Source organism: Nicotiana attenuata, unplaced genomic scaffold (assembly GCF_001879085.1).
Source record: "Nicotiana attenuata strain UT unplaced genomic scaffold, NIATTr2, whole genome shotgun sequence".
NCBI lineage: Eukaryota > Viridiplantae > Streptophyta > Magnoliopsida > Solanales > Solanaceae > Nicotiana > Nicotiana attenuata.
The window spans coordinates 14,087-86,175 of record NW_017674574.1 but is presented as its reverse complement, the minus strand read 5'-3'; the positions used below and the strand labels follow the sequence as shown (position 1 = coordinate 86,175).

General features: G+C 41.0%; 3 protein-coding genes across 4 annotated transcripts; 1 reads left to right on the top strand and 2 right to left on the bottom strand.

Moving 5' to 3' along the window:
• Positions 1-39,164: 39,164 nt before the first annotated feature.
• On the top strand, positions 39,165-44,319 carry LOC109218936 (exocyst complex component EXO84A). Its single transcript, XM_019383332.1, has 6 exons — positions 39,165-39,446; positions 39,757-39,854; positions 40,863-41,904; positions 42,290-42,991; positions 43,530-43,666; positions 44,091-44,319. The coding sequence occupies exons 1-6, from the start codon at positions 39,294-39,296 to the stop codon at positions 44,227-44,229; spliced, it is 2,271 nt and encodes a 756-aa protein (XP_019238877.1). The 5' UTR covers positions 39,165-39,293; the 3' UTR covers positions 44,230-44,319.
• Positions 44,320-45,369: 1,050 nt separating this feature from the next.
• LOC109218935 lies at positions 45,370-51,502 on the bottom strand. Of its 2 annotated transcripts, XM_019383331.1 has the most exons (10): positions 50,972-51,502; positions 49,830-49,913; positions 49,437-49,733; positions 49,248-49,349; positions 48,347-48,482; positions 47,905-48,067; positions 47,361-47,489; positions 46,791-46,985; positions 45,914-46,036; positions 45,370-45,807 (listed from the first exon to the last, which is right to left on the bottom strand). In XM_019383331.1, exons 1-10 carry the CDS (start codon positions 51,156-51,158, stop codon positions 45,715-45,717), a joined length of 1,509 nt encoding a protein of 502 aa, XP_019238876.1. In that variant the 5' UTR covers positions 51,159-51,502; the 3' UTR covers positions 45,370-45,714. The 2 variants fall into 2 exon arrangements, with proteins under 2 accessions (XP_019238876.1, XP_019238875.1); XM_019383330.1 differs by having other exon boundaries at positions 49,248-49,733.
• A 14,119-nt stretch (positions 51,503-65,621) lies between these two features.
• Positions 65,622-67,581, bottom strand: LOC109218934 (cingulin-like). The gene is made up of 7 exons (XM_019383329.1): positions 67,500-67,581; positions 67,319-67,416; positions 67,036-67,209; positions 66,586-66,822; positions 66,273-66,464; positions 65,937-66,206; positions 65,622-65,870 (listed from the first exon to the last, which is right to left on the bottom strand). Exons 1-7 carry the CDS (start codon positions 67,579-67,581, stop codon positions 65,622-65,624), a joined length of 1,302 nt encoding a protein of 433 aa, XP_019238874.1.
• Between the last annotated feature and the right edge of the window lie 4,508 nt (positions 67,582-72,089).

Here is a 72,089-nt window from a genome sequence, read left to right as displayed (position 1 = left end):
GATCCATAAGAAAGCGCTTCTTCCTGTGTATCAACTGTTGTTCGAATTGGTTAACAAAGTTCTATTTCCTCGAGCTGAGAGGAGGTCAGTGACTTCTAAGTCTGACATGTTCTTGATGGAACAACTAGATAGATTTTCCCCTGTGAGTCTGCCTGCTATCATGATTGAACACATGCAAAAAGTTTCCTCCTTCAAGGATGGTAATCATGGGCTTCCCTACGGGTTCCTGCTAACTCGAGTGTTTAAATTCTTTGAAGTACCACTGGGGCTAGGCAAGGTGGGGACTAAGAAGCAGACATTCTCACGGACCACTTTGGAAGAATGCGAGTGCATAGAAAAGAATGGGGGGGTGATAAGTTAGGATTTTACCATGATTATACCCCTTACTTGCTATTGCTTTTGTTACAAATTGCCACAAAATAGTCCCAAAAGGCTTACAAGTTGTGCTTGATTGTAGGTTTGAGCGAAAAGGTGACAAATGTCAAAGATCGGCTCAAAACGGAGTGAAACTTTCCAAGTGTCAAGAACAAGTGAAGTTGAGGAACAGAAAGACCTAGCGCGGACCGCACTGATATGCCACGCGGCCGCGCTAGGAGATTCAGAGGGGTAAATTGAAGTGCAAGCCACGCGGCCGCGCTCCATTTCTGTGCGGTCCGTGCAAGGGAAGTTCAGAGACCACCAGTGCAGGCTTAAGTCCCACGCGGCCGCGCTACATATCAGTATGGTCCGCGTAAAGGAGATTCAGAGACCTAGAGATTTGACCAAGTCAATCCATGCGGCCGCGCTCCATTTCAGCGCGGTCCGCGCCGACCCTCCCACCGCGGCCGCGTTACATTTCTGCGCGGTACGCGGTCCCACTTTAGAGAGTAGATTTCAAGAGTCCAAGAGCCAACGCGGTCGCGCTACCTTTTTGCGCGGTCCGCGCTGACCCCGCAGGGGTATTTTTGTCTAGTTTTTTTTAGCCCGGTATAAATAGGACATTTTACCATTTTTAGGTTATGTTTTAGCTTCTGAACAAAGGCCGCACTCGTGAGACGTGTTGTGTAGCCTATTTTGGCATTTTTACTCTTCAATATCATAGATTCTAATTAGTAATCAATTAACATGTTCATTTCATCATCTATTTCTACTATTTCTTCTTTAATTATGTCTAGCTAAACCCATTAGCTAGGGTTGTGGCTCAACCCTAGTGTGGGTAGTTAATGGGTGTTGCATTCTAGGGTGAGATTGAGATTGGGTATTTGTTATTTGGGTTAATTTTGTATTTCAATCTAGAATTTGTGGTTGCAAACATGAATTCAAGCTTAGTGGGTCTAACTCTTCTTGAGAAAGAGAGTCATATGACCCTAAAAGTTGACCTAACAAGGAATTGAGATGGACCCATGAGAATTATAGTCCCAATTAATGGGTTAAACCTCAAAAGAGAAACTACCCTACTTGAGCCCTAGTTGCTCGGTCTAATTGGCCTACCTAATTGGTCTCGAGAGAGTCAATTGGGAAAAATCGTTCTCTCTACCAGGAGGTGTGAGAATGAGTGCAATTGTGCAACGGTTATAGCAATAAACCCAGATTTATCAATCTCCCCTTAGTAGCTTCTACCCGTTAGCTAGCCACCTAGTTAGTGTCACGATCCTAGTGCCTTTTTCCCATATTAAGCACAACTTATCAATATTCCCCTAGCATAATTTAGTTTAAATCATTAGTTTTACAAGAGTAGTTTAAAAAGAAAACCCCAAAAATGTGTGAAGCGACATTAGAAGCACAACTGCAACTCTAGGCTAGACAGATAATCGAACTCCTTTACTAGCTCCCTGTGGAATTTCGACCCCGATCCACTATTCAGGTATTAGTTATTGCTACCCACTCTTCCTACCATTGTGTAGTGTTGAGACGGCCGCGATCACTTTTTGGCGCCGTTGCCCGGTGTTGACTATCTGTGTAGCTAGTTTTGTGTTTTGCTTCTCTTTCCTTCTTGTTTACTAATTTTGTTTCTGTCGATCTATCAGGTACAAATGGCTCTCAACGGAAATGACCCTCTTGGCAATGTTTTGGCGGGGGAGGAGGTTGAAGATATTGATCAAGATGAGCTACCGGCACCTCAAGTACCACGTAGAGGTAGAAATGCCAATGCAAATCCAAATGAGCAAATCCCAGACCCTCCTCCGCCACCGCCAAGAGTGGCTCCTAGGGTGCCGCCAAATCAAGGGTATGCTAGTGCTATTGTTCCTCCCTGAATCCGGGCGGGGAACTTTCAAATTACAAATGTCATGTTGACTTTGCTCGAGCAAATAGGGTATTTTACGGGCGCCTCCGACCAAAATGCTTACAAGCACTTGAAGGGGTTCGTAGATACTTGCTGGGGAAGTAAACAAACAAACGTGTCCGAGGATGCTTTGAGATTGAGGCTTTTCCCGTTCTCTCTTCGGGGTAAAGCATTGGACTGGTTAGAACGGCTCCCCAATCATTCTATCACTACATGGGATGAATTGGCGGACAAATTTATTGCCAAGTTCTTTTCTCCAAGTCATATGGCAGCTCTTCGGGACGAAATTCTAGCTTTCAAGCAAATGCCAACGGAACCATTGCACGAGATCTGGGAACGATATAGAACAATGGTGAAGGAGTGCCCTAACAATGACATGACTGAGGCGATGATCCAGTAGACTTTTTATAGGGGCATCAACACCACGAATCAGTGCATTTTGAACCAATTGGCTGGTGGGAACTTTATGAAACTTTCTTACCAAGAAGCTTGTGATGTCCTTGATGAAATGGCCGATACTTCTTCGGCATGGCAAAGCCTAGCAAATGTACCCCAAGGTGACCCCACGATCATCCATTTGCACAAGGAATTGAATGACCATGGCCAAGCTATTTCCGAACTTACAACAATAATGAATCAATTGGCGAAGGCGCAATTGCAACAAGTTCAAAGCCCGCGCCAAGTCAATGCAATGGAGAATGTGTCTATGTTGAAAAGGAAGCAAAGGGGGCAACAACAACAACAAGGTAATTGTGAGCAGTTTGACAACAACAATGATGGTGGTGGTTATTCGAACGAGTGCTATGATGAGCAAAGTGAGGAATGCCAATATGTCAATAATTACCAAGGAAATAGAGGACATCAGGGAAATCAACAATGGCGCCCCCAAGGTAATTGGGGAAATCAACAAGGTAGCAGAAATTGGAACAATAACAATCAACAACAAAGTGGTGGAAATTGGAACGGGAACAATCAAAACAATAACTGGGGGAACGAAAATAACAATCAAAGCAATTGGAATGGGAACAATAGCAATTGGGGCAACAACAATCAAGGAGGGTGGAATAATAGTGGCAATCAAGACAACCGGGGGCAAGGCTTTCAAAGGCCCCCCATGTACCAACAACCGAATAATCCACCCCCCTTTCAATCACAAGGGACTAGTTCTTTGGGGAGTGATATGGGACGGATAGAAATGATGTTCGAGCAGATGATGAAGAAGAACCAAGATTTCGACGCACAATTGGCTTCACATAACACATCTATGCGGAACCTAGAGGTGCAAATAGGACAAATTTCTCAAGCCTTAAATACCCGACCTAAGGGTGCGCTACCAAGTGACACGGTAGTGAACCCGAAGGGGGGTAACAATCATGTGATGGCAGTTACAACTAGGAGTGGAAGAGGCGGTGATGTGCATGCCTCGGATGAGAATCGGGTTGTGAATGATGAAGTTGAGTCGCATGATGATGATGTGCCTTTGAATGTTGACAATGTGGTTGAACCAATAGTGAAAAATGATGTGCGGATTGATATTGATGATGAGGTCGGGGTAGAGACTCAAGATGCCGTGAACCCGTCTAGGGAACACATTATTGATATACCCGAGCCGGCGGTGCCCAAGGCTAAGGCACCCGTGCCTAGGCCACCCCCACCTTACCCGCAAAGATTAGCAAAGCAAAAAGGAGACAGCCAATTCAAAATATTCATTGAAATGATGAAGAGTCTTACTATAAATGTGCCATTGGTGGAAGCCCTTGAACAAATGCCGGGGTACGCAAAATTTTGAAAGATTTGGTAACCAAGAAGAGGTCGATGGAGTGTGAGACAATTAAAATGACGCATCAAGTGAGTTCTATTGTTCATTTTATGGCCCCAAAACTCGAGGATCCAGGTGCTTTCACTATCCCGTGCACTATTGGTAGTGCGGATTTTGCTAAAGCCCTATGTGACTTGGGGGCTAGTATTAACTTGATGCCATATTCTGTTTTCAAGACCTTGGGGATCGGTCAACCGAGACCAATTTCCATGAGACTTCAAATGGCGGACCGATCAATGAAGCGTCCCTTAGGCATAATTGATGATGTTCTTGTTTGTGTTGATAAGTTCATATTGCAGGCAGATTTTGTGATATTAGATTGCGAAGTGGATTTTGAGGTGCCAATCATTCTTGGAAGACCTTTCCTAGCTACGGGGAAGGCATTGGTTGATGTGGAAGCAGGGGAGTTGACATTCCGTATGGGTGATGAGAAGGTGGTATTTCATATGTGCAAATCAATGAGACAACCCAATAGCACGGAGGTGTGTTCATTTGTGGACATTGTCACAGCGGTGATAGTGGATGACACAAGTGCCTTGATTAATGTTGAAGATCCTCTTGAAGTCGTGCTTCTTAACATGGATGTCAATGATGATGCCGGCAGAGTGGAGTGAATGAATGCATTGCATGGTATGGGTTCATCTTCATATGAGCCTACGAAGCTATCTTTGGATCTTGAGAATCGCAAAACTCCGCCAACCAAGCCATCAATTGAGGAGCCACCGGTGTTGGAGTTGAAGCCACTTCCTCCACACCTCAGGTATGAGTTTTTGGGTTCAAATTCATCTTTACCTGTTATTATTTCTTCTTGCCTAACTAACATGCAGGTTGACTCCACTTTGGCGGTTCTTCAAAAGCGCAAAAAGGCGATTGGATGGACCTTGGCCAATATTCGGGGGATAAGCCCCGCATTTTGCATGCACAAGATCATTTTGGAGGAGGATGCAAGGCCCTCTCTTGAACATCAAAGAAGATTAAATGAAGCGATGCAAGAAGTGGTAAAGAAGGAGGTTATCAAGTGGTTAGACGCCAGTGTGGTTTACCCGATCTCGGATAGTTCATGGACCTCTCCGGTCCAATGTGTGCCAAAGAAGGGTGGAATGACGGTAGTGACCAATGCCAACAATGAGTTGATTCCTACTCGGACAGTTACGGGTTGGAGAGTGTGTATGGACTATAGAAAGCTGAATAAGGTGACAAGAAAAGATCATTTCCCACTACCATTCTTGGACCAAATGCTTGATCGTCTTGCGGGCCGGGCCTTTTATTGTTTTCTAGATGGCTACTCGGGGTATAATCAAATTCTCATTGCCCTGGAGGATCAGGAGAAGACAACCTTTACATGTCCTTATGGCACGTTCGCTTTCTCGAGAATGCCATTTGGACTATGTAATGCCCCGGTGACCTTCCAAAGGTGTATGATGGCAATTTTCACCGATATGGTGGAGGATATCTTCGAGGTATTCATGGACAATTTCAGCGTGGTGGGGGATTCATTTGAGGAATGTTTAGTGAACTTGGATAGGGTATTGGCGAGATGTGAAGAAACCAACCTTGTGCTCAACTGGGAGAAATGCCACTTTATGGTGCAAGAGGGTATTGTATTGGGTCACAAAATCTCGAGGCAAGGAATTGAAGTTGATAAGGCAAAAATAGAGGTTATCTCAAGGCTCCCTCCCCCTACTTCTGTCAAAGGGGTGAGGAGCTTTCTTGGTCATGTCGGGTTCTACCGGCGATTCATTAAAGATTTTTCAAAAATTGTGAACCCACTTTGCAAATTGTTGGAGAAGGATGTCAAGTTTATCTTTGATGAGAAGTGCATGGAGTCTTTTGAGCTATTGAAACACAAGTTGACCACAACTCTTATCATCACCGCACCTAATTGGGATTTTCCTTTTGAACTTATGTGCGATGCGAGTGATGTGGCAGTAGGTGCGGTGCTAGGCCAAAGGATCAACAAAATGTTCCATCCTGTGTATTATGCTAGCAAAACGATGAATGAGGCCCAAAGAAACTACACAGTGACGGAAAAAGAGCTATTGGCTTTGCAATGGAGAAATTTCGACCTTATCTTATGGGGGCAAAGGTGATCTTACACACGGACCATGCAGCCCTCCGGTATTTGATGACTAAGAAGGATTCGAAAGCAAGACTGATGAGGTGGGTGCTACTCCTTCAGGAATTTGACTTAGAGATTGTGGATAGAAGGGGAAGCGAGAACCACGTTGCGGACCATTTGTCCCGGTTAGAGGAAGAGGGGAGACCATGTGATGGTATTGAGATTAATGATAGGTTCCCCGATGAGCAGCTTCTTTCCGTTTCTATGTGTGATATGCCTTGGTTCGCGGACATTGCCAACTTCATTGTGACCGGTAATGTCCCGTGTGAGCTCTCTTCCAACCAAAGGAAGAAACTCAAGCGGGATAGCTTGGATTTTTATTGGGACGATCCGTATTTGTTTAAATTTTGCACGGATGGGGTGATAAGAAGATGTGTACCGGAAAATGAACAAATGAGCATATTGGAGGCTTGTCACTCTTCTCCCTATGGTGGCCATCATGGGGGGGGTGAGGACGGCCTCAAAAGTTTTGAGTTGCGGATTCTATTGGCCAACATTGTTCAAGGATGCTAGTGACTTGGTGAAGAGATGTGATGCATGTCAAAGAGCCGGCGGTATTTCAAAGAAAGATGAGATGCCCCTCAATACGATTCTTGAGGTGGATATTTTTTATGTTTGGGGCATCGATTTCATGGGTCCGTTCGTGAGCTCTTGTGGTAACACTTATATTCTTGTGGCGGTGGATTATGTCTCAAAATGGGTGGAAGCCGTGGCTTTACCCAACAATGAAGCCCGAAGTGTTGTAGCATTCTTGAAAAAGAGTATCTTCACGAGGTTTGGTACTGCTCGGGCCATTATTAGTGATGGGGGGTCCCATTTTTGCAACAAGGCTTTCGACTCATTGCTTGCTAAGTATGGAAGTCTCAAATCGGGAAATCAAGAGTATCTTGTCCAAGACGGTAAATGCTAATAGGACCGATTGGTCAAAGAAATTGGATGATGCTCTTTGGGCTTATCGGACGTGGTTATTCGAACGAGTGCTATGATGAGCAAAGTGAGGAATTCCAATATGTCAATAATTAACAAGGAAATAGAGGACATCACGGAAATCAACTATGGCGCCCCCAAGGTAATTGGGGCAATCAAGGTAGCGGAAATTGGAACAATAACAATCAACAACAAAATGGTGGAAATTAATAACAAGGTATCGGACGGCTTACAAGACTCCAATTGGTATGTCTCCGTATCGCTTGGTATTTGGTAAGGCTTGCCATCTCCCGGTGGAACTTGAGCACAAGGCTATGTGGGCGTTGAGGAAGTTGAACTTGGAATGGGACGTTGCAGCCAATCTCCGTGTAGAGCAATTGAATGAGCTTGATGAGTTTAGATTTCATGCCTACTCCAGCTCGTCCTTGTATAAGGACAAGATGAAGTACCTTCACGACAAATATGCTCGGGAAAAGGAATTCAAAGTTGGTGATATGGTTCTTCTTTTCAACTTCCGATTGAGGTTATTTCCGGGAAAGCTCAAGTCTAAGTGGAGTGCCCTTTTGAAGTGGTATTTGTGACTCCTTTTGGTGCTCTTGTTCTCAAAAACAAAAATGGTGAAGTATTCCGGGTCAATGGGCATCGTGTGAAGCATTACTTGGGGAAGATTGATGACAGCCACGTGGTGGCACTCCTTCATTTGAAATGATGATATGGTAACATGCGTCGTGACGCAACGTTAAATCAGGCGCTTCTTGGGAGGCAACCCATGTCTTTTTCTATTTCTTTGATTTTCTTTGTAGACTAGGATTTTTGAGCTAATGGTTTGCGAGATGTTGCAGGGATAATGTTGAAGCAGTGCAAAACAAAGGCACAAAATGTCAGGTCTCTGAAGTTTGCCAGAGCGGCCGCGCTACATATCAGTGCGGTCCGCGCTGGCTGGTGCAAGGATATCTTAAGCCTCTGAAGTTACCAGCGCGGCCGCGTAGCATTTTTGTGCGGTCCGCGCTGGGAGGACCCAATTATTCATGCTCTCTGAAGTTTCACACGCGGACGCGCTACATAACAGTGCGGTCCGCGTAGGAAACTAGGTTCAAGTGTGCTGGACATAAACCCAGCGCGGTCCGCGGCCATTTTTGCATGGCCGCGCTGGTAGGTAAGTAGGGGGTCCTACTATTTTCTATAAATAGAGACCTTAGGCCTCACTTTACCCTTTTCTCACTTTGACTTCCTGAGCCCTAATTTCTACTGTTCATCTGCGACTAATCCTCGGAGTTTGCATCAAGTAGTTTGATTTTTCATAATCCCTGATCATGGTTAAATAAAGAGGTGGTAAACAAGTTCAGCAAACCGGGAGAGGTGGTGCCTCCCGAGGGGGTAAGCGCAAGAAAATAGCTAAACTCACTCCCCAAGCTCAGGAAAACATCAAAAAGACCCGGAAACTGATACGAGCTGCTGATAGGGCTACCTCCCACTCTTCGGGGAGTGAGTATTCACCCTCCCGGAGCATCTCCTCAGAGTCAGCCCCCACTCACATAACTGACCCACTCCAATTACATGACACTCCTCCACCTTCACCCTCATCCAAAAGACCAGTCAACGTAGTCTCGGATTCGTCAGATGAGTCCGTAGCAGGTAGTGGTGATCAATACTCCACCTCCCCCACAGCTTCATTATCCGGGGAGAGAGCAGGATATGGTGAGGGAGGTGAGCCGCAAGTTGGGGGAGTTGAACGAACCAGAAATCCCGAAGCTTGGGCAGACAGATTTGTGAGTGAGATGGCATTCCATAAATTCAGAGAGTGGTGGCCCTTGAGAAAATTGATTCCGGAGAGAACATTCATTGACAAAGACCTAATACCCCTAAACCCGAATGTGCAAAAGCAGTTCCGAACTAGATATGGCTGGGATTTCTTCAAGGAAAGATGTCTTGATGCCAATGAACATATGGTGAAGGAGTTCTACTGCAACGTTTCTCACATAGTCAAGGATAAAAAGGTGATAAAGGTGAGAGACAAAATGGTAGTGTTTGATGGGAAGTCCTTGAATGACTATTTGGGGTTCAAGGAGGAGGATGAGACACAGTAATTAGCTAAGCTGGCAATGGATGAGGAGGTGCGTCCTTGGTTGGCTGAATACTTAGCAGCCCCAGGCACTGTTCCAAAATGGTTGAAAACGGGAGAGAAGATTTTAAGGAACACATTCAACTTTGAAGCTAAAGGATGGCTGACCTTTGTTTGTAGTAGGCTTGACCCGTCTACACATGATCATTCCATCCCACTTGCCCGGGCTGTTCTTGTGGCATCCACCATGGCCGGTTTTTCTATCAATGTTGGTAATATCATCTCGAGGGTGATTTCTATTGTGGGACAGAAGACGACCACAAATTACCCCTTCCCCAATACCCTATCTCTGTACTTTAGGGATCTGAAAGTCAAGAAGAAACGATTTGATGTCACAACCAAGGCGGTGGCCCCCTACTCATGGTATAGCCAGTTGGGTTCGGACAACCCAAAGTCAAAGAAATACCAGCCACCCACCTCTGCCCCAACCAGCCAGTCTGAGGAGCCGATTGCGGTTGAGCCTTCTATCGGGCCATCCACCATTCCTCCTGCTACTACCAGTGAGCCCTTGCCCCCAGGTCCTTCTACTTCAGCTGACCCGGCAGTCCCACCATCAAAGACTCATTGGTTCACTGCCCACCAGCTGAGTCAGTCACTAGCCAGTTTGAACAACTGGATGTCAGTTGCGACATCCAAGTTGTCCTCCTTGGCTACTTCAGTTGAGGCTCAGTCAGCACCAGTTTCTGTTCAGATCCCTCCATCTATTGAGGCTACATTGCAAAAGCTCCTGGCCTACCAGGAGAAGATATTGGAGACTCAGGCCACCTTGATTAAGGCGGTTGATGCGCATGGCAAAGCTCTGAAGGAGCTTGCCAAGGAACACAAAAAGATGAGAAAGTCAAGGGCGTCCAGGGAGTCGGTGAAGCAGCTTAGAGCAGACGTGGACAAGCTATTGGCAGACCAGATACCTTTAGACTTGCTATTTGGGGAGCCAGCCCTAGATCCAGCAGCATCTCAGCCATAGCAGGAGGAGGAGACTAGGCATCCAAGGACGAAGAGAAAGCTTCCTAGCACAAAGGGTGTAGTGATCGAGATAGCACAGGTTCACGAGGGTCCCTCCAGTGCTACACCTGATATTCAGCCGGTCCATGACCCGGCCCCTGTCCTAGCAGCAGAGCAGCAGCAAGCCGGAAACCAGTCTGAGGTTCCCGCCCATACAGAGGACCAGGGGACCACTGAGGAGACCATGCAGACAGATCCGGCTTAGAGAGCCTTTATATATCCTTTGACCTTATTTAGTACTTATTTGTGTAGTTGGCATTGGGGACAATGCCAACTCTTATTCGTGGGGGTGCGCCCTACTTTTTTTGGATTATCTAGATGAATGTACATATTGGATTCTTAGTTTATGTTTTGTTGCTTTGATTTTCTAGTGGGTCTATATATAACTTCACATTTTAGCTACTTTTCTCGTACTTTTTATTTTGGTCTGTATATAAAGTACTTTTGGTACATATTCATCCCTCATTGTATATTCTACTCCCCTATTGTACATATTCATTCGATTTTTCTATTTTTGCAAAATTTTTCATTTTTAGCTTAGTAGATAGGCTCGTAGCCTTTTGTGTTATTTTCGGCATTTTCAATAAGCCCTTGGTTTTCTTAATGCCACGGTTCTTTCCAAGGGTAGAGTACAGTGTGAACCGGGTGGCTCTTCCCGATGATAGATGGAGTGACTACCTTCTTAAGGGTTTGAGTCTGTTTCTTTGATTTTTTTTTCTTTTTTTCTTTTGTCTTTTGATATTTCGTAGTTAAGGCTACCTCAGGCAAAGCTTCACTTGGGCCTAACACATTTGCCTTTGATCCCATGGTCAAAGACATAATGTTGTGTTTAGGGTATGGTGAAAGTCGTGGCCTTGAGACTCTTATGTTGACCAGACAATCATCATGTAGTCTTTATGGACCATTGTGTGCTTGAATCGAACTAAGGTCGTTGTGGGCCCTCGACTCGATATCTTTAGCAATCCCCTAGCATGTGTAGTGAGAAATCGAATTGTGAGTCCAAGTCTTGAGCCAATGGTCTAGAACTTGCCCTGAATGTTTGTTGAGGCGAAATCCTAGGTGAAATTTGACTTGAGAAGTGATTGTAGCTCTCCTTGATCCCAATGATAAGCTGAACAAATCCACAGCCTACCAAAAAGATGATCCCTAGCTAACCCTTCTAGGCCTTAAACCTTTTCTTTCAAGAACCAATGCTACAAGCCTATACCTATTCTAGATGATTATCCTCTCTTGGCACCCAAATCTTCCCTTAAGTAATGGCTCTAAGTTTGGGGGGAGGAGACAAGAAGGAAATAAAGTGGTAGAAAGGTACAAAAGCAAAAGAAAAAGGGACGGCAACGAAAAAGCAAGAAAAGAAAAATACAAAAAAAGAAAGTTCAAAGTGAACAAGAATAAAAAGGGAGTCAAAGGAAGAAAAAGGTGTGGAAAAAGTAGAAAAGGAGAAATGTCTTGAATTGCATAAGAAAGAGTGACAATATGTCCCTCTAACCCCTTGAAAAGAAGTGAAATGCCCAAATGAGTCAAGNACCGGGTGGCTCTTCCCGATGATAGATGGAGTGACTACCTTCTTAAGGGTTTGAGTCCGTTTTTAATTTTTCTTTTGTTTTTGTCATTTCGTAGTTCAGGGTAGCTCAGGCAAAGCTTCACTTGGGCCTAACACATTTGCCTTCGATCCAATGATCAAAGACATAATGTTGTGTTAGGATGGTGAAAGTCGTGGCCTTGAGACTCTTGTGTTGACCAAACAATCATCATGTGGTCTTCTTGGACCATAGTGCGCTTGAATCGTAACTAAGGTCGTTGTGGGCCTTCGACTCAATGTTTTTAGCAATCCCCTAGCATGTGTGGTGAGAAATTGAATTGTGAGTCCAAGTCCCGAGCCAATGGTCTAGAACTTGCCCTGAATGTTTGTTGAGGCAAAATCCTATGTGAAATTAGACTTGAGAAGTGATTATAGGCTCTCCTTGATCTAAATGTTAAGCTGAACAAATCCACAGCCTACCAAAAAGATGATCCCTAGTTAACCCTTTTGAGCCTTAAACCTTTTCTTTCAAGAACCAATGCTACAAGCCTATGCCCATTCTAAATTATTACCCTCTCTTGGCACCCAAATCTTCCCTTGAGTAATGGCAATTGTCTAAGTTTGGGGGGGGCAGACAAGAAAGGAAATAAAGTGGTAGAAAGGTACAAGAGCAAAAGAAAAAGGGAAGGCAATGAAAAATTAAAAAAAAAAATAAAAAAAATACAAAAAGAAAGTTCAAAGTGAACAAGAATAAAAAGGGGAATCAAAGGAAACAAATGTGAAAAGAAAAAGGTGTGGAAAAAGTAGAAAAGGAGAAATGTTTTGAATTGGATAAGAAAGAGTGACAATGTGTCCCTCTAACCCCTTGAAAAGAAGTGAAATGCTCAAATGAGTCAAGAAAGTGTGCCAAAGTGAATCAAAGGAAATGCTTAAGGGAAGATTGAACCCATTTGAACTAAAACATGTCCTATCCTTACCCAAAAGCCTTCACAATGACTCCACAAAAGCCCTATATGATCTTGAGTTGAAAGAAACCTACATTAGTGGATACTTACATAAGGGGCAAGCATATGGTACCTAGAGCCGGACTTGAGACCTTCTTTTTGAGAGATGAGTGAAAATCCATCAACCTCGGTTTGTGTGTCAATACTCTAAAAGGTGAGGTTCGCTTAGGGAGAGTTGAAGATGTGTGAGTTTGGATTCCACAATGACCAAAGTAATTGAGATAAGCTCTTTGATGAAATGTGTCAACCCTCGATGCTCTTATGTCACACTTGATCCATAGTTTTCAAAGATTAAAATGTGTTAATGATGCATTCGTATTGAGGGCAATTGTTAGTCCCAATTGATGCTTGTTGAGGTTACTTTAGGATAGCTGGAATCACTTGGATGTTCCTTTATGGGGTGGGTTTTATTTTGTTTGCTTGAGGACAAGCAAAGGTTTAAGTTTGGGGGAGTTGATAAGTTAAGATTTTACCATGATTTATACCCCTACTTGCTATTGCTTTTGTACAAATTGCTACAAAATAGTCCTAAAATGCTTACAAGTTGTGCTTGATTGTAGATTTGAGCGACAAGGTGACAAATGTCAAAGATCGGCTCAGAACGGAGTGAAACCTGCTCAAGTGTCAAAAGCCAAGTGAAGTTGAGGAACAGGAAGACCTAGCGCGGACCGCACTGATATGCCATGCGGCCGCGCTAGGAGATTCAGAGAATGGGTAATTGCTGTTGCAAGACACACGGTCATGCTCCATTGCTGCGCGGTCCGCGCCAGTAAGGTTCAGAAACCCACAAGTGCAAGCTAAAAGTCCACGCGGACGCGCTACATATCAGTGCGGTCCGCGTGGATGAGAATCAGAGAGCTGGTGATTCGGCCAAGTCATGCCACGCGGCCGCGCTACATTTTTGCGCGGTCCGCGGTTCCCAACTTGAAGACGAGATTTAGGAGTCCAAAGAGCTGACGCGATCGCGCTACCTTTTTGCGCGGTCCGCGCTGACCCCGCAGGGGTATTTTTGTCCTAGTTTTTCAGCCACTATAAATAGATCCTTTTTCCATTTTTAGGTTAAGTTTTGTATCATATATCAAGCTGCGCTCGTGAGAACTGAAGTTTTAGCCTATTTTGGCATTTTTAGCATTAATTTCTCAATAGATTCTTGTAGTTTCTCATCAGTAATTAATTATTATGTTTAATTCTTCTTCTAATTCTTCTCTTTCTTCTTTAATTATGTCTAGCTAATCCCATTAGCTAGGGTTGTGGCTCAACCCTAGTGTGGGTAATTGATGGGTGTTGCCATCTAAGGTTAGGATGATATTGGGTGTTTGCTATTTGGGTTAATTTTAGGTTTTAATTAAGAATTGGTGGTTGCAAACACTGATTCTAGCTTTGTGGGTTTAACTCTTCTTGAGAAAGAGAGTCCATGACCCCAAAATTGACCCAACAAGGAATTGGGATGGACCCATGAGAAATGGTAGTCCCAATTAACAGGTTAAATCTCGAGAGAGAATCTCCCTACTTGAACCCCAGTTGCTTGGTCTAATTGGCCTACCCAATTGGTCTCAAGAGAGTCAATTGGGCAAAATCACTCTCTCTACCTAGAGGTGTGAGAGTGGGTACAATTGTGCAACGGTTATAGCATAAGCCCCAAATATATCAACTTATCCTAAGTATCATCTACCCGTTGGTTAGCCACCTAGGTAATGCCACGACCCTAGTGCCTTTCTCTATACTAATTATAACTTAGCAATATCTCCATAGCATAATTTAGCTTCAAATATTAGTCTTAATGTAGAAGATATAAAAATCAAAACCAAAAATGTTAGAAGTGATATTAGAAGCACAACCACAATTCTAGACTAAGCAGATAATACAACTCCCCCTCTAGCTCCCTGTAGAAAATCGATCCCGATCCACTATCGGGTAAAAGCTGTTGCAACCCGCTCTTCCTACCTTAGTGTAGTATTGAGTCGGCAGCGATCAACCGCACAAAATGAACTGCGGTCCGCACTGCACAACTTTGTTCAAGCTTGAGAAGGCAACGCTCTGCGGTCTGCACAAAATGGACTGCGGCTGCAGAGGTCCACCGCGGACCGCACAAAATATAGTGCGGCCGCGATGGCAAACTTTAGAGAGATCACACTTCACCCTTTACCAGTGCAGACCACACAAAATGGTAGTGCGGCCGCACAGGCAACTTCAGATACCTGTGCATTTTTTCAATTATGTCCTGCACTGCATCAGCTCAATCCTGTAAAATCTCACAACCAGTTAGCCCAAAAATCAATCCTACACTGCAATGAAAATCAAAGAAAAACAAGAATAAAAACACATGGGCTGCCTCCCAAGAAGCGCCTGACTTAACGTCGCGACACGACTCATGTTACCATCCAATCATTTGAAATGAACAACAGCCACCACATGGCTATCATCAAACTTCCCCAAATAGTGCTTCACTCTATGCCCATTCACTCTAAAGACTTCCTCACTTTTGTTCTTCAAATCAAGAGCACCAAACGGGGTCACACACACTACTTCAAATGGTCCTCTCCACTTTGACTTCAGCTTTCCCGGTAACAACCTTAGTTGAGAATTGAATAAGAGTACCAAATCTCCCACCTTGAACTCCTTGCCCCGAGTATATTTGTCATGAAGGTATTTCATTTTATCCTTATACAGGGACGAACTAGAGTAGGCATGGAACCTAAATTCATTAAGCTCATTGAGTTGATCCACCTGAAGATTAGCAGCTATATCCCAATCAAGATTATACTTCTTCAAGGCCCACATGGCCTTATGCTCCAACTCCACTGGTAGGTGACATGCTTTCCCAAACACCAACCGGTACAGCGACATACCAATTGGAGTCTTGTAAGCGGTCCGGTAAGCCCATTGAGCATCATCCAACTTTTTAGACCAATCGGTCCTATTGGCATTGAAGGTTTTGGACAAAATGCTCTTGATCTCCCTATTAGACACTTCAAGCTGGCCACTTGCTTAAGGATGATAAGGTGTAGACAGTTTGTGGTTGACACCATACTTGGAAAGCAAGGCTTCAAAAGCTCTATTACAAAAATGCGATCCTCCATCACTAATAATTGCCCGAGGCGTACCAAACCTTGTGAAAATGCTCTTCTTTAGAAATGCCACCACACTCCTAGCTTCATTGTTGGGCAAGGCCACGGCCTCAACCCATTTTGAGACATAATCAATAGCTACAAGAATGTAAGTGTTTCCGCACGAGCTTACAAAAGGGCCCATAAAATTGATACCCCATACATCAAAGATATCAACTTCAAGAATTGTGTTTAGAGGCATCTCATCTTTCTTGGAAATCCCGCCCGCTCGTTGACATTCATCACACCTTTTTACTAGATCACTTGCATCTTTGAACAAGATTGGCCAATAAAAACCACAACTCAGAACTTTTGAAGCTGTCATCGCCCCTCCATGATGGCCACCATAGGGGGAGAAATGACAAGCCTCTAGGATGCTAAATTGCTCCTCCTCAGGTACACACCTCTGGATTACTCCGTCGGTGCAAATCTTGAACAAGTATGGCTCGTCCCAATAGAAGTCCAGACTATCCCGTTTGAGCATCTTCCTTTGATTAGAAGAGAGCTCACATGGGATGATGCCAGTCACAAGGAAATTAGCAATGTCCGCAAACCATGGCATATCACTCATCGACACAGAAAGTAGTTGCTCATCGGGGAATGTGTCATTGATCTCTAGGCCATCACACGGCCTTCCTTCCTCCTCCAAGCGGGACAAATGATCCGCCACTTGGTTTTCGCTACCTTTCCGATCCACTATCTCCAAGTCAAACTCCTCAAGTAATAAGACCCATCACATCAGTCTAACTTTGGAGTCTTTCTTTGTCATCAAGTATCTAAGAGCTGCATGATCGGTGTGCACTATGACTTTGGCTCCCATAAGATATGGCCAAACTTTTTCCATGGCGAGCACAATAGCCAACAATTCCTTCTCAGTCACCGTGTAGTTCCTTTGAGCTTCATTCATAGTCTTGCTTGCATAGTACACTGGATGAAACATTTTGTTCACTCTTTGACCCAAAACTGCCCCGACCGCAACATCACTCGTGTCACACAAGAGCTCGAAAGGCAAGCTCCAATTGGGCGCGGTAATGATCGGGGTGGTTGTCAATTTATGCTTGAGAAGTTTAAATCGCCGGTAGAACCCCGCATGCCCAAGAAAACTCCTCACCCCCTTGACAGAAGTGGGGGGAGGAAGCCTTGAAATCACCTCTATCATGGCTTTGTCAACTTCAATCCCATGCTTTAAAATTTTATGGCCCAACACTATGCCCTCTTCAACCATGAAGTGGCATTTTTCCCAATTTAGCACAAGATTGGTGTCTTCACACCGGGCCAAAACTCTATCCAAATTGTTCAAACACTCATCGAATGAATCTCCCACAACACTGAAATCGTCCATGAACACCTCTAATATATCTTCCACCATATCGGTGAAAATGGACATCATACACCGCTGGAATTTTGCTGGTGCATTGCACAATCTAAAGGGCATCCGAGAGAAAGCAAAGGTGCCATATGGAAAAGTAAAGGTTGTCTTCTCCTGATCCTCGGGAGCTATCAAAATTTGATTTTACCCTGAATAACCATCCAAGAAACAATAGAAGGCACGCCCAGCAAGGCGATCAAGCATCTGGTCCAGGAAAGGCAATGGGAAGTGATCCTTGCGGTTTACCTTGTTCAGGTTGCGGTAGTCCATGCACACCCTCAATCCGGTCACTGTCCGGGTTGGAATAAGTTCATTGTTAGCATTGGTCACCATGGTCAAACCACCCTTCTTCGGCACACATTGCACCGGAGATGTAACGACCCGACCGATCGTTTTGAGCTCTAGCACTGCGTTCAGCAGCCTAAGGCCGTGAGCAGCTTCATTTCAGGTATTATGACTTGTGCGCGTGGTCGGAATTGAATATTGGGAAGTCCAGAGTTGAATGGGCAGGAGAATTCTCATTTCGGAAGCTTAAAGTTGAAAGAATGAACTAGAAATGTATTTTTGAGTAGCCGACCTCAGAATCGGGATCTGAAGGTTCTAGCAGGTTCATATGATGATTTCGGACTTGGGCGTATGCCTGGTTCGGGTTTCGGCTAACCCGGGAGCATTTTGGCGCCTATTGTGGAAGTTAGCATTTTAGAAGAAATTTCATAAGTTTGGCTTGAAGTGCATTTTAGTGTTATCGATGTCTGTTTGGGATTCCGAGACTGTGAATAGCTCCGTATGGTGATTCCGGAGTTGGGGGCGCGATCGGAAGTTAATTCGGAGGTCCGTGGGTCATTTTGGAACCATTTGGCTAAAGATAGAAATTTTAAGGTTTTTGAGAAGTTTGACCGGAGGTAAGCTTTTTGATATCGGGGTCAGAATCCAATTCCGGAAGTTGCAGTAGGTCCGTAATGTCGAATATGATTTGTGTGCAAAATTTGAGGTTAATCGGACTTGATTTGATAGGTTTAAGCATCGAAAGTAGAAGTTGGAAGTTCTAAAGTTCATAAAGCTTGGATGGGGGGGTGATTCATGATTTTGGCGTTCTTTGATATGATTTGAGGACTCTAGCAAGTCCGTAATGTGTTTTAAGATTGGTTGGCATGTTTGGTTGGGGTCCCGGGGGCCTCGGGTGGATTCCGGATGGTTAACGGATCGAATTTGGAATTTGGAAGAGGGCTGAAGGATCTGGTTGCTGGTATTTTCGCTTCTGCGGTGGGCTAACCGCACAAGCGTCCCCGCAGAAGCGGAAATAGAGCCGCGAAATTGATTTTTGGTCAGAGGTTCGAAGGCCGCAGATGCGGTCAAGGTTCCGCAGAAGCGGGACCGCATCTACGGAAAACTGGTCGCAGAAGTGGGCGAGGGCATCCTGGGGAAACCGCAGAAGCGGTCATAGTTCCGCAGAAGCGGGATCGCATCTGCGGGAGGCGTGTCGCAGAAGCGAGATTGGGGTGGCCCAGGGAGGACCGCATATGCGGTATTTGGACCGCACCTGCGGAACCGCAGAAGCGGTCGTTGGACCGCAGGTGCAAAAAATGCTGGGGGCAGAATGGTTGTTTAAAATCGGATTTTTGCCATTTCTTCTCATATTTTCTTGGCTTCGGCGACTTTTGGAGAGCTTCAAGTGCGATTTTCGTCATCTATGTTAAGTTTTGGAGCGTGGTACATAAATTAGATTCTTTGAAAGGGCGTGGAATGCCGGTTATGGATCTTCGGAACGAGGTGAGTCTCCTTTCTAACCTTGTAAGAGGGAATTGTCCCCATAGGTGAAATAATTGATTATGTGCTCCTATTTGTGGGGGCTACGTATGCACGAGGTGACGAGAGTCCGCGCGTAGCTACTATTATGCTATTGTCCAGGTAGTTAGGGCCCAAAAGCATGTTATACTTGGATTATATATGAACCCATTGATAGCTTGAATTGCTTGAATCACCTTGGATTAGTAAATGAATTTAAAAGGAGATTAAACATCATTTTTTCCTGAATTGTTAAAAAGAGAAATTGTTTTATTTGGGTAAATATTCCCGATAAGTTCTTAATTGACTGATTGAGCATGTATCTCTATGTGTACCTGCATCGCATGCATGATTCGCGAGCAGGGTATGTGTTTTTTTATGGAACGGGCCGAATGCCTCGGCAGATTAAATAGATGCATCTATGGTTCGCGTCGTTCGACCCTCGGCAGTGCACAGTTTACCTTTCTGTTGGCGGGCCGTCGACCTCGGCATGATTTGCGCATGATATATATATTGTTGCCTGAGAATTTTAAATGTTGATATTGCCTTTCATGGCTTGATATAAATTGACAAGATAATGAAAAGTAAATCTTGAAAATCTTCTATTATTTGTTAAAGGTGTTTACCTGTTTTCTGGCTTCGTGAATTAGAACTGCTATATAAATCCATGATTTCCTCACATTTTTAGTATATTATCAATTGACCTCTAGTAAGTGTCGAAGTTGACCATCTCGTCTCTACTTCTTCGAGATTAGACGGGATACTCATTGAGTACACGTTGTTTACGTACTCATACTACACTTCTGTGCATTTTTGTTGCACAGGTATATTTATCTCTAGCAGCCCACTGAGCATAGCAGCACGGATGATTCGGGGACTAGCTGAGTTACATTATTCGAGGCGGCCCGCAGCTAGTAAAGTCCCTTCCAGTAAATTGTATTTTCTTTCTGTCCACTGTATTCCGGACGGATGTTGTATTATGTTTTAGTTCCTTATCAGAAGATGCTCATGCACTTGTGACACCGGGTTCTAGGATGGTTTTTAAATATTTTTGTATTGATTGCTAGTATTTAATTTGAGTTGAAGCAGATATCTTTTTTTTTTACTTATGAAATTTATAGGAAAATTTTGGTTTCCAAAATTGTTAAAATTGGAGTTTAATTAAGTATTTGGTTGGCTTGCCAGATAGCGGTGTCCGGCGCCATCACGACCCTTAATGGATTTTGGGTCGTGACAACATGGTATCAGAGCACTAGGTTCCTAGGAGTCACGAGTCATGAGCAAGTCTAGTAGTGTCTCGCGGATCGGTACGGAGACGTTTGTACTTATCCTCGGGAGGCTGTAGGACTGTTAGGAGTACTTCCCTTCTTGATTCCTTATCGTGCGATTTGATCCCTGGAGGCATATGCCTTTAATTCATTCCTACTCAATCTTACACGACGCAAAGCGCTTGTTATAAATCGAGAATTGAGGAATTGTAACGGTACTATGAATGTGGTGTGGGATGTTTCTCGCGGTATAGTTGATTGGATTATTATCGTCGCCTTATGGAGGGATATTTTAATGTTTCAGCTCAGTAACGGTACTTCTGAGGGCTTTGGGGCTAGGCACAGTTGCCATGATGCCTATGAATGACTGTTCCGCAGTAGTGATAGGATGGTAGAATGTTGCCCACGTGTCGGGGCAGTGAATGACTTGAAGGGAGGTTTACCCAGTGCTTAATCAAGGGATTTAGTATTTTATTCCCGGCAGGGGAAAGGCAATCGAACTAAGGATGGTCAGATGTGGGCTGGTAGAAGTAATGAGACTTGGTATTTGCAAGCGTAGTGGAGTTTTCTTCTATGTTGGGGTGCTGTTGTCCTAATTCAACGTATTAAGTTTGTCGGTGTTATAATCTTCTACAATTCGCCTTTGGGGCAAGAGATTGTGAAATAGTATCAGAGATGCAACTGTCAGATATTGCAGGATGCGGTGGTTCAGGATTGGATCAGTATTTCTAATGTTGGCGGTTCGAGAAGGATGACCTTCGGAAAAATTAAAGTTAGTAGCAATTTGTGGACTCAAGTGCTATGAAGATAGATTTTATTAAGGCAGCAACCAAGCAGCAAAAGATGAGAAATGCGTGCGGGAAGTGTCAGACGGAGTTTTAAACTTCTAAAAGGCCAGGTGTATGAAGCAAAGGTCAGGTAGCTGATTAAAGAAGTGAGTTTCCCAAAGTGGGAGAGCGACGGATGTTACATATGGGCTTGGTGGTAGGGTGGTTACGCACCTTAAGGAAAGTCTGGAGTGATTTGGGAATTATAGTGGCTGGAGATTGAAGCCTACGGATCTAATTTGAAGTAGGGGTTCTTGTGCGGCAGGAGATTTAATATGACGGAAAGGAGCCGCTCAAATGAAGAGGGATGCAGCATAACTTTGAATTGGAAGGACGTTGCCGCACATTTAAATGATGTCCACGAGGGGCAAATGGACCTGTGCAGCTGGAAAGTGAGCTCAGACTCAGGATGGGGTATTGATGTCGTAATAATTGTACCCCGGGTAGCAGTGCTGGAAGATGTCGGGAGTGATTTCTACGGGTAGTTCATCCCTGTGAGCAGGTTAGCGATCGCGTGGTTGGCAATCTTTTGCGAAGCATTCTATTGGTTATACAGCGAAGCGATCGGTTGTGCGAAATGTTGTTGATGATTCTGAGTATAAAAAGGGGGGTTTCTATAGTGAGATGTCGAGCATGTTGGCAGTGGATTGCGCAAGTATTATGTCAATAGGTGATTAAGAATCCTGGTAAATTCCAGAGTTGTGTAATATTGGCTTCGAGCTAAGTGGGAGAGTCCCACCGCCTATGATGGGTTTGCATGGTTAATTACTTGCAAGGTTTCTGGTGATTAGCATATTGATGGGTTATTTCAGCTACGAGAAAAGACCATAAGTGGTAATTTGAGCAAAGGAAATTATTAAAGGTGGGCTATCGTTGACCTTATTGACCCGTGTTCATACTTGGGGGAGGATTCAGGATTGCGCTTTGTCGAGAGGGTATTCATGTGTCATAATATTTATGGAGTTGATTATATTTGGGACCAAGTCAGAGCGGGTGGATCTCAGTAACGGTCCTAATTGATTCAAAAGAGGTAAAGTAAGGTGCCTAATGATTTCGAACCTATAAGTACAGTTAAGAATCAAGCTTTGCAGCAGCTTATGAGTGGAGGCTCAGAATGTTCTATGATGTTTTGACTTGCAGTATAGCACTTGAGAAAAAGATGAGGAAGGACTTCGGACTCGTAGAAGGATTAGCAGAATGGGCATATCAGTTGAGGGTGCGAATATGCGCGCAAGGAAGGTATGAAGTGGTTCGCGGATTCGGGACAGCATGGTCTCATAAGTCGAGGTCACTCGAGATGGGTGCAGATGGAGTATGTTATGTGTTGGATGGAGTTAGTATTATCTCTAAGGCAATCAAGGATAAATTGGAAGAAGGTAGATTGATTAGCCATAGTTGAATTTGGCATATTGGTGTTAGTGATCAGTTCCTTCAGCGTGATCGAGTTATGCGAGTGATTTGTGATGGTACGTATCAGGCTTGTCAGCCCCCGCAATTGATGTTATTCAGAAGCATTCTAGTGTTATGGCTTGTTATGTGGAAGCAGAATTTCCGGAAGGGCAATGGTGGCTTAGACCACTACTTAGAGATTTGCATATTCTACCATTATGGGAATTCACCTGTGGGATACTATGGATCTCCTGAAGTGAGTCAAGCGAAAAGTTTTTATATGATGAAGTGTTAACCTATTAGTGGTTCCGAAGCTATGATGAAAAACGAGTTCTATCGTATACTGGCATGTTAAGTGCAATGAGTGGTATGGAATTTGCGGTAAAGATCAAGGTAGCAGCTCGGTGTGGGCAAGGATGTCACGAGCTTAGATGAGTAGGAAAGGAGTTTCGATGTTTAAGGTAAGTTGGTATTATCTTCAGCGTCACCTGAGATTGGTGTTTTGTAAAAAAGGGGCATGGGTCATTGTTGATGATTCTTGATCGCTTTCAGTGTTTGTGCGGCCGGTGGTTTGGATGTGTGGACCTGTTATGTGTTTCAGAAGGTTGTGGGAGCGAGTCCCACAGGAAGATCGTATAAGTGTGGCATGTAGTCACTTGATTGATTGAAACAATTAAACCAAGTACGAAGATTTGTGATGATATCGATAAGTTTGAGGATATATGCTTGGAGGGCACTCCGTTACTGAGTTGTGGACTGTGGATGAGTACTCCGGTTATGATGGTTGTCCTTGTGTGTTATGAGAAGAGGGAAATTAGTGTGGACCTTTGAAAGGTTATTGGCTTAGTTCGATATGATCAGGATCGACTTGAGGTCGGTGGATGGGTCTAAATATGAATTTGGGCTCTATGTCAGGTCAGTTGTGTTCATTTCAGTAATGTGCTCCTTATGAAATAGTCAGGGTGTTATTTCGTTGCCAAATATTTCATGTAATGATGCATTGCGCCGTGTGAGTTGGGAGACGGCTTGAGAAATTGCTTATGTGTTGAGGATCCGCGTAGAGATGATGTTATATGAGCAGGATGCTTTTGACATTTCAAATCGTATATCACACCTCAGTCATGCTTCAGTTTTATGGCTTCTGGCGCTATATGTCTCCCCAGGGATGGAATTATGCACTTAGTGTGCTTGTGACCGATATTCGGTATATTATTGAAATGAGCAATCTAGCTCGGTGCGTATCTCCTTATGCGAGTTTCCTGGGTGGATCGGGTGGCACGCCGCCATGGTTATATTGTTCGGATCGGGTTGCACGCCGCAACAGTGTGAAGCTGAGTACAGATCCCCGTATCTATTTTTATGTGTTTTGTTTCCTATTTTATGAGGAAAGCTTATATTAGCTGTGTGCCCGCGTCGCATGTGTGATTCGCGAGCGAGGTGTTTGTTAATTAAGTCCACCGCGTCACATGTATGATTCGCGAGCAGTGTAGTTGAGTTTCCTTCTCAAAGTTTGCTTTCCCTTATATCGCGATCGTTATGGTAGCCTATTGGCACATTGTAGCATCACATGGGACTTTTGGTCATGCAGGGTGGCTTATTGCCTGAGCAGTTCGTACTGGGTGAGACGAGATCATTGGATTTAGGATTAGTGCAATATGACTATATGATGTACATTAAGGAGCTAAGACCATTATTTGGTTCAGAATGAGGTGATGGTTATTGTCAGGAGAATAGACCCAAATGATTGGTTGATTCGGCAGTTGATCATGAATTTCTGCACATCTCTTCCGTTGTGGCGGTATTGTAAGAGTTTGCCCATTCTTCTCGGACCTGATATATAAGTAAATCCGAATCTCCAATCACTAGCAACTCTTGGACGTTCATGTCAATGGCCATCTTGAGCCCTAAGATGCAAGCTTCGTACTCGGCCATATTGTTGGTGCATGGGAACCTGAGCTTGGCGAATATCGGATAATGCTGGCCGTTTCTGATACTAGGACTGCCCCTATGACAACTCCTTTGAAATTTGCTGCTCCATCGAAAAACATCCTCCAGCCATCATAGGATTCTGCAATGTCTTCTCCTACAAATGATACCTCCGCATCAGGAAAATACGTCTTCAGAGGCTCGTATTCTCCATCCACAGGGTTCTCAGCGAGGTGATCTGCTAAGGACTGTCCTTTGATTGCTTTCTGAGTCACGTAGACACTGTCGAATTCACTCAGCAGGATCTGCCACTTGGCTAGCTTGCCAGTGGGCATGGGATTCTGAAAGATGTACTTTAATGGGTCCATTCTTGATATGAGATATGTGGTGTAAGCACAGAAATAGTGCCTCAACTTCTGGGATATCCAAGTCAGAGCACAACAGATGTATTCCAATAGAGAATACCGGGCTTCGTACGGGGTGAACTTCTTGCTGAGATAATAGATGGCCTGCTCTTTTCTCCCCGTTTCATCATGCTGCCCCAGAACACAACCAAACGCTCCATCTAGCACCGCAAGGTAGAGTAACAGGAGTACACCTGGCTCGGGCGGAACCAAAACTGGCGGCGTTGACAGGTACTCCTTAATTCTGTCGAAGGCTTTTTGGTAGTCGTCAGTCCATTTGGTAGCCGCGTCCTTCTTTAGCATCTTGAAGATTGGCTCACAGATGACATTAGATTGTGCTATGAACCGGCTGATAAAGTTAAGTCTCCCCAAGAAGCTCATTACCTCTTTCTTATTCTTTGGTCGTGGCAGTTCTTGGATAGCTTTGACCTTTGATGGATCCAAGTCTATCCCTCGGCGACTCACAATGAACCCAAATAGTTTTCCGGCAGGAACCCCAAACGCACACTTTGCGGGATTCAGCTTTAGGTTGTACCTTCTCAGTCAATTAAAGAATTTCCTCAAATCTTCCATGTGATCAGTGGCTTTCTTGGATTTGATGATGACGTCGTCTACATATAATTCGATCTCCTTGTGTATCATGTCATGAAAAATGGTGGTCATGGCCCTCATGTAGGTGGCCCCTGCATTTTTTAACCCAAATGGCATCATTTTGTAGCAATACATCCCCCACGGCGTAATGAAAGTTGTTTTCTCAGCTTCCTCTTCATCCATCCATATCTGATGGTATCCAGCAAAACAATCAACGAATGACTGCAACTCGTGCTTGGCGCAGTTGTCAATCAAGATGTGTATATTCGGCAAGGGGAAGTCATCTTTTGGACTAGCCCGGTTGAGATCCCGGTAGTCGACACAGACTCTGGCCTTCCCGTCCTTCTTCGGTACCGGCACAATATTGGCTAACCATGTCGGATACTCCACTACCCTGAGAACCTTAGCTTTGACCTGCTTAGTGACTTCTTCCTTGATTTTCAAACTCATGTCTGGCTTGAACTTTCTGAGCTTCTGTTTTACTGGCGGACAGGCCGGATCAGTCGATAATTTGTGAGCCACAATGGATGTGCTTAGACCAGTCATGTCGTCATATGACCATGCGAATATGTCCTCATATTCCCTTAGAAATTCCGTATACTCTTCCTTTTCTGATGGTCACAAATGAACATTGATTCGCATTTCTTTGATGTTTTCTGCATCTCCTAGATTGACGATCTCAGTCTCGTCCAGGTTGGACTTAGGTCTATTCTAAAAATTCTCAACTTCTTTAATAATTTCTTTTGATATATCATCTTCCTCTGAGTCTATGTTCGTTTGTTGCGTTGTCTCGTTGAATGTCACAGTCATTGGTTCATCAAAATAAGTAATAGTAATGCTGTTTGAGTAAAGTAATGAGAGAAAATAATAAGAGTGAGATTTGTAAGAAAAATTGAAATACTTTAATAAATTCCATAAGTGTTTTGAACACTGGAGCCCTTTTTGCAAAAATAAAATGCGAAAAAGAAAGTAAACTAGTAAAATAAAAGAAAATAGCGCATGGTGCTTGTTCAGCCTTGCTACCCCGAGGCACTCCGGGCTCTGGTAGTTCTGATGGTTCAATTGTTGAGGCATGCTCCTCTGCTTACAACTTGTATGGAAGGACTAAGAGAAGGGGTGGGTGGAGGGGCCCTGGATCTCGTAAAATATGATGACGTTGCCAGAGTTCACGAACTAACCTTTGGGGAGGGGAATAAACAAAAGGTAAAAACAAAAGGTAACAAGTCAGTAAGGATTATAAAAAATATGTTGCAATATTTAAACACGTAGTGCGGAAATATAAAGCACGTCCTAATTTTGAGGACCTCATTGTGCCCGAGGTAGGCCTAGCGACAAGTTAATTTGGAGAACTTAGAATGCTAAATGCCTCATTTTATTGATAAAAAGGTAGACGAATCCCAAAAGGACACTAAATAATAAGAAAGACAAAGTCACTAATGGCCATTGGCCTTATTACATCTTATAAAGCGAAAAAATGAAAATTCCTATCTATTTGGTCCCACAAGGACCTTACCCAGGTTGAATGCTCTCGTTGATCAAATCCTGCAGCTCGCGTAGGTTAACCAGTAAAAATGCCTTTGCCATGTGTTCTCCTTCGTTTCTTTCAGAGTTCTGGCAGTTGGTGACTCTCTTCCTCACTTTTCCTTCCAATTCCAGCAGACTGTATTCCAGATTTTCCAACTTTTCGCTAGCTTTGGCGGCTCTCTCCTTCCACTAATTGATTTGGTAATTTGATGGAAGACTCCTCCACCAGTCTAGCAAGAGTGGGGGTGTGCTAACCATACCGAAACTGGGCACCCCGTGCCTCATTTTCTGCAAAACAAAAGGGTTAGACCCTGCCCCCCACCAGACTCGACTATTTAATATCAACAATTAGCATTAAAGCATTTAGTTCTCTACGACGTCCATTTTGGCTTTAGGGAAACCCAGCGGACTTTTGGACAAGGCTATCTTAAAGGATCATTATGTGGACAACATAACTGATCCGGCTAGGTTTGACCATGATGCATGCACAATTTGAACAGAGTGAGGTTTCTATGGGGTTTTAGACTGATACCCTTGAGCGCACAACTCAAGAGGGAAAGACACGGAACCGTGGACTACACCGTTGATCGACTGGTTTTACCACAAATATGCCTTTGCCGGAATTAGGGGGTGATAATATCGGAAGGGCGCAACCACTCATTATAAGTGTTGCTATTGTATTTTTTTTGGCACGAGTGGGATATGATGTTGAAGAATGCAATTACAATAACTAACAAGTTGTCATGTACTTTCACGTTCATAAAATAATAATTACAACAGTTTCTCATAATTTACAACATTATTGAAAGAAAGCGGTAAAGGAAAACAATAAAAGAAAACAAATGAAGAGCCAAGTCAGTTTCGTAGTGGAGGAAGGAATAAATATTTCAAGGCATTTAAACAAATAAAGGCATATAAAGAAGCATAAAGTCACAAATGGCATGAAAATGGTAAAAGCCTTAAATAAAACCCCAGCAGAGTCGCCATGCTGTCAATGCCCCCTTTTTCTCGCGAAAGGTTTATGACATTTGGGCGGACAACTCTTTTCCTTTTGGGAATCGGGTTTGCAAGTTAGAAGAGTCGCCACCTAATGATTGAGTGCATTAGGACACTAAGAATAAAAATAAAAAAAAGAACCAGAGAATGGGTAAGGGCTTGAAATTATCTCGGGGGGGAGGTGTTAGGCACCCCCCAAGATCCACTAGTGTGGTTCCCGGCCATGCTATAATTGTGACTTTAAATATAAACAACAAGTAAACATACAAGACTGCTTTCACATAACGATTGCAAACAAGGGAAGTATAAAAGTTAAATAAACATGCTAAAGTTCGGATATAGGTGATTTCATAATTATCTAAGGGATATACAAGTGCATGAAAAGGGGGTCAAATAATTGGTACAAAAAATCAAACAAAGGGAATAAAAGAGGCGGAGGTTTTGAGAAGAAACAGTGCTGGAAATCAAATAATTAAAAGAGATTTTTTTTAGTGATTGAAGTAAAAGAAGAAGTTTAGAGAACTGAAAAATTAACAGCTTTTCTAAAAAAAGTTTTGGAAAGAAAAGAAAGTAAACAAATAAAGAGGGAGGGGGTCCTAGGTTTATACATAACATGGATCACCCCACACAACACCCGGTAACCATTTATACACGTGGTGCTATCGCGTGGTCATCATATCCATGTCTACCCTTACCCACCCCGTTAAGGTATTAAATCGCGGAATGGTCTCGTTACTTATTGCATGCTATTACCCGCCCCAATCCTATCAGTCCCGGAGGCAGTTGGGACCACTAACCCTAAAGGGAAGGGAGATTGGCTTTTCAGAGTTTTAAAAGGACAAAAGTCTAGTGCGACAAACAAAACACATAAAAGCAGTAAAAGGGGAAACACATAACAGTTAAAGGCTCAAATAGGCCTCCTCATTCAAAGCAACGAATTGTTTAGCATGACTTACAGGTACTAGTTAGGTCCTTAATTAAACTTAAACGTTNCATGCGTTGATTTCGCGAGCAGGGTATGTGTTTATTTATGGAACGGGCCGAACGCCTCGGCAGATTAAATAGATGCATCTATGGTTCGCGCCATTCGATCCTCGGCAATGCACAGTTTACCTTTCTGTTGGAGCGGGCCGTCGACCTCGGCATGATTTGCGTCATGATATATATATTGTTGCCTGAGAATTTTAAATGTTGATATTTCCTTTCATGGAATGATATAAATTGATAAGATAATGAAAAGTAAATCTTGAAAATCCTCTATTATTTGTTAAAGGTGTTTGACTGTTTTCTCGCTTCGTGAATTAGAACTGCTATATAAATCCATGATTTCCTCACATTTTTAGTATATTGTCAATTGACCTCTAGTAAGTGTCGAAGTTGACCATCTCGTCTCTACTTCTTCAAGATTAGATGGGATACTCATTGAGTACACGTTGTTTACGTACTCATACTACACTTCTGTGCATTTTTGTTGCACAGGTATATTTATCTCTAGCAGCCCACTGGGCATAGCAGCATGGATGATTCGCGGACTAGGTGAGTTGCATTATTCGAGGCGGCCCGCAGCTAGTAAAGTCCCTTCCAGTAAATTGTATTTTCTTTCTGTCCACTGTATTCCAGACGGATGTTGTATTGTGTTTTATTTCCTTATCAGTAGATGCTCATGCACTTGTGATACCGGGTTCTGGGATGGTTTTTAAATATTTTTGTATTGATTGCTAGTATTTAATTTGAATTGAAGCAGATATCTTTATTTACTTATGAAATTTAAAGGAAAATCTTGGTTTCCAAAATTGTTAAAATTGGAGTTTAATTAAGTATTTGGTTGGCTTGCCTGACAGCAGTGTCCGGCGCCATCACGACCCTTAATGGATTTTGGGTCGTGACAACACCCATGGTGAAAACAAATAGCATATACCACGCAAACCCGATAGGACATGACCGATACGTCATTCACCGAGCAACACCCAATTACTTTTCCCGCTCGACTTCCACTATGCGATCCCCAAATGAACTGCACCATATGTGCCCATAACCAACAAATCACAACACCCCGCAACACAGAAAGGTAACTCATTGACCTCACCAGATTACTAATAAGCTCAATAACCATCGAATCAACACATCCCTCAACAATATAATTCGGAGCCAACCAAGCCGAATCAAGTTAGTATACGCATCCACATTGGCCTGCCAACGAACTCCTTATCAAGGACACCTGAAGCTGCTCCTTCAACTCCCATAACTCTGCCGGTGCCTTACGATACGGTGCCCGGCATCAAATTGATATCGAAATCAACAACCCTGCCCGGCGACATGCCCGGCCGCAGGAAGCACATCCGAAAAGTCCCTCACCACCGGAACTGAATCAATATGAGGAGCCTCAGCACTGACACTCATCACAAGAGCCCAAATAAGAAAGACAAATCCTTCCCAGCCGTCCGCTGGGTCTTCGAAATATAAAAATCCCCAATAGGATATAATCTGTCGTACCTCGCCACTCAATCCGTGGCATTCCCGGCATGGCCAATAGCGCCGCCTTGGCGCAATAATCCAGAATGACACAACACAAAGACAACTAGTCTGAACCCAATACCACTTCCAAATCCAACATACCAAGCACAAAAGGTCCGCTCGGGTCTCCAGACCCCGATAGTCACTAAACCGTCGATACACGCGACTCACAACAACAATATAGCCTGAACATGAGAACTCCCAGTCTCCAACCCATATAGCACACAAATCAACGTACCTGATCCCCAAATTCCGCAGTCTGAATACATATCACACCTCAAGTACCCAATCATGCCACGAAAGATATCCTAAAATACCCCTGTACCATCATGCAAACTCGAATATCAGCAGTCGATCTAACAAGAAAGCGCCACAGTACTACCGAAGTACTATCAGCTTAATCACATTGCCTTTTCTGAAACATATACCCTCGTCAAATCACTATGATTAGCAATACCATTTCCTTAATCATCTGAAGATCATTCACCCTAATCATCTGAAGCTCATTTCTCTAATCACCTAAAACTGCCCGTGCTGCCTAAGAATTTTATGACTTTCCATTCAGAACTGAACCGTAACCTTACACACGCAAATCTCGATCCTCCACAACATATCGCATATACTATACCACCCTAGGATAACATGAGAACTTTATCTCCCTTCCGAGCCACAAACATCTACATACTCAACTAGTCAAGAACTTTCCATTGGTCCCACCTAGAAGAAAATCACTATACATCCCATACTCCGCATGCCCATAGAAAATATACATCTTCAAACTGCGGTAAAAACCATCAAGAACTCTCCGAGTTCCCCTTGCACAAATCAGACCTGCCAGGACTGAACCCTTCTAACTCGACCAAGCTAAGCAAGCCGCTAAAAACCTATGAGTATTGCCGCAAAATACCTGTAAGAACTCATTACCTCGAACACACACAAGGAACAAATCATATCCTTACCATATCGGTCCGGTCTACTACCAAGCTACCCCATCTATCTAAATTTCCTTCTGATTCATCTTCAACTTGATATTCCCTTTTTGCTGTAGCACCACAATTCCTTAACTCGGACTTACCACACGGAACCAAGCATAAAGCCACAGCGTCTAAGGCCCATAAGTCGCTAAATACTTTCTTAAACATTCCCAAAAGTACCACATTCCAAAATACTTTTCTCTGAAGAACTCCCTGCGAATCTAAATCCGTTACCTTTACCTTCCTGGTACTGATACATAGAATCCCATAATTAACATAGGAATACCACAAGTCTTGACCTCTTCCAATGGAGACTTAGTTCCTAATCACATATACAACTTTAAGATACCCAATTGTTACATGTAGAATCTTGAACACATTAGAACCATTCTCGAGAGTCATTTACTCTATTTAAACTGCAATTAGCCTGATCCAACGAACAGAACCACCCGTGCCTCATTAGTACTCAGACGTCGCAGGACATGACCTCATCCCAGTACAAACAAGCATCTTCCTGCTCTATGCACCGCGTATTCTTTACCCATAACAACTTAAGACATCCCGTGATCCTCTTACCCTATGAAGCATAATACAACCTTTGTCAAAATTTCCCTTCACTCGAGCCATCCTCGACCTCAATCTCCGTAAGCCATAACTGACTCACCAACACGCCTCAAACTGGAACCAACATAGCACCTAGCCGTGCAATCAACTTAATCAATAGCAGACTCCCCCACTTGGCTCGAAGCCATAGATTAAAACACACCCAATAACTCATAACGCATATTCTCTTTTGCTGCCATAATACCATAGTGAGATTAAACTAAATCCTTCATAAGCTTGTGGAAACACAAATCATCTAGAATTTTAACTCTTCTGCAAATCTCGCATTCACTCACACAATAGTTAAGCCCACTCTCTAGGCGACCCAATTTAGATTTCAACACATATTCTTCACTTGTAAATGAAATCTTCTAATAGACAACATAAGGATCACACAACCTTAAAACACTCCGCGGGAGATAACCCACCTGCTTTGCCTCCAACTAACATTTCTGTATACCTTCCACCATCACAAGCATTACGCAGTCACTTGATCTTCCTGAGTCTGGACTCATGCCGCAACATGAAATTTACTTCACTCTCAACTGGGAAACATGAAATGATCCTTCATACGCCCATAACTCGGGGCTATACCTCGAATCAAGATGGAATTCCAGCACCTAATAGTTCCTCTATCCTTCAGCAGGCCTTTCTCGTCACTCCCACGTCATATAGATACATCTCGCAGTACTAACATACTCATCACATAGCCACGGCCATCACCTCCACTAACAGGGACACTACCGAACATATAAGTTCAAAAACACCTATTCACACAATCAGCACCTCGGTGCTCAAGCCATAGGCAAAGATCCGGCCTTAAGTCCTCCAGACTAGCCCAACATCAACTCACAAAGATAACATCTCGCCCCTCGATCGGGGAATCACAAGCCATCGATGCACATCTGATACTGAGCGCTCATGCGTGCATGCGAACGCGTGGAAGGAACTGCAAGAGTTACTTTTCAAGCTGAATCAAGGACGCACGATAAGAATTCAAGAATGTGAAGTTTTCCTAAAGGTTCTGCAGCCTCTCGAGGATAAATACAGACGTCTCCGTACCGATCCGCGATACTCTACTAAACCTGCTCATGACTCGTGAGACCTATGTAACCTAGGCTCTAATACCAACTTGTCACGACCCAACCCCGATCCGTTCGTGATGGCGCCTCTCGTGAAGACAAGGCCAGCCAACCAACCCATTTCGCCCTTTTCAGAATAGTTAATATAAATAAACGGTTTTAGCATGATTAGATAACCACAGTGTAAACAAAAGATTTCTTTATAAAGTGCGGAATACAGCCCTATACCGGGGTGTCACAAGTCACGAGCATCTATTAGAGTATAAATACAACTATAAGGTCTGAAATATACGAAACAGGACTGATAAACAAAAGGGAGAAAAGCGGTGCTGCGAACGCTGGCAGTCACCTCGCTAACTCTGATAACTCTGCCTCCGATCAGTCAAAAACTCTCTATCGGGTGCAAAAATACCTTCATCTGCACACATAGTGCAGGGAGTAAAGTGAGTACTCCAACTCAGTGAGTAATAAAGGTAAATAACAACTGAGCAGTAAGAAATCACGTACAGCAAACCAACATGCCATATAGAAGCAGTGTAAAACCCTTTGAGAAAAGCAGTGAAGCTGTGAAATCTTTAGAAATATCTTAGCTCAATTTAAAACTCTTTTGAAAATGACTTTTTCAACAGTTACGCAATGAATGCAAAACAGTTAGTGTCGATAAGCACAGAAAATCTGCCTCTCGGGCACAAATACCACAGTATAATAGGTAAAATGACAAGTAAATATGAAAGATGGACATATAAAGGTTCGCCCCTCGGGCAATATCTCAGAACAGTATCAGCCCCTCGGACTCACTCTCAAAATAGTATCAGCCCCTCGGGCTCACTCTCTGAACACTCTCAGCCCCTCGGGCTCACTCTCAGAACAATATCAGCCCCTCGGGCTCACTCTCAGATCAATGGGTACCCGCGCTCACTGTGGGTGTGCAGACTCCGGAGGGGCCCCTTACGGTCCAAGTGCTATATCAAGCCACCTCGTGGCATCATCTCTCGGCACTCGGCCTCATATCACTCGGCACTCGGCCTCACATCACTCAAGCCACCTCGTGGCGTATAAATGTATCTCAGGCCCTCGGCCTCATATCACTCAATGTATCCTCACATATGGCCCTCGGCCGCACTCAGTCAGATATCATCACAAGCCCCTCGGGCATTAGTAAAACAGTAGTTCTCAGCCCAAAACATCATTTAGAAATATCATTTAAGTTTCAAATCGGAGTAAAAGTGGCTGAGTTTGTAAAACAGTAGATATCAACAGGACTGAGTTCAAGTAATAAGTCGAAACAGTGAGGAAATAGTGATAAAAATCCCCGAAGGGTTCAAATAGTTGGCACGAAGCCCAAATATGGCAATCAGCCCAAATCATGATGATAACAAACAAGTATCAGTCAAACACGCGGTGAAATCATCAATCAGGACGGATCGAGTCACAATCCCCAGTAGTAAAAGACCCCACGCTCATCATCCAGCGCGTGTCTCACCTCAATATAGCACTACGGTGTGCAAATCCGGGGTTTCAAACCCTCAGGATATCATTTACAATCATTACTCACCTCGAACCGGCTACAACTCTAGCTCGCGATGCCTTTGCCCCTCAAATCGGCCTCCATGCGCGTCGAATCTATCCAAAATCAGAACGAATACGTCACAATATGCTAAGGGAATAAAGCCCAAGCGAAAACAATCGAAAAATATCAAAAATCCCGAAATTAGCAAAACCAGAACCCCGGGCCCACTTCTCGAAACTCAGAAATTTTTACATCAACGGGTTCCTTATCACTCCACGATTCTATGCATATAAAGAACATCAAAATCAGAGTCCAAATGACCCCTCAAATCCCAAATCAAATCCAAAATTCCAAGCCCTAGTTCTTCCATTTTTGGCTTAAGTTCCATGAATTTCTAGGTAGATTTCACAATAGAATCACGTTTTAGGTTCAAAAATCTTACCTCCAATCAATTCTCCTTGAATCCCTCTTCAATCTCCCTCAAAGAGCTCTCAAAATGATCAACTATGGAGTAAAAATGACCCAAAATCGCGGATGAAATAACTTATAAACTTTCTGCCCAGTTCTGATATCTCTTCATCACGTTCGCGACCTCAGCCTCGCGAATGCGAACCACACCTTTTAATTTCCCAAAATCAACCTTATGCGAACGCGACCTACTCCCTGCGAACGCGATGCACTAGCCTTATATACCTACGCGAACGCGGTCCCACATACGCGAACGCGAAGAACAACTGCTCCTGGACCTAAATCCTTATACACGAACGCGAACGACCTCCTGCGAACGCGAAGCATCAGCTCCCAGCCTTTCGCGAACGCGAGCTCTCGAACGCGAACGCGAAGGCTAAACTCTGGCCATCCCAAGATCCTTCTACGCGAACGCGACATGCCCCTCGCGATCGCGAAGGCTTAAATGTCTGCAACACCTGAACTGTTTTTCTGCAACATTCCAATTCCAAAAATAGCCCGATTAACCACCCGAAACTCACCCGAGGCCACCGGGACCTCAACCAAAAGTACCAACACATCGTAAAACCTCATTCAAACTTGTTCCAATCATCAAAACACCTCAAACAACATCAAATCCACTAATTCCCATCGAATTCAAGCTTAACTTTTTCTAAAAACTTCCGAAACACGCTTTTGATAAAAAACCCAACCAAACCACGTCCAAATGACCCGGAATTTTGCACACACATCCCAAATGGCATAACGAAACTACAGCAACTCTCGGAATTCCATTCCGACCCTCGGATCAAAATCTTACCAACCAACCGGAAATCGCCAAAATATCAACTTCGCCAATTCAAGACTAATTCTACTCCGGACCTCCAAAACCAATTCCGATCACGCTCCTAAGTCACAAATCACCTCCCGAAGCTAACCGAACCATCGGAACTCACATCCGAGCCCTCTAACACATAAGTCAACATCCGTTGACTTTTCCAACTTAAGCCTTCTTAAAAGAGACTAAGTGTCTTATTTCTTACCAAATCCTCTCCGAACGCAAACTAATCAACTTGATCGCATGAAACACGGATAACGAAATTATGGCCTAGCGCGCAGTTAAATGGGAGTAGTTGACCTAATTATAATGAAATATCAAGAATGAAATGTCAAGGTTAATTAATCGTTGCGTTCTTATCAGAGTAAGTGTCGACTAAGTAAGGTTGGGTGTCAATTTAATTCCTAAAAACACTGCACTCTTCAAGCTAAGGCTGCAATGTATTCAAAGAAGTTGAAATTAATTGAACAGTTCAAAGATGTCATCAGTTTTGCAAGGGAATTTTGGAAGAGACAAAGTTAGATGAGGCATCAATTCCATGTCTGCTTGGGGCATTTTGAACCGACCAACAACATTCCCTAAAACCATACTTGCCCCCAAAAAATTTAATAATAACAGCAATTCCACTGGCATGAAATAAGAGGTTAATATATATTTCAAGCACTTTAATTTATATGAAGAGGTGCATCCAGGATTTAAACTTTATAAATTCAGATTCGCAATTCTATCACATCTCATCTAATTTAATGGGTTCAAAATTTATTATTTGTACATATTTAATGACTTTTTGGGCATAAATACAAAATATGAGCGAAAGCTATGAGTTCAGTTGAACCTATAGTTTCTACACTAGATACACCTCTGATTATATGTGTGTGTTAGAGAGAGTATACGTTTGTGTGCTAATAATTTATAAACCTTTTTACATCATCAGATTAAGATAATTTACAACATGTACTATATGTAGTAAACATAATTTGATAACCTAAAATTGCAGCAAAAAACTTGATATAACTGATTTATATACATTGTTTGTGTAATATTCTTTTACATTGTAGTGTAAATAAGTTAAATCATGCATATACTCTACTAAAAATTATATCTGGATGAATTAACATCTCAACTGTATGGTCAAAATTCAGATTTATTTAAGAGAGCTGTCAATTATGCAAATGTGTAGCTTTATGGACCCAACACCAGAAAGCTATCATGTTATGTTTTGTGGTACTCTAAATTATGAAGGTATTCATAAGCGGATTCATGATTTAAATTTTATGGTTCAGAGTCGTAATTTTATTACATCTAATTTAACGGGTTAAAAATTTATTATTTGTACATATTTAATAATTTTTTGAGCAAAAATATAGAATATGAGCTAAAACTATGGGTTCGGTTAAATCCATAGCTTCTACACTAAATATGCCTCTGAAGGTAACCAGCTGGGATTAAAAATAAAAAAGAAAGGGTACTTGGTGAGTAGAAGGTTCTATTTTATCCATAGTCATAATTATTAGGTAAATCCAAATACAATTACCATTCATTGGAAATTCGGTAGATGTGAATATAGCATTACATTGTGTATACGTATAAAAGTTAGAGGTTTTTTTTTATCTATACCATATATGAAACTTTATTACCAAATATGTTCATAGTATCTAAATTACCCGCCTAGTCCACATTTTTCCTACAATTTCTGTACCATTCGTTTATTAGGAGTTAATAGGGCAGAATTTTCCCTTAATCACGCGCTAAAAATCAGGAAAGAATCTTGGGATTGATTGAGTCTACATTAAAATTCTGCCTTAATCACCTGCGAAAAATCAGGAAGCCATTATGGAGGTAAATATTCTTCCAGATATTTTCCACCATTGACAGCTATTAAAAAGCTTGAAAGCTTTGAATTCAAATTTGGGTTTTCAAAAATCATTATTTGTTTGGATTGGGCGTTGTTGAAAATAATCGGGAATATGGTTTGGAGTTTATATCCCAATTTTGAGGGGTTTTGGTGAAGATTAGACTTGGTTTTGACTGAATTTCAGATTGAAACTCGAAGAAGAAGAATCACAATTATGCTACAAATTGAATGGTAATTGGGATATAAAAATTCAATGTCCCCAGTTTGTAGATATTTTGTAGATAAATTGTAGATTATTTGTATTCTGATTGTAGATGCTTTGTTTTCTGTTTTCACAAATCAAAAACGACTAAAACTTCTACAAATCTTCTGCAAAAAACGCAATTATGTCGAAAATCCCAATTAAATTACAATCGAATGGGAATTGGGATACTAAAATTCAATATACCAGTTTGTAGATATTTTATAGATGAATTGTAGATTATTTGTATTCTGATTGTAGATGTATTGTTTTCTGTTTTCACAAATCCAAAACGACTAAAACTTCTACAAAATCTTCTGCAAAAAACGCAATTATGTCGAAAATACCAATTAAGCTACATAAACGTGTTTTGGGGGAAATCACTGTTATTTAAGTGTTTTGGGTGATTTCTTTTGCAGATTACGACTGTTGACGAGGCTAAGAGATTCTATCCTTTGTTTGGACTTGGTGCAAATGCTGCTTTGATTTTCTCAAGTCGCACAGTGAAGTACTTTTCTAGCCTGAGAAGCTCTTTGGGTCCTGGAGTTGATGGTTGGCCATCTCTCTGAAAGCGATGATGAGTATTGTAGTGTTGATGGGTGGGGCAATCTGTTTCTTTTACTGGTGGGTGAATAGAAATGCTACTGGATGGTAGAAGAAACTTATTATCTTTTGTTTGACTAGTAGAAAGCACTCTCTTTCATCAATTTGTTTTTGAGAAGCAGATGCACCACCTTTTGTCCCTCGTCTATCACTTCTACTAAAATGACGATTCATTGTTGGGTGAGGGTGAGGGTTTGGGAGAGAGAAACGTGGGAGGGGTGAGATATACGGTACCTTGAATTAAGGAGGGATATACGCTGCATTAATTGTGCCCTTAAAATACACTATGGTATAGAATTGGTAATTTGTATACTAAGTGTAATTAAGTCAAACCTTAAACATTGAGGGTAATAAGGTTTCCTATGTAGCATAGGACTGTAAAAATTCCAAAAAGGAACTATGCGGGGCGGGGCGCTGCGGGGCGGATTGAAATTTTTGTGGGTTATGCCAAACCCGCCCCGCCCCGCCCCATCCCATTGCCATATATATATAGAGAGCGCGCGCGAAAAGAAGGGAATTAGGAGCGAGTCCACCGTGATCTGGTGATAAGGCGACCTCCTAAATTAATCACGTGTTGATCTCGTGATCAAATTCATATTCTTTCCTCAAAGCTTTTTGTTCTTTTGCATCTGTGCGATTGGCAGAAAAATACAGAGACAAAAATGGATGGAGGTTCATTCTCGTCAAGCATAGGAGATTCAATAGATTTTGAGGAGAAAGATCTATCACTTAGCGATAAGCTCAAAGTTTTTAAAGGTTCTGGTTTTGATCCTGATTCCTATGTCACCAATCGATGCCGTCATATGAGCGAAAAGGTAACACAACCTCTGCATTATTTTCTTTTAAGTATGACTAGGAGATGGAATTCTTTGGAAATATAACGTGATTGTTATAGGGAATTAGCGTCTGCAATAGTCGATCACGGAGCGTTTCTATTCAGAATTTTCAGTGATGTGATTTGTCTATTTCTTCTGAGTATGAGAAAAATTTGTTGAAATGTTTTTGTTGAGAAGTGAAGCTACGATTATTCGTATGCTTGGTTGCGAATTTGCATGCTTTATTTATTTATTTATTTTGCTGGAAAAATAAGTTGCAAGGTAAAGAAACTCTTTGGATTTTTTACAGGAAATAAGGCATTTATGCCATTACCTTGTGGATTTGAGGAAGGCTTCCGCAGAGGAAATGCGGAAAAGTGTTTATGCTAATTATGCCGCTTTCATACGGTAAGCAAACTCTGGCATAGCATGAACTAGCAGTACTTTTATAACTCAGAGTTTTGTGAGTTATATATATAGCTCTGATTAAATATAACTATTCAAATACTAATTAAGAGGTAGCTGATTAAAAAGGATAAAATGGACTTAGAGTGTAAATGACACATCATTTTTATTTCCTGGTCAACTAATAAGTGAATGCTTTTGAAGACCAGCATGGATGCATGAGCCAATATCTCCAATCCACATTTTTCGCCACTCTGTTATGAATAATCTTGTTATTGGAATTGAAAGGAGTAAAGGACCAAAATATTAGACTCGTCGTAGAGTTAATATTGTTAAAAGAATTGAGATATCGTTCCATAGCTAGATATTCTTAGATCTTGAAGATCTGTTCACATATCTGCCTTTAAACTAGACTTGGCGTGGAGTAAATCTCTTATATTAAAAGTAAATTAGAGCATTGCTTGCATTAAACCTCACTTCTCTAGCTAGAAGTTCATTTAGATTTACTGAAAGCTATTCACAATTTCACATATCTCTGCCTAGAACTGAACTTTGTCTTAAAGGTGCATTCATTAGTCTTGTTGATTCCATATGGCAGAGGTTTTGCGTGTGAATTTGGATTTCTCCTGTTTTCTAGGAATTATGGTTTTATGCACAATTGCACATGAAGTTGGAACATGTTTTGTCTGGAATAAATGCCAATAAGCATAAAGTTTATTTGGTTTTTCAGTTTCCATCATAGTGACTACTTCCTCTCTACCTTAACAAGGTAGGGGTAAGCTATGCATACACACTACCCTCCCCACACCCCACTTTGTGGAATTACACTGGGTTTTTTTTTTTTTTTGGTTGTTGTTGTTGTTATCTTAGTGACTACTCTGAGTCTTTGAACTATAGTTACTCGTAAAATATTCATCTGCTGCTGAAACAACCACTATCACTCCTTTTGCAGTGTATCTAGGCTGTTGGTGCATCACTTGCAGAAGTTTCTTATACGTTTTATATATGCAGCACATCAAGGGAAATCTCCAATCTTGAAGGACAGCTTATTGCCTTGAGAAATCTCCTATCTACCCGAGCTGCAATTGTTCATGGTTTAGCTGAAGGAATTAATGTTGATTCTCTGTCTAGCTCTGAGGGTTTGACGCAAGATGATAGTTCTAATTTTGGTGACAGAGATGCCGCCAATTCTGAGAGTTGGTTAGGACAATTTATAGAGAAGCTTGAAGTGCTGCTTGCTGAGAGGAGAGTGGATGAAGCCTTGGATGTTCTGGATGAAGGTGAACATATGGCAAAGGATTCTCATAGTAAACAGACATTGACTCCATCAGCGTTATTATCATTGCAGAAAGCTATCACTGAACAGAAGCAAAAGTTAGCAGCACAGTTAGCAGAAGCTGCTTTCCAGTCTTCAGTCAGTGCTGCTGAGCTTCGCTCTGCGGTGCAAGCTCTAAAACGTCTAGGTGATGGGCCCCGTGCTCATACCTTAATGTTAAGCTCTCACCAGCAGAAAATGCAAGGTAATATGCAGGGTCTTCGGCCTTCAGGTACTTCACATGCAGTAGCATATAGTGCTGCTCTTTCACAGCTTGTATTCTCGACCATTGCACAGGCCACAAGTGATTCCTTGACCTTATTTGATGATGAACCTTGTTATTCATCTGAGCTAGTAACTTGGGCTGTCAACCAGACCGAGAATTTTGCTCGTCTAATTAAGAGACATGTGATAGCTTCACCAGCAGCATCAGGATGCTTAAGACCTGTTGCTGAGAGTGTTCACATGAGTCTCGGGCACTGCTCTTTGCTAGAAGCTCGTGGGTTGGCCCTTTCACCAGTTCTCTTGAAAATCTTTAGGCCCTGTGTTGAGCAAGCACTGGTTGCCAATATAAAGAGGATTGAGCAGTGCACAGCTGCAATTGCTGCTGATGATGATTGGTCGCTGGCTTATCCACCAATCGGCTCACGTTCTCTAGGAACTGCATCTCTCGCTGGTGTCATTGTCTCTCAGCCAAAGCTCTCAAGCAGTGCTCATAGATTCAACACAATGGTTCAGGTGATTCATTTATCAGCAGTAATTCACTCTTGCATTTAGCTTTGGTTCTCATATATACCCTATTCTTTCTTTTTTTTCCCTGTGGATGGTGAAATTTTTTGGGCTTTTTCATTTTTGGCCCTGCGGCCCAAAATAATTGCAGGTGGTAGCCTGAAATATACAAAATATATACAGTGATTATGCATATTATATGTATATTTATTCTTATTCAAAACATATACATTTGCCGGCTATTATTTTTTTGGGCGGTTCAAAAATGTAATTATCCCAAAAAAATATTGTTGCGCACTTTGCCTCTCTGTTAGTTTTTGTTGATATTTTGAACACTGTTCAGTGATCTTTCTATAGGATGTAATATTCTCAAGCTCCTTGATCATTTTGTCAGGAACTATGCGAGGACATTAGCCCTCTTGAAAGCTTACAGTTGTCTGAGCAAGCTTTGGAAGGTGTAATGCTAGTGTTTAATGCATACATAAGTATGTTAATAAAAGCATTACCTGGTTCAGTGGAGAATGAGAATCTTGAAGGATCTGTAAATAGAATTGTAAGGATGGCCGAGACAGAATCTGAACAGATTGCTTTACTAGCCAATGCATTATTGTTAGCAGACGAGCTAATCCCTCGTGCAGTCGCCAAGCTTTCATCTTCACAACAACCTAATAAGGCAGATGATACATCTAAACGGAGTACAGATAGGCAATCCCGTCCTGTAGAGCAGAGAGAACTGAAGCGAAGACTCCAGCGTTTAGTTGATCAGCTACGTGACAGCTTTTGTAGGCAACATGCACTTGAACTCATTTTCTTGGAAGATGGTGGTGTTCGTTTGAGTCCGGACATGTACATAAATATGGATGGAAATCCAGAAGAGATAGAGTGGTTTCCATCTCCAGTATATCAGGAACTGTTTGGGAAGTTGACTAGAATTGCTGGCATAGCATCGGACATGTTTGTGGGAAGAGAAAGATTTGCTACTATTCTTTTGATGAGGCTCACTGAAACTATTATCCTATGGCTATCTGAAGATCAAACCTTTTGGGAAGAGATTGAGCAAGGGCCAACGCCTTTAGGTCCTCTTGGGCTTCAACAGGTTTTTCTTTTTTTGTCAGATTATTTACTTTCATCCATCTCTGTAAATTTGTTAAAATAGCACAGACTAGCCAGTTTTCGGACTTGTCATTCAAACATAATCAGCGTTTGCCAAGTCATAGAAAAATAGCCACTATTTTGCTGCAACAGAGACCGGTCCAGCATAACATACTGGAGTTCGGTGCACTTGTGTATGAACTTCCAACATATTATGCTGGATCGGTATACTTTGTTGGCTCCAGTATAATATACTGGAGTTCCAGTATAATATATTCGAATTCTAGTATATTATGCTGGAGTATTTTCCGGATTTTGAACAGTGTTTTCGTTCAGATTTATCTTTACATGAAAAGTAGCTAAATTTCGATGACTTTTGAAACTATGGCTATTTTTGAATGACCACTTGTAAATCTGGCTATTTTTGAATTTCTCCTGTAAACTTCTCTCTTTTCATTTTCTCTCAACTTCTGTTTTCGTCTAGTAAATGCACAAGTTTATCCTTTTATTCTTGAGAACTGAAACGATGTTTTCTACTGCAGTTTTATTTAGATATGGAGTTTGTGATACTCTTTGCTTCACAAGGGCGCTACTTGTCTCGAAATCTTCAACAAGTAATCAAAAACATCATAGGCAGAGCCATTGAAGCAGTTGCTGCAACCAAAATTGACCCTTACAGGTATACCTTAGCAAATAAAACAAAGCTTATTTCACAGTCATTAGTTACTGCTTCTCTATCCCAATTTATGTGATACTATTTCCTTTTTAGTAGGTCCCAGAGAGAATAGTAACACATGTCTATATTTACAAACAATTTAACTTGAAACTTCTCACTTTACCTTGATGGGATGATTTATAGAAACACAAATATCTATAGCTTATTTTTACAAAAAGAAGAATTTTAGTGAAGAGCACTTACAATGCGAAAGATTTTTACACCATTGTGTAATTTAACCTTTTATAACAGGTTATTTACCATTTGTTCCAGATTACCAATCAATATTGTTATATAGAGTTACATGTAATTACCCTTTTACGTGACGTCATTTCTTATTCCGTGATGTATAGAAGTTTAACTGATTAAAAGGAATTCAATGGTGCAGTGTGCTTCCAGAGGATGAATGGTTTGCAGAAGTTGCTCAAATTGCTATAGATATGCTAACTGGGAAAACACACGTTGGGGCCGTGGAGAATGTGAGCAGTCCTACAGCATCATCGGTTCTTTCTCATGGAAGTAACTAGTACTGTCATTTATAGCTCGTTTGGCCAAGCTTCTAAAATCAGCTTATTTTGAGAAGTGTTTTTCTCAAAAGTGCTTTTGGCGAGAAACAGTTTGTGTTGGGCTAATTAATTTGAAAAGTACTTTTGAGCAGTAATTAGTGTTTGGCCAAGCTTTTGAAAACTGCTTCTAAGTGTATTTTTCTCAAAAGTGCTTCTCAGAAAAGTGCTTTTGGAGAGAAGCTACTTTTTTCTGCTTCTCCAAAACTGTTTCTGCTTCTCCTCAAAAACACTTTTTTTCCTTCCAAAAGCTTGGCCAAACACCTCAATTTTTGGCCAAAAGTGCTTTTGGCCAAAAAAAACACTTTTGGCCCAAAAAAAAGCTTGGCCAAACAGGCTATTAGACAGTAATCTCAAAATACTCCATTTACTTGATTTGTTTTCTTATTTACACTCTGGTGTAGCTAAAATCAACTTAGGTTCCTGTCGTTGAACAAAGATGTATTTAGTTCTTGAACTTTATAATACTTATAGTTGATCAATACGAATGTATGCGACTGTAGTCAAGCGCATTCTTGTCTCTAATATGTTCTCTTGCAAAGAATGCCCGATGGCTGTGTGAGTATGTGTTCCGAAAAAGTCTGAACACAAACTCAATCTTAGAGTTGCATAAACAGTTAGACAAAGAGGAAGATTTTCCAACTGCCCTTCATATTATCCATTGTATCAACAAAGATTGGATAAAACAAGCAGCATCTGATGGATAAAATGCTTTAAAACCTAGGAGTGTTAGATCTTCCAAAAACCACCTCACACTAAAAATCCTGAATATCCATATCTAATCATTTCACAAGTAGAATTCCAGAGCAGTGTTTTAAGTAGAGAAACCTGAAAGAATTAAGACTTTTGGATAATCTCTTTAACTGAAAAGTCCCATATGGGAAGTGATTATCTAACCCACAGTTCATGAACAGACTGCATGATCAAAAACATAGAAGCAAAGAGGATGACTCACCCTAGTAACTATAGCTCGCTCGATATGCCATTTGCTTCTGTAGTTGGCAGCAGGAGGTGCCCAATATTGGCAAGTCCAAGATGGATCCATATAACAATATTGTCCCATGCAAGAAATCATCTTAAAAGAGTTCCTACGAAACCAGAGGCGAAGCTAGGATTTTGAGTTTATTATTGGTTCTGGATTTCAAAAGAGGTAACTTACTGGGATATGGATAAATTATTTATACATATTAAATGAATTTTTTAACAAAAATACAGGGTCTGAGCCAAAGCTATTGGGTTTTGCCGAACAGGCTTGTGGCTCATTCCTCTATGAAACCAGCTACCTGTATATCCTCATAATGCATTACGGAGACGCTGAAAATTATGTCAATTGGGAGAAAGGGGAGATATGAAGGCACCAGCAAGTACACAAATGAGGTAGCAGTAACTTCATTTAATTGCCATATCCTGTGGATTACACTGTTTGTGCACCAATTCAAGGGGATCTCTTTACAACCCCAGTTGCTGATAATTCACATAGTCGATTTCATTTAACCGAACACAACATAAGATCTGTTCTGGCAATTCTTCAGCTTTGTTACCCTGATTTGAAAAGTTAAAATATTGCTTACGATTGATCTCCAAACCGGAAAAAGAAAAGGAGAGGAAAATGACACAAGTATTGAATTAGAGAACATATAATAGTCACCTGAATTGTGAGGCCTACATCCAAGCAACAGAGTTTTAGCCTATCTAGGAATGTTTCAAAACCCTTCCTAGAGATGTAACTGAATCTGTGCATATCTATATCAATCTCAAAATAATTTTCTCCCTACAAAGAGACCATTAGCAACTCAGTGAGAACCTAATATTTCTCCTTCAATATGCTAGAGATCAGACAATGTTTGCAAATTAAACATTTTATGCATTCTATTCTAAGAAAAATCAGATCATATTACGCTGTTAAACAACATATTTTATATAATTAAAAAAATATGAATGTTCTTTCGAATGAGAACTGGCAAAGGCCATGTAATTATGTTTACCACCAAGAGATTGGTTCGTGCTCTTTTCTTAAAAACAAAAAAAAAAAGAAAATCTCAGACCCAGTAGTAGACTCCTTAATCAAGTGTATTATGCAGGGCGGACCTAGAGCATTCAATACGGGTTCCCGCGAACCCAGTAACTCTTGCGTAGACCCTGTATTTATATTAAGAAATTCATAAAATATTTGTAAATCTTTAACTGTGAACCCAGTTATTATTGTATATTAATTTGTAATTATGATAGGAACCCATAAGCCTCAAATCCTGGATCGGCCTCGGATATTATGTTAGTCATTGTATAACACTCAAAACTTGTGGATTCCCCTATCAATTGAGGATTATCCTTATTTTTACATGAAATTAACATCTTTTTTCTTAGACTTAATTTTCAAGAAAATGAAATCTGTAAATCATTCCGTTGGACACAAGAATAATAACAAATTTTATTGACCCGTACTAGCGCCCACATGAAAATAGGAGTACGATGTACGTCCAAATCTAACTCAAATCTGAAACACCAACAAAATCTTGCCATTATACCTTATAGAATTCATGTTGAGGACGTGAAAGAACAGGTTTTTCATTGTAGGCATGCATAATCTTCCTCTCTGCTGCACTTAACCGGAGGTCCTCCACATTTGCTACACGGCCTAATATCTTCAACCGTTCCCTAAAGGGAACAGTACCATCTGTTGGAAAAGCCTTCACTTTTTCCACTTCATCATCCATTACCCTCTGTTCAATAAGAAAGGGGAGGTAGGAAAACATGTTAAATAGGAAAAAAGAATGTTCAGTAAAATCTGAATACAATAGTTTATTGACAAACATAGAATTTGAAAAAAAAAATGGAATAATGGCCAGGAAACCGGCCATATATAACTCAATACCACAAGAGGATACGTACAGAGAGGAAGTACCAGAATGTGAAAAAGGATAATACCAACAGAGAAATGAATGTTACAAGAGACAGAACTCTGGAACAAGTTGAGATGAAAGAAAAGACAATTACGTAGAAGCAATGATTAAACAATTAAGCAGCAAAGGGAGAAATATACAACTAAAGAAAGGCTAAAAGAGAAACAAAGAACCGACATGGTAACTAGAACTTACTCTGATGTTATCTTGAAAATGAGAAGGAAGTTCCTTAGCATAACTTTCGGAAAGCTTAAAGTACAAGACAAAACTCATTCCTTCACCATCAATATCACTCTGAAAAAACGCGGCAGGATATAATGGTACCTGTAAAAAAAAAGGGTGAAAGCAGCAACTTAGCAGGTCAAATGAATGAATATCTGAACACAAGAGAAAAGCTTTCATGCTATCAATTATGGGTAAACATGCCTTTCAACTGTGAAGATATTCCCTAGCCAGTTTCTTTCTTTTTTTTCCCCCAACTTATACTGTTATTAATAGAAGTTAGACGACCGCCTAAATTACGATGACCCAAAATAGTAAACCAAACACACCGCAATGTGCCAGGATTTGTGTTGAATAACTTTGACTTTGAAGAGACTCGAACACATTTTATGTGCACCTTTAGCAAAGAAATTACAAACCTTTTAAGCTAACCATCAGACCAACTTAATGATAGCTAGAGCAAATGGAGAAAAAAAGAAAAGAAATACAGTACTTATACAGCTAAAATAAATGATACCTGAATATTCACAACAAGAATGGGTGGAAGTGTCTCAAAGTGTTCAATGACAGGAAGTTCCACAAGTCGAGCAATATGATTAATTTTTCTTTGAGATAAAAATACATCAACACCAAAAGGATAATATGCTGCGTAATTTGCAGCAAACTCTTTCTTTTTGTCCCTGCAGAAGTTACACTATGTGAATGATACAACATATACAAAGTTGCAGTGGCAGATGGCATGTATGCACATACTAATGATAACTACAACGTCCACAAAACACATCTTTAACTATCTTTTTTTTTTTTTAAATTACACATCTTTAACTATGCTCATTTAGATTTTCCCTAAGCTTTTCATCTTTTTTCCGAATGAAGGACTTTACCTAAGCTTTTTTATGCTCATAAAGTAAGTGCTTACCTATATGTCTGTAAGTATGTGCAATGGAAGCAAGCATTACCTGAAATAGTTACCTCCTCGGACCCTGAAGGTACTTGGTTCAATACGGGACCAACTATCAGGCAACTTCTTCTCCAATGGGCAAATTGGTACTTGGCTACCAGCTATGGGCCTTTGAAGCAGGGTTTTAGATGCAACTGTACCCAAAAACAAATTAAAGTTAGCTCATTGTATTCTCTTTTCCTTTATCTGGTGACCGGATCACTGTTAACTGAACCATCACTTTTACCCTTCTAAAATCAAAATATATAGACAACTTTCATGCTCAAACATTTATATAAGCTTCCAAACAGTCGGTTTTCAGGCGCAGAGATAGACATATGATGCCAAGGATCTTTCCTCTGTCATAGTTATTCTCTTCTTTTCCTCCTCTCTTGATTTTACAGCTTGATTTATGAAACGAGTCTAAGGAGGTCAAAATTGGACTTTGAGAAACTGGATTTTCCCTTAGAAATTAAAAGTGGATTATTAAGATCCATTCCACTCCGAGTAAAGCAGAAAATCAAGGTCCTTGACAAGGATGCCCTTGGTTCACCTTCACGCCCCTAGATTTTATACTATTTGGTAAGGAGGCACTTGCTTAGAAATAGCTCATGCTTCAGAAGTGCAGATGGAAAGTTCGACAGCTCTAAAGACAATAGATTGTTCCAAATCAAAACTATTTAAAGCAATGAATCATGTCTCTGTAAGAAATGTATTTTCATACCCTGCCCGTAATAATTTTATTTACTTCAGCAGTTTCAAATAGGGTCTGGAAGCTTCAAATTATTAGGTGCTTATGAACAATGAAACGAACAACAGCACTGTAGCACTGTGATATTCAAACTTAATCCATCATGTGATGCACATTTGAGGAACTATGCGCCAAGCAACTAAATCAAAAGCTAGATATAGAAACTCACGTAGAGTGGCATAAGGATTTTCTTCTTTCCATTTAAAGGGAAGTTTTAAGGCAGCTTTCCTCCTTGAACTTCGAGGACTAGAGCTAAAAAATCTCTTCTCAACTGGCACAACAGTAGAGGTAAGACGAGGCAGACAGTTGTTTGGAAGAATTCCACAGTTATCCAACAAACCATCCTCCCTTTCACTACCTTCATTATCTGAGGACGATATCTCATCAAGGGAAACAGGCCGCACCTCACCGTTAGGTCCATCAAAGTTTGTTCGAGAATCCACCTCTTTAGGATGCACCAAACTGCTTGGTTGCTTTACAGTTTTACCAGAGCAACTGTCGGAACTGCTAGCAAGATTGCATAATAATTCCCCCTGCCTCTTCAGTTCGGAGGATAATTGGACGTGGACATTTATATTAGCATCCCCATGGTTAGCATCTTTCATTGAAGCTACACTAGTCTGCTCACCCTCAAAGCTGTTGAGAGAAAGCATATCTGCAGTAATTGTGTTTGTATTTGTATTACTTAGTTTATACAAATTAAAATTTTAGTAACAGTTGGAATACCAGGTTGAAAATCAGAATGCCATACCGTCAGGGACGCTCTGGTAATCTTCATCACTGCAGTCAGATTCAAATATTGCAGCAGAATCAAACCATGCCTCGTCAATATTTCCTGTTATTGCCATGATAAACAACAAAACAGAAGAGAAGGTGAATTGTAATGTTTTATCTGCTATTCAGCTTTAGGATAAAGGCATAGAAACAGATCCTTCTGAACGAATGACAGATGGAACGCTTAATATAGTGGAAAACATATCTATTATGTGCTAACATACAATCTCATCTTGACTTGCAAAACACACATAACACAATTTGGAGAAAGAAAATGACATTACAAGAACATCAGCAACATTAGGAATTTACTCATGGGTACAACATACGAAAGACGGCATCACATATTTGAGTTATAAAGAGAAATATAAGTCTGATTGTTTCTGCAATTACCTCAAAAGCGAATTGAGGTCACAAATACAGTGTTTAAATGACCTGCACTAACTATACCTCTATCGTAACACCCAGACTGTGATAACCCCTAAATCTGTATGCAAGATAACCTACATTTTGTTGCTAAAAAATGAGCTAGCTTACTCAATCAAGGATATACCAATATTCCCTTCAGCTCAAACACTTGTCCAGCCACTAAAAAAGGGCAGCCCGGTGCACTAAGCTCCCGCTATGCGCGGGATTCGGGTAAGGGTCGGACCACAAGGGTCTATTGTACGCAGTCTTACCCTGCATTTCTGCAAGAGGCTGTTTCCACGACTCAAACCTGTGACCTCCTGGTCACATGGAGCAACTTTACCAGTTACGCCAAGGCTCCCCTTCAAACACTTGTCCAGCCACTCCAAAGTCCAAATAGAATGAAATCAATTTAGAGCAAAATAGAAGGAGAACAATACTCCGCATAAAACTGGAAATCCATCCCAGAAGAAGAAAAGAGAATGAAAAAACAAAGAAAGGTTGAAACTTTTCCATCCAAATGCAGCAGCTCATCAACCGACATCCACATCATCAATTTTCTTCCACCTTAAACATTCAACTAAACTAAACTGACTTAAAAATCAAAGGTACAAACTGCAAACAATCATTCTCATTATCTATATTAAAAAAGTGAAATTTTCACCTACAAATTCATGTAGAAACGGAGAGAAAAAGAGAGAGAGAGAGGACCCTGAAAAGTAGGATTGTTGAAGGAGAAGTTATCCAAAGGGAAAGACTCATCAATTTTGACAAGCGACGAGCCTTCATACAAATTAGAAGATACCCTTGTGCCTTTTCTTCTTCTCCTCCTAAACTTCTTCTTCTTCTTTGAACCTCCCAATTTACAACTATTCGGCCTTGACACGCATCCCCCCATCTTTTTTCCTTCTTTATTTACAGCAATTCTGTATCTAATGGTGGATCATAATAACAGATAAAGTAAATGATTCAAAAGTTGGAATCGACAACAACCAGAAGAAATATCTGATCATCTTTTTAGAGAGAGGAAGCGTGAACAGGTGGATAACCCACCCAATTAACTACCCCCCCTGTATTCCTCTCTCCTTTGTGTTTAGTCGTAGACTAGTAAGTAGTATATTCTTGGAATTATTTTACCTGATTTTCAGAGCTACCGACCGCTCAATGCCAAAATATAGTAAGAAAAGAAGAGAGGAAGAAAGTAAAAGTTCCACTCTTCCTCTCCCATGGGAATGAACATAGGAAAGTCGAAACACTGTATAAATACATGCGCACACTGTATTAATAAAGTATGAACAATTTTATTTTGCAGCTGACACTAGTTGTGTGAGGCCTCTTGTTTGTTTTTGTGGATCCAAATGTGTAAAATATGGGTCCACTAACATGTGAGATAAAAAGAGGCCTCACACAACCAGGGGCGGAGCCAGCATATGGCTTGCGGGTTCGGCCGAACCCGATAACTTTGGTCCAAACTATGTATTTATCTTAAAAATTTATTAAATATGTATAAATTGTTAATTAGAACTCAGTAACATAAAGGAAGTAGAATACCGAACCCATAAATCCTAACTCCGCCTCTGCATACAACTAATGTAAACTGTGTGAGACACAACATAAAATTACTCATAAAGTATAGATTGTTTATGTAATGATTAGTAATGCAAGGAGTCACAGATTGTTATGCAGTGATTAATAATGATTGAATTGCATACGGACATACGGTACTTATAATGAAAATTTTATTTATTAAACAAGAACTACTTACTTTAAGGATATTTTAACTTTTAAATAATCTATTCCCTGAATTCAGTAAACATATGCTTACTTTATATTTTACGCTGCATAAAATAATACACAAATTCCCGTAATCAATTTATGTGAATATTATATATAAGAAAATACTAATTTGAACCCAAATAATGTACTCTTTCTATTCACTTTTACTTGTTCAATTTGAACTTTTCACACTCCTTAAGAAATAATAATTATAGTATGTATTTTACCATATAACCCCTAATAATAATACTATTTTCAAAGGTCTTGGAAAATGATTTGGGGAATAAGTAATTAATGATAAGGGTAAAGCAGGAAAGAAAGATTGTTTTTCTCTTAATTTAGTATAGTGGACAAGTAAAAGTGAAAATATATTTTTAGTATAGTGAACAAGTAAAAGTACAAATATATTTTTAGTATAGTGGACAATTAAAAGTGAACCGAGGGAGTATAAGTTATGTGGAATTTAATGAGGAGATTGATTCTAAATTAATTCTCCTCACTCAAGCAATCAAACAAGATACTGGTTATGCTGAATTTAATGAGAAAATTAATCCTTCAATTCAAGAAACCAAACCGGCTGTAAAATACTAACAAAGAGAAGCCTAAGAACATAAAGATAAAAGGATAAATGGTCAATCTTACCCCTAGATAATTAAAAACGTTCTATATTTACCGTTATACTTTTCGTTTGAATATACCTTTATCGTTAGCAAAAAATCAAAAATATCATATTTTTAACATAGCCCATCGTGGCAAGGTGAGAAAAATTTTTGGTTCGAAATTTCATCTTCTAATTGAATAATATATAACTAGTTATATTTAATTATTATTTATTAATATTCCTTTTTTGCATTTGAGAATTTTATTCTATTTTCTTTTTTTGTTTGCCTTTTCTTTCTTTTTCTTTTCTACTTCTCAGACCTCAAGTCGTCACTTCCATGCGCCATCTCCCCTTCCCATTTTATAGAATATATAATATAAAATAAAATGTGTGTATAGCAATACGTAAATAGTGGTGCAGACAATTTTTTTTTTATAGTACTGTGGCATTATTACTGGTTATTGTTATTACTTTTCCATCTATTTTCAGTCTCTTACGATGCTGATATTATTTTTCTGGCTTCTGTTGTTGTCACTGCTCTATTGTTTATCTATTGTTTATTTTTGTCTTCTTGAGTCTAGGGTCTTTTGAAAATAACATCTCTACCCCGTAGGGTAAGGTTTGCTAATACTCTACCCTCCCCCAACCTACTTGTAAAATTTTACTACGTTGTTGTTGTAGTAGTAGTAGTAGTAGTACGTAGATAAAAGTATATAAAGACAGAGTATAATTTCATTGTATTATTAATCATATTGTATTAATACAATATTTATATTATTATTGACCAACAATTATTCTATTATTATCCAGTACATAAACATTTATACATATTATGTTGGGTTTTTTATGTATTTAATTAATATATTAAATACTTAAAAGAGGGTGAATGGGAAATGGAGGGAAATGAAATTTTTGAGTGAAATTTTAAGTTTTCCCCCCTTGGTAAATGGACATTGTCCCATATTGAAAGAGGAAGAGGGTTTTTATGGGTATATAAGCAATTGCTCTTCTTCTAGCTCTTAAAGAGTTGAGAAGAAGGCAAGCTTCGCGCCGTCGTCTCTCGCTCGGCTCGGCTTCGGCAGAATATTAATATTAAATATTAATACTAAATCCAATCCGTTTTTCTGTTTTGGTAACAGAAAATTAACTACCCTCTTCAATTTTCCCTCTTTATTGTTGAGTAAATGGCCATTTATGTAATGACATTTATGCGGTGGCCGTTTTGCATAAACAGCCATTCTGAAGAGTTGCACCTCTTCAGATTTCAGCCCAACTTTGGCTATAAATACAACACTATTCTGCTCAAAATTTCACTACGATTTTCTGAGTTTCTTCTCCTTCTTCTGCATACTTTTAGCATCAAACAAAGCAAAAGTAAGTGTGATTTGCTTTCGAACTTTGTGTTCGCTGAAACACTGGGGTTTGCAGTACCACTACAACAGTGTGTAATTCATTTTATCCTGGGAGGAAATAATCCATAACCTTGGGTACTAAGAGGGGATTAAATTCCTTAAGGAAACACTGTGAATTCAGTGGGCTCGAATTAGTTTTATGTCATTTCTGTTTATGTTCATTTCTGTTTATATTCATTTATATTTTCAGAATTATTTTACAAATACAGTATACTAACATATTATTAGAATCGAAATAATAAAGCGTCATCTGAAAGCTAACAAAGTAAATATTTGTGATGATGAATCAGACGACAAAGAGAATTATACTAAAAAGGGATAATATACTTGTATTGGTGGAAAAATAGATATGACACATGAATTAATGATATGTTGACAGGTGGTATTTGAATAAGATCAATAAAGAAGAATGATCAGGCGCGGTTAAAACACCCACAAGATTGTTTACAAAAGATATCGTATCTGAAAATTAGGAAAGAAGAGATAGGCACGGGATGTATGAAGACCACAGAAGAGGAAGATTCATTGACAATTACAACTATGGAAAGGGAATCAGCACAATCTCTAATTATACGCGGTTATCTATTATTTTCTTAACAACAACAACAATCCAATTAAATCCCACAAGTGAGGCTGGGAGGGTAGTGTGTACACCTTACCCCTACCTATGAAGGTAGAGAGGCTATTTCCGAAAGACCCTCGGCTCAAGAACGTAAAAATTGGAGCAATAGAGAAATAATAGCAACAACAATATAATAAGACAGTGTAAGCAAATAATACAACGAATAATGACAGAGATCCAAGGATATCAAACTACAAGAATGGTGTCAATCCTACTGCTAATACTGACATACCATATAGAAACAAGGGACTAGGAATAGGAAGGTACCTGACTAGTACTACTACTACTTCTGATATGACAAGGCAAAACTCTAGACTGTCTGTCAACTCACCACCATAATTTTCGACCTCCACACCTTCCTACCGAGGGTCAAGTCCTCGGTAAGCTGGAGCAGAGCCATGTCCTGCTTAATCAACTCACCCCAGTTCTTCTTAGGCCTCCCTCTACCCTTTCTCTGACTCGCCACGGGCAACCTCTCACATCTCCTAATAGGGGCATTAGCGTCTCTCCCCTTCACATGACCAAACCATCTCGGCCTCGATTCCCTCAACTTCTCTTCCACGGGAGCCACACCCACTTTGTCCCTAATATATTCATTCATAATCTTATCTTTTCTGGTATGCCCACACATCCATAACAACATCCTCATTTCTGCTACTTTCATCTTCTGGGCATGAGATTTCTTGAGTGGCCAACACTCGGCTCCATACAACATTGTCGGTCTAACTACCGCTTTATAGAACCTGCCCTTATTTCCATAACCGTACACGAATAATTTGAGTAACGGATAATTAATGAAGTTAATGTTAGTAACAGATAACAATTAAGTGGGGAAAACAGTTACATATTGTATCCTTATATAAACTCTCCTTACCATACTTTGTACGATCATAAAAAAATTCACAAATATATACAATATGTCTCTCACTTTTACTTCTCGGCTTGATTGAAGATTTTTACTATCAATTCTTGGAAGAAAGCTACAACAATCAATAAATCTTCTTTCCTTTGTTTTGAATATGAAATTTTCATTACCTTTTATTCTTTTATATTTGAAAAAGTGAAGTAAATTTGGTTTAGAAATCCGATTTATTCTAATATTAACTTTGACCTCAAAACTATTTTTTGATTAAACAATACTATAATATGTTTTTGCTCAATTGACCTACATATGAGAAAATTAATATAAAAAGATAAAAAACTATGCAGAGAATATCTTCCTCTAAATAAAACTCTCTTAAGGACTAAATTGTGGATCCTATTTTATTTTTGTGTATGAAGTAGGGTTCTCAATTTTTAGAGGTCACAACCTTTTCCCGCAAGAAAGAAATCTATCAAAATATGGAAGAGATTTTCCTTTTAGGAAAAAGTAAAATCAATTATGATAAACTCTTTGTCCTTCCTACAAGAAAAGGTAAAATTCAAATATGGTATAAAATTCGGGCAACCCTAACAATTCTCCCCTTTGGCCTAAATTTTTGGCAAAATAAACTTAATCCTCATTTTTCACATAGTCGTCATCACTGCTGCTTATCATGGTTAAAAATAGGTATTGATTAAAAATTGAAACCTTATGCGTTAAAAGTGAGCATGGGTTAAAAATATTGGAGCCGTTCGTTAAAAGTGAGCAGTGTTAAAAGTGGAGCTCATGCGTTAAAACTTAAAAGTAAGCAAATGTTAAAGTGGAGTCCATGCATTAAAAGTAAGCATGAGTTAATTTTTTTATTTTGTTTAATTTTAAAGATGCAGCAACTGAAATTTCGAAATTATGATTGAGATTTTTTTTCACATGTAGTATTTCTGACTGAATTTTTTCTTTTTATTGGACAAAAGATTTATTATCATCAAATCAGCATAGCTTGATCTGAATCCACCTTGAACTTGTCTCAATCTCGCTCTGAAACATTGGCTCTGATACTACTTGTCGCGGTCGAAATAACAAGGCATGCGAAAGCTAACAAAGTAAACTTTGGCGACGATAATCAGACGACAAAGAGAATTATACCAAAAAAAAGAATAATATACTATAATATGATTTTGGGCAATTGACCTACATATGAGAAAACTAATATAAAATATACAAAAAACTATGGAGAGTATAATTTCCCTCTAAACAAAACTCTCTTAAGGATTACATTATGGAAGCTATTGTATTATTATTGTTTATGGTAAACTCTTTGTCCTTTCTTCCAAAAAAAATAATATTTAAATATAATAAGAAAATCAGGGCAAACTCTAACACATATAAAATCAAATAACTCATGAGTGCTTAATGTTAATGTCTGTCTCAGTCGTCTGTCAGTCCACCAAATCTAACACTTGTGTCGTCCTCTACCGTTGTTTAGCGGTTCATGATGTATGGATTTTAGAGCATTTTCGAGAAGAATTTATCAGTATTTTTTCTCATAACCAATTCTTTATTTTCCCCCTAAAAGGTTAAAAGGAGAAAAGCGATAACTTTTCACCATATTTTAGCTAATCACTTTAATGAAAAAATTGGCAAGATAGAGTTTTGTGGAACCTTTTTAAATTTTTTAGAGAAAGAGTTTAAAATAAATAAGGTAGAAATGAGAGAAACTTTGCCACATTTGTCAAAGTCTTGAAACGCAAGAAAATGTTTGTGATTTGTGAAGTGAGAACTCTTTTAATTTTACCTGTCAAATTAGTAGGTAAGGAAGTTTTAAAAAACCCCAACTACCAAAAGATCATAGTTTTAAATAAGAAACAACAGTATTCTCATGTATTGCATCATTCAATTACTTGATGGTAAAACGTAAAATACTACATCATCGATCATTTATTACGTACCTCTTTGTGTTTTCAGGGTTGATCAATGATGGCTCATTAAATTTATTACCTTTTTTCAAATATGGGGGCTTTAGGGACTAGCTCTAGTGCCCTAGGTCTACTATATGCTACATTTCTAAATTAAGATTGTGCCGTTTCATAAAATAAGGCAGTGAAAAGAATGGTGAAGAAAAGGTTTTAAGTTTTTGCAGAAAATTTTAAAATTATTACAGCTATGAGTTTTTTTTTTGCAAATGCTAAAAAATGATATTCTTGAAATAGTGTTTGGTTGAAAGAAATTTTGAAAAAATTAAGAAGTTTTCCCGAAATGGTTTTTCAGCAGTTTTGGGAGACGAGCATGACTTGAACATTTTAGAGTTGTGACATTTCTTGTTTCTATTATTTCCTCCGCTCATGTATAAATGAATGTATACGGTCAAAATCGGGTATGACCAATTTTTCGGGCTCGAGGGGTCGCCCTAAGTCCGAGTTCAAGATGGACCGAGTTCGAGCTCGATGGATCAGGCTCGAGCTCGATGACACAGTACAAGGCTCGAAGAACCAAGTGTTCGAAGAACGTCGAAGCCTAATATGACTGACCTCAAGATAATGCCGTTATGGATTTGTAACAGAATGAGGAAGATTCCTGCCACGTCCCCAAGATCGTGGAGCAAGTCCCGGAATAGATTTGTACGAATCCATACTAGGCGGTTAGACAGCTGTCCCAATAAGATTCTTTAGTGTAAATGGAAATGTACCTTATTTAGGGTTCCCCTATTATATAAAGGGGGCCCAATCATTTGTAAAGACATTCAATCATTGGCAAAGAATATACTCTCTTACTTTCTCGCTCATTGTTCATCAGAATTGTCCTTTAGCTTTATTATTCTTGCTTTACTGTTCTTGATCCATCTCGAGGTCACCTTGGCTCGAGGTCGAGACTGGCCTATATTCTGGTTTGGTTTTATTTGTTCCTTTCATTTATACTTCAGATTACTTGGGTATTAATTAGTATTGAACTAAATCACGTATCTTTAAATCCAAAAATTAAATTTAATTGTTACTCGTATTTTCGAGGTAAACAGTTTGGCGCCCACCGTGGGGCTAAAGATAATAGTGATTATTTCAGTGTTGATTCTGATAACACACGTTATTTTCACACTTGTTCTTGTCAAGAATTTTCGTTCTTAGGATTAAACATGTCAAACTCGCAAAACGCACCTGTTCACGACAATGAAGGTCTTGGATTTCATAGGGAAAACAACAATGTAGGGGTCGGTGTACCACCGATAAACCCTGGGGAAGTGCCAAATGTGGAACCAGTTGATATTAGTTCGCACATTGCTTTGGATGCGGATTTAGGCGCAGATCCCGGAGGAAGTGTACGCAGGGAAGCCCGATCTGGGGGCCAAGGAACACAGGGTATAGGAGATGGGGGAGTCAGCCTCCAAGTGATATTCGAGATGTTGCAAGCTCAACAGATTGCCATCGCTCAACTTCAAAGTCAGAATAAAACTCCGAGTATAGCCGAACCAAAAAATACTCGACGTGCAGAACCGACGCCAGAGAGGTCAAACGAAAATGGCTCGGGGACTGACCCCACAATTATGAGGATGCTCGAAGAGCTCACCAAGAGGATCGAGTCCGGGGAAAAGAAGATTGAGGACAATGACAAAAAGGTGGAGACTTATAACTCACGTGTTGATCAAATACCGGGGGCACCCCCGGTCTTGAAAGGTTTGGATGCCAAAAAGTTCAAAAACCATTCCCTCAGAGCGCGGCTCCGATGCCCATTCATAAAAAGTTTCGCATGCCCGATATACCCAAATATAACGGGACAACCGACCCTAATGAGCATATTACCTCATATACTTGTGGGATTAAAGGAAACGACCTGAATGATGATGAGATCGAGTCAGTATTGTTGAAAATTTTTGGGGAAACTTTGTCAAAATGAGCCATGATTTGGTACAACAACTTGACCCCGAATTCTGTCGATTCGTTTGCTATGTTAGCAGACGCCTTCGTGAAAGCACATGCCGGGGACATAAAGGTGGCGACGAGGAAATCAGACTTTTTTAAGATAAGACAGAGGAACAACGAGATGTTAAGGGAGTTCGTGTCCCGGTTTTAGATGGAGCGAATGGAATTACCACCGGTCTCGGATGACTGGGCTGTACAGGCTTTCATGCAGGGTTTGAATGAGCGGAGTTCAATCGCGTCTTCACAATTAAAGCAGAATCTGATCGAGTATCCAGCTGTGACATGGTCAGACGTGCATAATCGCTATCAATCGAAGATCAGGGTCGAGGACGACCAGTTGGGAGCCCCCTCGGGTTCAGTTCATCCTAATAGATTGGCAGCCAAGCTCCCGAGGGATACAGACAGGGAATCAAGATCAAACAAGGAATGGTATCAGCTGTATGTCGATAGGAGAAATAGCGGCCCGGGTTATAACGCTCCTCGGAACGATAGGAGAAATGATCGGGGTCAAAGCTCTCGGGGGATCATGAGTAAGAATAGGTTCGATAAACATATCGACCCCGCGAAGGCAACTTGATTATCGAAGTATAATTTCAGTGTAGATGCATCGAGGATCGTGTCATCTATTGGAAGAATCAAAGACACCAGGTGGCCCAGGCCTATACAAACCGATCCCTCCCAAAGGAATCAAAACTTGATGTGTAAGTATCATGGCACACATGGCCATAGAACTGAAGATTGCAGGTAGCTAAGGGAGGAGGTAGCTCAGTTGTTCAATGAGGGTCACCTTCGAGAATTTCTCAGTGATCGAGCTAAGAACCACTTCAGGGAGAGAGATGCGAGCAGAAAAAATGAGTAGGAAGAACTACAACATGTAATCCATATGATCGTTGGCGGTGTCGATGTCCCACAAGGACCTGTATTCAAACGCACCAAGGTGTCGATCACCAGAGAAAAATGGACTCGGAGCTATGTGCCCGAGGACGTCCTATCATTCTATGACGAGGAAGCAGAAAGCATATCTCAGCCGCACAATGACGCCCTGGTAATTTCTATTTTGTTAAATAAAATTCAAGTTAAACGTGTTCCAGTGGATCCAGGTAGCTCAGCAAACATAATCAGATCGAGGGTCGTAGAACATCTCGGCATACAAGATCAGATTGTACCTGCATCCCAGGTCCTAAATGGCTTCAACATGGAAAGCGAAACAACGAAGGGGGAGATAATCCTACTAGTGAACGTATCCGGGACCATCCAAGATACAAAATTCCATGTCATCGAGGCGGCATGAGGTATAATGCACTCCTCGGGAGGCCATGGATCCACAACATGAGGGCAGTACCTTCAACCCTTCATCAGATGATGAAGTTCCCAATAGAAGATGGTGTGAAAACGGTTTACGGAGAGCAACACGCTTCAAAGGAAATGTTTGCAGTCGATGAAGTGACACCGATACCAGTGACTTCGACCTCTGAAAAGTCGAACACCAAAGGTAGCAGGCGGCCAAATAGCAATCAGCGATCCCAGTCCCGATCGAGCCGGAGGAACAGGTAATCGAAGAAGAAGAAGAGGATTTCCTTACTCCTCGAACCTTCGTTGTTCCCGAAGAGTCAGACACAACCAAATCAACAGTCGGGGAACTGGAACAGGTCATACTTATCGAGTACATGCCCAAGAAGAAGGTATACCTGGGAACGGGGTTAACCCCCGAACTCAGGAAAAAACTCATTCAATTTCTTATCGATAATATGGATTGCTTTGCTTGGTCCCATTTAGACATGACAGGGATCCCGCCGAAAATAACAACGCACCGGCTAAGCATCGACCCCAGGTTCAAACCAGTGAAGCAAAAAAGGAGGCCCCAGTCCGAGGTGAAGCATGCATTCATAAAGAATGGGGTAACCAAACTTCTTAAAATAGGGTCTATTCGGGAGGTAAAATACCCCGAGTGGTTTGCCAACGTAGTCGTAGTTCCTAAAAAGGGAACAAACTTAGAATGTGTGTAGATTATATGGATTTAAACAAAGCATGCCCTAAAGACTCTTTCCCACTGCCTAACATCGATCGCATGATCTATGCCATCGCCGACCACGAGATCCTTACCTTTCTCGATGCCTACTCCGGGTATAATCAAATTCAGATGAACCCGGGGGACCAGAAAAAGACCTCGTTTATCACTAAGTTTGGAACTTATTGTTAAAAAGTAATGCCCTTCGGGCTAAAAAAATGCAGGAGCTACATACCAACGCCTAGTTAACAAAATGTTCGAGCAACAGATAGGTAAATCGATGGAAGTTTACATTGATGATATGTTGGTTAAGTCCCTGCGCGTAGAGGACCATTTAGTTCATTTGCAGGAAACATTCAAAATCTTGAGGAAGTACAACATGAAGCTTAACCCGGAAAAATGTGCCTTCGGAGTCGGCTCTGGCAAGTTCCTCGGCTTCATGGTGTCTAATCGGGGAATCGAGATCAACCCCGATAAGATCAAGGCTATCGAAGATATCACAATCGTGGATAGTGTAAAAGTCGTGCAAAGGCTAACAGGACGAATAGCCGCCTTGGGTCGATTCATTTCGAGGTCATCAGATCGAAGTCATAGGTTCTTTTCCTTGCTAAAAAAGAAAAAGGATTTCGCATGGACCCCGGAATGCCAACAAGCCTTAGAAGAATTGAAGCGATACTTATCGAGCCCACCTCTGCTTCACACCCCGAAGGTAGATTAAAAGCTTTACTTATATTTGGCAGTATCCGAGATAGAGGTAAGTAGGGTACTAGTTCGAGAAGAGCAAGGTACGCAATTCCCTGTTTATTATGTAAGTCGAACTCTAGGAGATGCTTAAACTAGATACCCTCACTTAGAAAAATTAGCACTTGCATTAATAAGCGCATCTAGAAAGTTAAAGCCATATTTCCAGTGTCACCCAATATGTGTGTTAACCACTTATCCTCTCCGAAATATTTTGCATAAGCCCGAACTATCGGGGCGATTGGCCAAATGGGCAGTCAAACTTGGCGGGTACGATATTGAATATCAACCCCGAACGACCATTAAGTCTCAAATCTTGGCCGACTTCGTGGCCAATTTTTTGCCGACCCTCGTACCCGAAGTGGCGAAAGAACTTCTGCTAAAATCGGGTACGTCGTCGGGGGTAAGGTCCCTTTTCACGGACGGTGCCTCGAATGAGAAAGGGTCCGGGCTTGGCATTGTTTTGAAGCCACCAACAGGTAGTACTATTAGACAATCCATTAAAACTTCTAGGTTGACTAATAATGAGGCCGAGTATGAGTCCATGATTGCAGGTTTCGAGCTAGCTAAAAGCTTGGGGGCAGAAGTCATTGAAGCCAAGTGCGATTCACTATTGGTGGTTAATCAAGTAAACAGAAGTTCTGAAGTTCGAGAGATAGGATGCAATGGTACTTGGATAAGCTACAGGTAACTTTGCACCGCTTCAAGGAGTGGACTCTAGATCATGTGCCTCGAGAACAAAATAGTAAAGCAGATGCACTTGCTAATTTGGGGTCATCGGTTGAAGAAGATGATATCGTCCCGGGGACTGTCATCCAATTATCGAAGTCTGTGGTCGAGGAGGGTCATGCCGAAATAAATTCTACAAGTTTGACTTGGGATTGGAGGAATAAGTATATCGATTATTTGAAAAATGGAAAACTCCCACCGAACCACAAAGAATCGAGGGCCCTACGAACCAAGGCTGCTAGGTTCACGTTAGATGAAGATGGAACATTGTACAGGAGGACGTTCGATGGACCATTAGCGGTATGTTTAGGGCCAGGGGACACCGACTATATTCTACGAGAAATCCACGAAGGTACTTGTGGGAATCACTCCGGCGCCGAGTCTTTGATTCGCAAAATTATTAGAGTAGGGTATCACTGGGACAACATGAAAAAAGATACTAAGGAGTTTGTCAAAAAATGTGATAAGTGCCAACGGTTTGCACCGATGATCCATCAGCCCGGAGAGCAACTCCAGTCAGTCATATCCCCGCGGCCTTTCATGAAATAGGGAATAGACATTGTCGGCCCTCTACCAACGGCCCCATGTAAAGCTAAATTCATTTTTTTTATGAATGGTTATTTTTCTAAATGGGTGGAAGCACAGGCCGTCAAGAAGGTCAGAGAAAAGGAAGTTATTGACTTCATCTGGGACCACATCATATGCCGGTTCGGGATACCTGCCGAGATTGTATGTGACAATGGAAAGCAATTCGTCGGCAGCAAAGTGACAAAGTTTTTTGAATACCATAAAATAAAAAGGATCCTGTCAACGCCGTATCATCCTAGTGGGAAACGGACAGGCCGAATCGACAAACAAGACCGTCATCTAAAATCTAAAGAAAAGATTGAACGAAGCTAAAGGAAAATGGAGAGAAATATTGCCCGAGGTTCTTTGAGCGTATCAAACAATGTCGAAATCCAGTACGGGGGCAACGCCATTTTCTTTAGTCTACGGTGGCGAAGCTCTAATCCCGGTCGAAGTCGGGGAACCTAGTTTCAGATTTCGTTATGCAACAGAAGAGTCAAATCACGAGGTTATGAGTACGAGCCTCGAATTGCTAGTTGAAAGACGAGAAGCCGCCCTCGTTCGAATGGCCGCACAAAAGTAGCGGATCGAAAGGTATTACAATCGAAGAGCCATTCTTCGACACTTTAAGATCGAGGACTTAGTTCTGAGAAAGGTCACCCTCAATACTCGGGACCCAAACGAAGGAAAACTTGGCCCGAACTGGGAGGGACCATATCAGGTCCTCGATATCATCGGAAAAGGATCCTAAAAACTTGGCACGATGGACGGCGAGCAATTACCAAACAATTGGAACGTATCACTCCTCAAACGGTATTACTGTTAAGGTATGACCTTCTCCATTTTCATTTATATTTTATACTAACCAATTGTAGGTTTTCAATCGAAGGCATTAAAGGATTCTTCATCACAAAGTCCATAGGTCTGAAAGCACGCGCTGCACTCTTTTTCCCTTAGATCGGTTTTTGTCCCAAATGGATTTTCCCGGCGAGGTTTTTAATTGAGGCAACCATTGTTCGTGCTAACTTAGAGCAATTCAGCAGTATTCGAGGATTTATTACAATCAACCTTGAATACTAAGGGAGCATCACCCTCGGATGTCGACTTTGTTACAAGGAAGATACTTCGTGTCGACAGGGTCTCGATAGGTTAAATTTTGTAAGGACCAAGCGGTCGAACAAATCGTGCCCATGTAGATTACTCGAGCCCTAAAGGCAAACATGTACGCATGTATAATCTATTGAGAAAAGTAGTTTTCCTTGCCGAATATTTCATGCCTTAGAGAAATTTTTACTTTACAATTTCATACTTTTGGTATATTGTGAAAACAGGCTTAAGGGCCGATCACAGCTGAAGTTTAAACAACTCGGGGACTGTCGTCCGAAAAATTGGCATAATCAAATTATTAAAGTCTCGAGATCATAAGACCTTGAAAAGGCAGCCCTCATTTTTATAGGCCACGGCCACCCCACTCGGGGACTGACATTTCGAACAAGTTCGAAGTATAATTGAGAAACAAGCCCAAGAGGCAAATCTCAAGATAAAGGCTACGGCCAAACTAACACGGTTCGGAGACGTCCGAATTCCGTAATAAAAATAGCCTTCTAATATCTTCACAAAACCGGTTAAAAGGGCTACCCTCAACAAAATTATAAAGGGTTTCGATAACATCAACCCTCGAAAACCCTAAAGGGTATCGGATTGTTCGAACTCTCGAACAAACTTTATATCATGCTGAAGCATAACAAATTGTTATATGATTAATATTTTAAGCCGAAAAGGGAAGGAGCCATTCTTTTGAGGCCATATCGGCCTAATCCAAGAGCCTAAGGGCCATTTCATTTTTTGAGTTCGAGGAGCTATCTTCACTCAACTAAAACCTAAGAGTCATCCTACTTTGAGTTCGAAAAGTTATGCACTTGATTATAAAGACTGCACTAGCCAGACCTCGATCCAATTGCCTAAGCTTCGAACTTGTGAGCAAAATCTTCATAACGCATGAATGAAGCACAAGGCAGAAATTGAAATGAAAACAAGTCAGAGAGAAAAGAGGTCTTTTATATATAAAGATATTTACAAGGACCGATGAGGGTCCTACACGAAAAATAAAAGAAAAAAGAAAAATCCTAAGGTTCCTAATTATTTTCGGGGGCATCTCCCTCTCCATCGAGGTACTCCACACTCTCGGAATCGCTCTTGCTTCCGGCATCATGGTCATCGTCATCGTCGGAGGAGGCCAATGCCTTGGCATCATCTTCAAGCTCTTTGGCTTTCCTTGAGTCGTCAGTAAGATCGAAACCTCTAGCATGGATCTCCTCGAGAGTTTCCCTCCGATATTGGCACTTGGTGAGCTCGGCAATCCAAAAAGCTCGATTTTGAGCGGCCTCGGCAGACTCTCTTGCTTGGGCTTAAGCAGCTTCAGCATCAGATCGGTAGACAGCCACGATCACCTCTGCGTCAGCCTTTACTTTTTCTGCCTCAGACTTAACCTTTGCATGTTCGGCAGCCAACCGAGCCTCGAGCTCCTCTATTTTCTTGGCTTGAGCTGATCTTTCCTCCTTGATGCCTTGAAGCTGACTTTCGGCCAATGACAGTTGGGCTCGAGCAGCATCTTTCTCCGAGGCAAGGCGCTCCATGTTTTGTTTCCACCCCAAGGTCTCCGCCCTCATCATGTTAACCTCCTTACGGAGCTGTTCGATCTTTTCGGACTTCTGCTGAACCTGTGAGATTGAAATGTTAGCCATAGACCCCAAACTGAAACCATGAGCTTCTAAAAATTTCATTACCTGCTCAATCAGGTCGGTCTGTTCTTTGTGAACTGTGGCCAATTCGGCTCGGAGGTCCTTGATCTTCTCTTCTTTTTGCCCGCTGAGAAGTTTGAGGGCATTTCTCTCCTTCGTGAGCTTTTGAAGATCGGCCTCGCATCGGCTCAGGTCTGCTCGAGATTTAGAAAATGCCTCCCGATGGAGTGTTAAGGCCTATGCAGAAAGAGGAAAGGAAATTAGACAAGAAAAAATAAATACAAGTGTGATATCGATGAAGGGAGTTGAGACTTACCCGACTCAGGATTCATTGAGCCTCGTCAAAGAGACTCGATGCCTCACTCAGGGCGGTAGCATCCTCAACTCCTGTAAAGCAACCACGAAAAAGGTCCTCCCCTTCGTGGGCTCCTTCCACATCGGGAGTCCTCAAAGCTTGGGCATCCTGAATTTCCTCCTCGAAAAATGCAGGGAGAGTCGGCGAGTCTCCAATTACTATTGCCCCAAGTGAATCACTTGGGACGTTCTCTTCATTTCGAAGGGCCTTGGAGCGGGCCCCTTCAGACATACCCGCCGACTGCTCATTTCAGCGGGAGACATCTTCAGTCTCCGAGGACTCGGGGACTTTGCCCGGGCCCTCTTCCAAGACCTCCTCGGTTCGAGGCTAAATCTCCTCAACCCTCACCGACTCAGTGGCCTTTGGGGCCTCGGTGTTTTTCTTCACTCGAAAAACCAGTTCGGAGCCGTCGTCTTCATCTTCTTCTTTTTCCTCTCTTAGTCACTGAGCTACCTCAGCAAGCAGAGCGACTTTGTCTTTCTTCGGCTTACGAGCCTTACTTTTCTTGGGCTTTGGATCCTCGGAGGTCGAGACCCTTTTTCTCTTTTTATCCTTCGTCGGTTTCGGGGCCGGGGGCGAAACCTCCTCCTCCCGGACGGATGCCTCATGATAGCATCTTGTCTGAGGCTTGTGTGAAAGGAAATCAAGTGAGTATGAAAAGAAATATTTTAGTCAAAATCGTCAAATACGTGAATAGGGGCTTACCAGGATTTTTGGCCTCCCATCGGCCCCTTGCCAAATCACGCCATGAGCACTCAGCGTATGAAGAGGTCGAAGCCAGGTCCCGAACCCAGATCTCGAGGCTAGGAATTGCACCGGGCATCCAAGAGACCGCTACATCGTAGAAAGGGATGTCGATGAGAAGAAACAAAGGAAACAAAACAATAAATGGAAGCTATATGAGGGATTGTACTTACGCTCCATATTCCATTTCTCGGGAAATGGCATCTTCTCGGCCGGGATTAGGTCGGAAGTCTTCACGCGAACGAACTGGCCCATCCATCATCGATCCTTGTCCTCATCTATGCTCGAGAATAGCACCTTGACAACCCAACGCCGAAGCCTTATTAACCCGCCCCGATAGAGATGGGGGCTGTACAACCTGATGAGATGGTCGAGGGTGAAAGGCATCCCCTCGATTTTGCTCGCAAAGAATCGGAGCAGAATAACATTCCGCCAAAAAGAGGGATGGATTTGACCTAGGGTTATTTTTCATCAGCTTGTTATATTTTCAACTGTTCTTGCATCAACCAGTTCGAGGGCACTCTAGCTCGAGGGTTGAATTACGTTTCAACATTGGTTTGCTTTATCTTATTGTAATTTCCATTATTAATCTTCATATTCATCAATTGGTATCAACTGAAATAACGTCACCTTAAAACCACATTATAAGTTTAATTGTTATCCAATTTTAAGGGTAAACATGGATGTTACACACTTTCTGACAGTGAAAATCATATTACACACTCAACCTTTCAAAAGTGTATCTAAGACACATCACGTTTGACAGATCGCGCGTGCGCATTTTATACGTAAAAGAGGCGGGAGAATTTAAAACTTTTGGGTCTTAATCATTACTTAGACGTCATATGTGTCGCGCCCCCCTTTTTTCCATCTTTGCAGCGGAAGTCAGGGTTTCGACATTCATTTGGGACAACCCGTTTCCTTTTGGGAAAGGGGTACAAAAGTTGAACAGTCGCCACCTAACGGATTTAAGGTGCGTTAGGGCACCTATTGCAAGTAACTCATAAAACCGGTTTGTGTTACCAAAGATTGGGTAAGGGCTTGAAATTACCTTGAGGGGAAGGTGTTAGGCACCCCTCGAGGTCCACAACGGTGGGTCCCGGCCAAACTCATTTTGTGAATTAGTCATTTAACAGATAGGCAGTCTAAGCACACATATAAGATAAAGGAAATTTAACAGATAAGCAGTCTAAGCACGCATATGTAAATAAGATGAGGGAAGTGCTAGGTTTGTTAGCCTATAGGATCACATCTGTACAATACCCGGTAATCCTTCCTCAACTAGAGGGGCTACACGTGGTATTACCGCACAGGTCATCATATCCTTTTACTACCCAATTACCCTCCCCTTAGCGGTTATATAAGCGGTTTTAATTAGATGAACTCTATGCGTGCATTACCCGTCCCTTCTTTGTGGTCCCGGAGGTGTTTAGGACCTCTAATTTTAGGCAGTTCTAGACTCTCCTAAGGTGTTTAAAAGGGAAAATCTAAGCGACAACAAAGAACAAACAGGACTGTCAAGTAAGAAACAATTAAGGGGCTCATGTTTACCTCCACAAATAAACAGACAATTAGCACGTCTCAAACAACAGATTTCAGATATTTCAGAAAGGTCCTAGAACAGGATATCTAGGTGAGCATGACAAGGAGAGAATATGCAGCATTGTGTTAAGGCGAAGCGATAGAGACCTAATAAGTTTGCCTACTGATTTTAGAACCTGTTGAATCTGGGCAGTCAGCAAAGCATAGTTTCACAGTTTTTATTAGACCTTGATTACCTATAGGCTTGCCTAGGCATGGATCTGTAATACCCTATAAACATGTTGTCTAAATGCAACCAGAATTTTGGGAATCAGTTTAAAACGGTTTGAATTTATTAAGTCCTATAAGCATGCTGGTCTAGGTGCTGACTATTACATTACAGAAATGGTTTATACACACTTATCTCTATGACATCTAAGTGTTGGGATTGTTTTTAAGCATTTTTATAGACAAGATAGTTATTGATTTAGGCGATGTAGACATGGTTTAAAGCGAATACAAATACAGTCTTAAGGCAAGATCTATAATGCACAGAAAGAATGGACGTTTTTATTAGGCGGAATTATAACAGTAACTTAATAACGGGATTTCTAGATGATCATGATTATGCAGAAATAGAATTTCGTAAGAAATGAGGTAATATGCCTATAACATGTTGTACAGTATGCCAAGTGATTCTAAAAGCATGGTTTCTAATGTAGGTAAACATAGTATAAACCTAAAGCATGATTTCTAATGCAGGTAAACATAGTATAAACCTAAAGCATGATTTCTAATGCAAGTAAACATAATATAGACCTAAAGGCATGATTTCTACCCGGTTTCTCCGCAAAAATCATATAAGAATCCCTCCCTTTTACTAATTTCCCAATATCTGTTTACAAAGATTATCATTACAGACCATAAATATATAAATTACATAATAAATATAAGCTATGCTATAGGGAGTCTGAAATAGGCCCAAAGGGAACCTGGAAGTACCAGGCCTTCAAAACAGTCCAAGATGCCATAGTCCATAGTATCCAATGAGGTATCCTGGTGCGTCAAAGTTCCCAAGGGCCCCGGGCGATGCTCACACCAACATCCTTATAAATAGAGAAGTAGTTATGTGCAGTGTGGAAGGGCCAGCCCCAGTGTGCCAGAGTTCGGAGGAATCTCATGGATTCCTAGGCAGTACACACACTGGAGGGGAAGAACTTAAATAATCTAAGAGTAGAAGTGAGAGTGCTTGACATAGTTGGAAGAACTTAGTAAAAACAGTATAGAGGTAAAAATTTTAGGAGTGAAAAGGTATTTCAGGAATGGAAACAGTTTTAAGAAAAAAATGTTAAGAGTGAAAACAGTTTTGGAAGCAATTCTGAGAAGAACAAAGATTCAACAAACAACCAAACAATCACAAAAACTTAGAGTGTCCAGATTCAAAGCCATTTATTACTTAATTCTAAGTGAAGACAAACAAGTTTACAAACAGGGATCAGGGGGGTTGGGAACATAGGGAGCTTAAATCCGAAACACATGAACATGGATAAGAGGGGAAGCATATTGATCAGCCAGTACATAGAACAAGCAGGGATTGATTGACAACCAGTGACCAAATTCATAGCATTAGAATACAAACTACTGATTCAGAGTATTAACAAGGAAATTATACTTAAAGCTAAAGTGATAATAGACATTAGAGCATAGAGACAGAATGCAGGAATATCCATATTGAGGACAAGGGTCTACCACACAGAATTAGTCATACCAATTGTGGTTAATCAGATAAATTAGGAGCCTGAACTACTTAAAATGAGCATGCTAGTTGAAGGAAACAGACAAGAGCTCAAGTAAACATGCTGGCTAAATTAGCAAACAAGAAGATTGAAACCTACACATGCTGATTAAAACACTGAACAAGAGGGGGTAAAACTTTGGCATACTGATCAAAGCAGTAAACAGGAAGAACAACTAAGTACATAATCAGTTAAATTAGTGCGGAAATAGGCATGGATTTAACAACTATGGAGAACATAGATTTGAATTCCAGAATGATATTGAAATAAGAACATACCAGTTAAGGAAGCAAAGTGCAGAAAGTAAAGCAGGTAGAGTTCCACAGTCTAGCCTTGTCTTTCAGCTGGCTAGACAAGCAATGAGCACAAGTAGCAGAAAGAGAGATGAAAGAAAGTTTGAGTGTGTGTGTGTGTGTGTGTGTATTTTTGAACTACTGTCCGTGTCCTTGAGAGGTAGAACAAGTGTGTATATATAGCACTTAGGGAGTAGAGCAAATAAGGTAAAGAGAATCAGAAGTCAGTCAATTAGGGGCAATCAAATAATCACCGAATCAATTCATGTAAGGGAGTCCGGAATAAACCCCTTAATTAGGGGTAATCACTTAACGGTCACAGCAAAAGGGGGTTAAATAGGGTAAGGAATCCAAATCATACCAAATAGGGAATCAGTAAGAATCCCAAAACCATACGGATAACTTATTAAGGCAAGTGTGATCAAGTAAAGTCACAAATAAGATCTGTGCACACAGATTTTAACAGGGCAAAATAATAGGAAATAATCGGTAAAACCTTCAAAAGAATACTGATTTTTGGGAAAGAATTACTCAGATTTCATAAATAGAAATTAAATAAGTAAAGCTTCACAGAAATACAGAATTCAGCAAGAAAAACAGGTTTGAACCATAAATAGAGATTAATTAGGACAAAATCCCAAAGAAATACTGGATTTTAACAAGGAAAACATTTAAGCCCAAAAACGAAGTAAACTAATACGACTGGTATCACAGAAATAACAGAGTATCGAAACAAAATCGAAGAAACCAGTATATTGCACAGAATCAACTAGGGTTTGAACATTCAAGCGAAAATCAGTTAAGATGATGAAGAAACAATTAACTAAACACTGAGAACTTAGAAAAATCGTTGAAGAAAAGTTTGAGATGAACCCTAGTTTAGAAAGAGTGATTAAAAATCGAAATAATCCATTAAAACAAGAGTTTTTGAAGGATAACACTTAATAACATTCGAATCACCTCAGATCTATAAAGATCTAAGAAGAATCGACAGTATCGAACTAGGATTTTCAGAAAAATAGCAGAGGTGGAGAGAATAGGTCAAGAACCCATAGATTTGTAATAAAACAAGGAGAGATCCTTACTTACGAACGTAAAATGGCCTGAGACAGGCCGGTAAACAAAGTTTCAAACCAGAACCAGTTGGAGTTCC

Bases quoted from the DNA above. Each gene is read 5' to 3' on its own strand.
- LOC109218936 (XM_019383332.1), top strand. From the start codon at position 39,294: ATGGATGGAGGTTCATTCTCGTCAAGCATAGGAGATTCAATAGATTTT. The intron at 41,905-42,289 runs GTGATTCATTTA...TCATTTTGTCAG, and splicing joins GATTCAACACAATGGTTCAG to GAACTATGCGAGGACATTAG. The intron at 42,992-43,529 runs GTTTTTCTTTTT...TTTCTACTGCAG, and splicing joins GTCCTCTTGGGCTTCAACAG to TTTTATTTAGATATGGAGTT.
- LOC109218935 (XM_019383330.1), bottom strand. From the start codon at position 51,158: ATGGGGGGATGCGTGTCAAGGCCGAATAGTTGTAAATTGGGAGGTTCA. The intron at 47,490-47,904 runs GTATCATTTATT...TTTTTTTTACAG, and splicing joins TTCTTGTTGTGAATATTCAG to GTACCATTATATCCTGCCGC. The intron at 46,037-46,790 runs GTATAATGGCAA...GTCTCTTTGTAG, and splicing joins CTCAACATGAATTCTATAAG to GGAGAAAATTATTTTGAGAT.
- LOC109218934 (XM_019383329.1), bottom strand. From the start codon at position 67,581: ATGGGCCAGTTCGTTCGCGTGAAGACTTCCGACCTAATCCCGGCCGAG. The intron at 67,417-67,499 runs GTAAGTACAATC...TCTACGATGTAG, and splicing joins CGAGAAATGGAATATGGAGC to CGGTCTCTTGGATGCCCGGT. The intron at 66,465-66,585 runs GCATCGAGTCTC...CTTTCTGCATAG, and splicing joins ATGCTACCGCCCTGAGTGAG to GCCTTAACACTCCATCGGGA.